General features: G+C 37.7%; 2 protein-coding genes across 2 annotated transcripts; one reads left to right on the top strand and one right to left on the bottom strand.

Annotated features, from left to right (window-relative positions):
• Positions 1 to 19432: 19432 nt before the first annotated feature.
• LOC145766360 (ras-related protein Rab-7a-like) lies at positions 19433 to 24224 on the top strand. Its single transcript, XM_082578056.1, has 5 exons — positions 19433 to 19575; positions 19968 to 20039; positions 21594 to 21720; positions 22365 to 22583; positions 22868 to 24224. The coding sequence occupies exons 2-5, from the start codon at positions 19987 to 19989 to the stop codon at positions 23087 to 23089; spliced, it is 621 nt and encodes a 206-aa protein (XP_082434182.1). The 5' UTR covers positions 19433 to 19575; positions 19968 to 19986; the 3' UTR covers positions 23090 to 24224.
• A 6340-nt stretch (positions 24225 to 30564) lies between these two features.
• LOC145767552 (ubiquitin carboxyl-terminal hydrolase 15-like) lies at positions 30565 to 50771 on the bottom strand. Its single transcript, XM_082579395.1, has 19 exons — positions 50589 to 50771; positions 46446 to 46555; positions 45745 to 45875; positions 44885 to 45011; positions 44610 to 44749; positions 43265 to 43368; positions 42469 to 42680; positions 41445 to 41578; positions 40934 to 41052; positions 40316 to 40580; positions 39072 to 39184; positions 38259 to 38381; positions 37669 to 37773; positions 37248 to 37356; positions 36526 to 36643; positions 35073 to 35265; positions 34442 to 34591; positions 33789 to 33996; positions 30565 to 32334 (listed from the first exon to the last, which is right to left on the bottom strand). The coding sequence occupies exons 1-19, from the start codon at positions 50699 to 50701 to the stop codon at positions 32179 to 32181; spliced, it is 2730 nt and encodes a 909-aa protein (XP_082435521.1). The 5' UTR covers positions 50702 to 50771; the 3' UTR covers positions 30565 to 32178.
• Positions 50772 to 72089: the final 21318 nt, after the last annotated feature.

The following is a 72089-nucleotide window of genomic DNA, read 5'->3' as shown; positions in this document are numbered from 1 at the left end:
AAAAAAATATGCCAAATTGGCAACCCTGCATGGGAGTTCTTTCGTCGCTGTGTCCCAGCCAGCACATTTGGTCTTTTTACATTGATTCACCGTCTGCAGACAAATGAAAGTCAATGAAATAATTTTTAAATCAATGGGAAATTTTCGTTTGCGTTTCCCCTATATCAGGGGTCACCAAACTTTTTTCTCTGAGGGCCGGATTGCTACGAGATTAACAGCTGCGGGCCGGCTGCAAATTGCGAAAAGATATAGAACTATTTAGAATCTCTATTGACTTGAATTGAGCACAATAAATAACAAAGTCAGCGGTGGAATAGCAAAGTTGTGAGGAAAATCGAAAGGTTGCTGGAAAAGTTATCCCCTGCTGTGATACACTACAGGGCATCCTACTCTTGAAAAAACATTACATCTTTCCAAATTTGGCCTAGGCTGTCCCCATTTGTGGTGGCCTGATGATAAAGGTGCAATGTGATGGTAGCTCAACAGCAACGTCAGTCCTTTACAAAAAGTTTGGTAACTTTTTTCCTTAACTGTTGTAGTGCAGCTGTTATTTCCGCAGCACGTGGCGGGCCAGATGAAATCAGTTCGCGGGCCGTAGTTTGGTGACCCCTGCCCTATATGATTAGGCACGCAAAGATGTACTTTTTATGTCGATTTATGTTTATTTTTGGTTGTTTTAGTCAGGGCCTCCGAGAGAAATCATGACTGGTCGGGAAACAATACTAAAAGTGAGCCCTAAAAAAACATTTTTTAGCAAAAATACAAGTAACGAATTTGTATCATGCCTTGCATCATGTGTCTTAAGCCGAACTTGGCTACTTTCCTCACCGTGAAATTGAATTCCTTTAAAGTTTCGATTTTAAACAGCGTATATATTTATAAGAAAAAACTTCTTTCAATATGAAAATCAACAAAAATCACTCGACTACACTTGCAGCAAAATTGCCATTGTTGCTCAATATTTTCTCTTGAAAGAATCGCAGTGAAGTTATATGATGTTCACATGCACATCTCATACATGGTGCCTTTGGCCATGGCCGTTAAGAGGATAATTTAGGTCCCGTACCAAAACCATTCTCTATCCACAAATAAAGACACCTCCAAGAAAAATGCACCATGTCCAAAGAATGCCGTAGTTTGTGCAAACTCTCTGGTGTTTGGGCAGTGTGGGCGTATTTGCTGATGAATTCTTGTCTGTTTGTTGTGTGGAATCCTGGAAGAATCGCTTTTGGGTCGGTGATAACGTCTCCTCCTTTGACAAGTCTGCGTCACTGCATCTGCTTTGGCTCCAGTCGTGTTGTGAATCGAAATTGTTATAGGTGGTAATTTTAGTATAACTTTATGTAGTTTAACTTTGGGTATAAAGTTACCCTCACAACTGTACAGTAGATAGAGGAAGAGTTGTAAACAGTTGTAAACACACAGACACAGTGCGGGCAATGAAAATAGCTCAAAAAGCATTCAATCCATTCCGAACCTTTTGCAATGCAAAGTTACGGATCACAGCATCAAATAATAAAGATTTTGAAAGGTCTAATTTGATGCACAACATGCATAAACTGTTCACTCGGTTTTGAGTCGTGGTGGAGCGTAAACAATTCTTACGAGTTTCTGTGTGCTAAAACCACGTTTTCAACTTGCAACCGTTGGAGGTACTGGTTTACGTAACAAATTTTCAGAGCAACAAAATTATTTGGAAAAGTGTTTTGAAAGTTGCAATCAATGATTTCCTGGAGCAGATATCATGAGCCTGAGGTGATGCGTTCCGGTTTGCAGCTCAAGTTTGCTAGGTAGCTTTCTTTCAAAAGTAGCCTACAAACTCATCCAAAATGTCATTGTTGTACATCTTGTTTAAATTTGTTCCACATGCTTGCAACTACACATCAGACATACAATGATATTTCCATAGGACTTCAAACTAATCGATATCTTTGAGTTTGTTGATACATTTGTGAATAAACTACCAACAGCTAGCGAATCCTTTGCAACATAGCGTACAGTAGAATAAATTTCGTTTGTAAGATTGAGCTGGTGAAGCGGAGTTATTGGAGCGTTCCGTTCCCAAAAAAATAAAATCTTTTTTTTAATTCATAGTTCCCATAACAACTTAAGCTTGCGAGTAGTCAACTCTTTCCAGCTTTCTGTAACTTCGATTACATCTTCCTTTAACTCCATTTAATCCATCAGCTTACTGTCCATTTGTCGTCGTCGTGTGGGCCTCCTCTGGGGCCGAAAAACATTGCTCAGCTCTTTATCTCTGCATAAATAGGTTAGTAGAGTGAATCTCGCTTAGACCTGTGATCTACATAATACAGAGAAGCACAGGTTTGAAACTGCTCAGGTAGGCTGCTTGGAAATGGGATAACTTTCTTTAGATTTTCCTATCTGGCTTGGCTGCAATTGAAAATGACATAAGCTTATAGTCGATCAATTAGACTACTTAAAACTGATATAATATTTGGACAACGCTGCACACCCTGAACTCCAACTCTAGTGCATTTAAGCAATGACATCCTTAAGCAGAAAATAGGCAAGAAGGGTTTACTTTCTTCAATCTTGCTCGGACACTTTTCCAAATATGTTGGATCCATTATCATATGCCTGGCAAACGCAGTTTTTCATATGAAGGTACAGTTGGTCAAGCAAACATAATACACGCTTAGCCAAAGCAGCACTAGTTTTCAAGTTAGAACAAGATAAAACGTTCAGTGATAGAGATCAGCAGGCTTAACAGCAACAGATTTCACGCGTTGAAGCAGTTTAACATAGCCGGACTCAATACAAGAATAGTTTGTTCTTGACAAGAAACATCTAAAGTAGCATCTACAATGATCGAAAAATACTTGTAACTACGCATTTCATTCAAATATTTTTAAGTTGATAAATTTTTATTTTGGTAGTAAAAATGGGCCCCCCTCAAAAGTGACAAAACAAAAAACTACTCGTTTTTCCTTTACCATGTTATGCTAGGGGGGAAAGTAGCCCGACTTTCCCCCCTCTCGGAGCCACTGGTTTTAGTGACAGTTCCCGCAGTGTTTCCGGCTTTCAATTATCGTCCATGAAACAAACTTAGTTCAGATACAAACCTTCTCAGAGAGCAAAATCCATCATATTTACGTTGATTCAACGTCTGCAAAAGTGACGGATTTTGCTGTCTGGGTTGTATCAATGTTCCTCTTATTGTGTTGAAGAGTACGTCACATGCACCAGAAGTGAACAGTTACCTAAATCGTTAATTGTTGACAAACGCACTTACATATTTTTGATAAAGTTATTGCAATGCTATGACGCAGTAAATGGGAGGTGTATCTCAATCTCAGAGTATCAGTCTTGATTTTAAATCAACTGCAATGAGGTATTTTTTGAAACGCAGTTCAGTTTTGTCTCGAAACATTTAGCTTGAGAAGTTTTTTTTTAATCTTGTTATTGTAAAAACTAATAGAAGTTAAACTCCAGTTTCAGATATCAGTATTGCATTTTCGAGCACAGTTTATTGCTCTATCGCAACATTGAGTTACTGCGATTTGCAAATATTAAATCTGCCATGTTTTTACATGACCTGTCGCAGACAGCAAATCAACTGTTTTTTACATTCTGTAAACGTTGAATCAATGGAAAAAAAACTGTTGATTTGCTGTCTGGGGTGTCATTCATGTACATTGTACAGCAGTTAGCTTGAACTACTCAAAGGTCGCTTTGCGCTGAACTTATTGAATGAAGCTGATGGCTTTTTCTTGTCAACCACCCCATTAGGTTGACGTTGCAGTCGAGATGTTTGTGCTATGTTATGTGGATATTTGCTTTTGCTCTTGTATCTTCTTTTACTTGACTTGTATAATAAAATTACAAAATAAACAGCCAGTGCCTTGGCATATTGTAGTGTGTTGCGTGGGGCTTTGTTTCATCTTCGGCCTGCTCAGGGTTGCTTTCTCAGGTCAATTTCGTCCATATGACGTTGAACGAATGTTAGAAAGACAATTTTTGCTTGTACTCAAATATACAGCTGGATCGCTTCTATAACTATCCACGTTGAAAAGCTAGATCCCTCTTCGTATTTTTAATCAAAAATACTCTGTTTGCATCTAAAACACAGCCAGTGGTCCTATATTTACAGCTGACCAGTTTTAACAGAGGTATTTATGAAAAGCATCACATCAAATACACATAAGACAATTTTAACTCAAAAGGTTTCGCGCATGACAATAACATCCTATTCTTTAGTTTTGTCAATAGCTAATCAAAAACCCAATATTGTTGAGAACTACGATACAATAGTAACACTGTTCAGTTGTTTGTGCAGAGGTGCTATTACTTCCGTATTAGTTTTGGCTACGTTCCCTGTGCGTAACGTTTGTTTTGCTGTGAGTGAATGAAATCATGCCCACGCATTGGTATTTGCTGGTCGACGTAAAGCACCAAAAACGTTTAAACTGCAACAAATTAAAGAACGTATGATCTATAAATATAACCTACTTTGCCCCAATAATTGCGCTTGTGAGTATATTTAGGCTAGTGTGCGTGACATGAAAGGACGTTACTCCATTATAAAGGTCATCTTTAACAACAAATTAAGTTTTGTAAACGACGAGTAAATTTCTCTTTTCAATTTTCGTATTTCCAACAGTGAAAATCAATTATCCGCTAAGACATTTGACAACGATATTTGTGGAAATGTTTCGCGGTACCGTAACCTTTCATAACTTTTGGCCAAGAGGAAAACTAGGCTACATTAAAACTCCTATTATAGGCCCTGTGTCAAGAGTCTCTACAAGTATGTGAAACTACCAGTAATAAAATACAATAGCTACAGTACATAACTTCAAACGTTTTCGGCAAAACTTTATGCCCTCGTCAGGAAAATACCTTAAATCATCTAAACAAAAACAAATATTCGTGAAATGTTAATAATAAATGACTGAAAATAAATAAAACTGCACTGACCTGCGTACAAGCAACAACTGACGAACAAACACAAAAGGTGGTAACAATCTGTCATAAACTATGCGCGAGTGTGGTCATGCGGGATTGCCTTTATGTTGTTCCGCTCACTATCTTGTCTCATGACCACACTCCCACATAGTTTATGACAGATTGTTACCACCTTTTGTGTTTGTTCGTCAATTGTTGCTTGTACGCAGGTCAGTGCAGTTTTATTTATTTTCAGTCATTTATTATTAACATTTCACGAATATTTGTTTTTGTTTAGATGAATTAAGGTATTTTCCTGACGAGGGCATAAAGTTTTGCCGAAAACGTTTGAAGCTATGTAGCTATTTTATTTTATGTATTATTTTTTGAATTATGCAATTCATATAAAGCTGTTATCGATTATCTGTCTGTGGTATTCAAAAAGTATCTCTCTACCAAAACTATACTAAGTTACCAGGAATAACCAATCAAGGCTTTGTCAGTCCGAGGATAAAGATTCAAAACCAACCAAATCTTTTCCAGATCGCGTACGAGTCTGATTAGATGTTTACCAGATCTGAACCAGACCAAGTGGCTGTCTGGCTAATCTACAACTGTCAAAAGTCCGACGAATGAACCTCAAATAAAAACATTTTGAGTGAGGCCCAAGTCATTGGAAAGAATTACTATTTAGGCTATCACGATAAGATAGGCTATTCAATATTTCAAATTTGACAAAATTTGGTACTAAATTTACAGTAGCCTACACTAGCCTGCTAGTTTTATGCTCTTCCTTACCAAGTAGGCCTGAAGTAACCAACACAAAAGAAAGTATGATCCGATAGCTCAGTTGGTTAGCGCGTGACTTTGCGTACGAAGAAGAGTCGGGATCAAGCGGCGCCAGTTAGGCTTTCGGGATGTGCGCTTGAGCAACGCATTCTAAGGGCTGCTCTCCATTCAACGGCATTTAATGGATAAAATAATTCCCCGACAACAAAACTTCAACAATCAGAAACTTTACTCTGTCAATCTCGGTAACCGACCCTGCGTCAAAAGCCTCTACAAGTATGCGAATCTACCAGGAATAACCTATCAAGGCTTTGTCAGTAGAAATCTTCATCTTGGAACTGCGCATATATCACACTGCAATGCAACATATTTCTAAGTAAAGATAGAGTTACATGAAATGCGTCTATTCATTCGGAACAAAATTGGACTAGGCGTGAATTTGGCAAAAAACGTGTCTGTAGCTGTCACTTCTTTCTTGTTACGCGTAGCCTACCAAGAAACGAAAGTATCAATGGTAAAAATACTCAGTTGGTTTCTTTATGAACAAAGAAATCGCAAGATCCAGCGGCGCGAATCTGACTATATAATTATTATAGGCCTACGCTCAGTGACGTTCGGTGGCTTAAACTATTGGGAAAGCAACTTGGAAATATGTTGCAGCAAGGTAGTAGGCACGAGGGGCGTAACCGTCGGGCGAAGCCCGAAGGCGTGTTGCCGAAGGCAACACTTCCAGCGGGGGGTCTGGGGGGCCTCCCCCAGAAATTTTTGAAAAACACTTCCAATTTGGTGCGCTCTGAGAGCATTTCCAAAACAAAATCTTCGGACTTTCCCAGTCCGAGGATAAAGATTCAATCAATCAATCAAACTGGGACTAGTTTAGAATGTTGACTGCTTTTTTAGACTGAGCACAAAAACTTATTGTCAATGTCATCTGTAAGCATTTACGACATGCATTGGACTGGTGCACTAGTAAAGAGCAAATAATTAGCCTATAAATTAAGCTAGTCCATTCTTGAAGAACACAAGTATGTTTGCTCTGAACTTGTGATGTCAGTCTATTGACCCAAAGAATTTAAAAACACTTGTGCTGTTTCAGTACTGGTTGGTTAATGTACCCTTTGGAATTGCATGTCTTATTGTAGAATCTATGTTTTTTTTGGTAAGAGAACCAGCTTTATTTTCAGCGTACTCAGTAGCCTATAGTTACAAGCCCGAAAATCACTCATGCGTAGAGGCTGTATTCCTTTCGCCTGAAACCAAAAGCAGCCACTATGAGATACGCATGACGTCACTGGGAAAGCAACTTTAACCACAACACCAGATAACACATCTGATTGGCTAAGCAGCTGGTGTCGTTTTGCAAAACGATTGAGGATTGGATAAAACGAAGGCGTTTTTCAATGTAGGGTAAGCAACTTTGAAAGTTGATTTCCCTGGAGCTTCAGTGATGGTTTCTGACAAAAGCGTTTGCGTTAATTGGCATTTATAGGCAAGAAATGCGGTTTGATGAGGACTTAGACTATTCACAAGCGTTACGAGTAATTCTAGTCACGAACACAGTAATTTTCAAGTTAAAATAGACTTGATAAAAATAATAAGAAGTTAAACCTAGAATTCAGTCATTATATTTTGCATAGTTTTCGCTCAGGTAAGCACTGCTTTCCTTGCTTTCCCTCACCGATCGTCACTGCCTACGCTCAACCAATTTACAGTGGGACAGGCGGACAGTTCTGCATTTAGCGACACTTAGTGGATGGACTAATTTGCAGACAACACCTCTTCAACAGTGTTGTACGCGTCAACAAAATAAATTGACGGCGTCAGCGCAAATTTAGCCAGGGTCTCACAAAACTCAAGTATTTCAACCAAGTTTAGGCTAACAATATAGCCATAAATAAAGAGCCGGTTTTATGTTTTGAGACTGTATTGTAACTAGCTGCTTTAGCTTATTAGTTATTTCCTTGTAGAAACACAAGCATTTCAAAACGTTTGTCTGACAATCTGCTGCGTTTGGGACGCATAATGTCCTTTTCAAGCGAAAACATGCGTTGCACAGCAACGCTGAATGATATTGGTGTGTTGTATTTCAAAAGCATTGTCTTGAAAACGTTTACTCAAAAAGGCAGGGGCGTTGACAGGGAGGTGTAGGTGGTACTTTTGGACCCGGGCCCGGAATATTTAAGGGGCCCGGATTTAAAAGATTCCCCGTGACTTCAAACATCATCAAGATCTTATTATAATCAGATCTAAGGGAATTGCCATCAGAGGTTAATACAGCCACTTCAGCAGTCAGATGGTAAAGTAGCCTACTGGGACTCCTTTGTTTGTTTTTTCATTTGTTTGTTTTTCATATCTTTATTCTGCATTGCGGGAAAGCGGAATTGAGCGCTCCTTTCGGGTAGGGGAAGGGAAGGTAATTTGATACACTTTTAACATTTTTGCCTGTTAACTGAAAATTACGTGACACAAACTATTGATTTTAAGCTGAAATGAAAGTCTGATCCCTTACACACTTTTTAAAAACATTTTCACTTTTCTCTTTTTGTTACTTTTTTTTTAATTAAAATTTCAAAAACGTCACTCAAATGTATCAATTTACCTTCCACGGAAGGTAAATTGATACCCCGGAAGGTAATTTGATACAGTTAAACTAATACAGAAATCCCCTTTGACAACAAAGCAATAAATGAAAATTTAAAACGCGGTTGGCTTGCTTGGGTGCAAGGATGACTGTTGAGACCTAGTGTGCGGCAAAGCTTCTGCAGCGGGATGGACATGGGAAGGATCATTGGCTGGAGTTCTTATTCAAGGGGGGTGCTTTGCGCTTTTCTCATTTTTTGAAAGCCGATAGCGTGTAGGCCTACGAAAGCCCATATAATGGTTGTTTCCCAAAGTAGCAGGTCATGTTAACAAAGAATAACTTATTTAAATCAACTAGATCAATAGCAATATTTATTACAGTCACAAAAAGAATTTAATATACTGTATCAATTTACCTTCTCTACATGTATCAATTTACCTTTTTCAAAAAAAGTTATAAAATTCTGATTTTTGTATGCTTGGATGCACATTGCAGAAAAAACGTGACATGCCCTTGAAGCCTTATCAATGAACTGTCAAATGAGTTTGGTTTCATCTTTCAGGAACTTTTCTTTAATTTTCCAGACGAAAATAATCATGAGTTAAAATTTTTACGAAAATACTTAAAAAACACACTTTTACAATTTTATGCCATAAAAGCACGAGTTAGCTGCATGGTGCAATTTTTGTAGGCATTATAACTTATTCACAGATCTTCCACCTAATGACAATATTTTTGACTAATATTTTTTGTACATTTCTGTAGGGGGGGTGTATCAAATTACCTTCCGTATCAAATTACCTTCCCTTCCCCTACAGGGCCCACTTCAGCTCTCTGGTGGTAACATAGCCACTTCAGCCACCAAACAGTAAAGTAAATATTTAGTTTAGTCTAGTAGCCTATAGTGATTTCCCTAACCACAAATATTTAGTGAAATATAGGCTAACCCGGAACACGAATTTCAAAATCAACAAGTTAATGTTTGTTTCAACTCAAAAACTGAAATGGCACAGGTTCGGATTGCTATCCCTATTTCTGGACTAAAAATTAGACCAAAACCGCTTTTCAGATCACCGCAATCATCAAAAGTTTGACCTATAGGGCCAAAAACCTTTCCCAAATCAAATAGAAAACTTTCTGACCGTCTGCACTAACTTTGCTGTAAATTCTCTTCTGGTGAGCCTAGAATGACCAGTGAAAAATCAATGGAATCGGAAAGTAATATTCTAGCGCCATGTGCCAAATAAAAGTTCAAAAAAGCAACCGCTAAATAGAGATAGTAAGTTTTGCGGTTCGGGAAATTTTAAGATTGTGCAAGATTTGTTAAACAACCATGCATTTGGCATATCGGGTTTGATCAATTCCTCTTAATTTTCTACTTTGAATGGCATCCGTCATCCTCATTTTAACTGCAAGCTTTATATTCATAACATTGTCGATGGAAGGGGCCTGAAAATAAAGTGGTACCGGTCCCTAGAAATCCTGTCAATGGCCCTGCGAAAAGGTATCACTGTTCCAAGCGTGCTGTGATGGCTTAGCATAAATCGAGATCAACTGCACCAACGTCGCTCTTTTCAGGAGCATAGAGCTCTTGAAATAAAGTATCTTCAACTTCCGCGATGACATTCATTGATTTTTCGCTTTCTCTCTCTGATCCTTTGTTCTCGATACTGCTCACGATATGAGTGATCCCCAGTGACGTTCGGTGGCTTAAACCATTGGGAAAGCAACTTGGAAATATGTTGCAGCAAGGTAGTAGGCACGAGGGGCGTAACCGTCGGGCGAAGCCCGAAGGCGTGTTGCCGAAGGCAACACTTCCAGCGGGGGGTCTGGGGGGCCTCCCCCAGAAAATTTTGAAAAACACTTCCAATTTGGTGCGCTCTGAGAGCATTTCCAAAACAAAATCTTCGGACTTTCCCAGCCCGAGGATAAAGATTCAATCAATCAATCAAACTGGGACTAGTCTAGAATGTTGGCTGCTTTTTTAGACTGAGCACAAAACTTATTGTCAATGTCATCTGTAAGCATTTACAACATGCATTGGACTGGTGCACTAGTAAAGAGCAAATAATTAGCCTATAAATTAAGCTAGTCCATTCTTGAAGAACACAAGTATGTTTGCTCTGAACTTGTGATGTCAGTCTATTGACCCAAAGAATTTAAAAAACACTTGTGCTGTTTCAGTACTGGTTGGTTAATGTATCCTTTGGAATTGCATGTCTTATTGTAGAATCTATGTTTTTTTTGGTAAGAGAACCAGCTTTATTTTCAGCGTACTCAGTAGCCTATAGTTACAAGCCCGAAAATCACTCATGCGTAGAGGCTGTATTCCTTTCGCCTGAAACCAAAAGCAGCCGCTATGAGATACGCATTGACGTCACTGGGAAAGCAAGTTTAACCATAACACCAGATAACACATCTGATTGGCTAAGCAGCTGGTGTCGTTTTGCAAAACGATTGAGGATTGGATAAAACGAAGGCGTTTTTCAATGTAAGGTAAGCACTTTTGAAAGTTGATTTCCCTGGAGCTTCAGTGATGGTTTCTGACAAAAGCGTTTGCGTTAATTCGCATTTATAAGCAAGAAATGCGGTTTGGTGAGGACTTAGATACTCACAAGAGTTACGAGTAATTCTAGTCACGAACACAGTAATTTTCAAGTTAAAATAGACTTGATAAAAATAATAAGAAGTTAAACCTAGAATTCAGTCATTATATTTTGCATAGTTTTCGCTCAGGTAAGCACTGCTTTCCTTGCTTTCCCTCACCGATCGTCACTGCCATTTAATGTTTAGAAGTCATGAACAATCTTAATTTTAACGTTGCAGGACCAAAATCCAGTGTTAGACATGGAATAATATTTGTCTAAATATTTAATTCGTCATGAATGTTCATTCTCAGATATTCAGTTAGGCCTACACTACAAAAACTAACACTTAGGGCTCAACATTACAACCGCAAGTAATTTGTACAAAAAGCTGGATAAGTTTGCCTCCTGCGTATAGAAGCTTAACGAACTAAATATTGCATCCGCACCTAAACGTTCATTGGCGAAGTAACGTTATATCAACGCTATAAAAAGGGCAAAGGCATGACTATGAAAGCTAGTTGGCTAAAGTACATGGCGAGGAGACATCAAAAAAACAGCAACAAGCTTTTCGGCATTATGATGCTGTGCTGTGTCATGGATCACTGAATTAGAATCCATGGCTAATTCCGTGATCCATGGCTGTGTACCGTGACGAGAGACCATTCTGACGAGTTAGTCTAGCTGCTCTAGCGAATGTACGCATTGACGTCACTGGGAAAGCAACTCTAACCATAACACATCTGATTGGCTAAGCAGCTGGTGACGTTTTGCAAAACGATTGAGGATTGGATAAAACGAAGGCGTTTTTTGACATTTTTTAACCTGGGGAAAGCAACTTTGATAGTTGATTTCCCTGGAGCCTCAGTGGTTGTTTCTGACAGGAGTGTTTGTGTTAATTGGCATTTATAGGCAAGACATGCAGTTTGGTGAGGACTTAGACTACGGTACTCACAAGCGTTACGAGTAATTCTAGTCACGAATACAGTAATTTTCAAGTTAAAATAGACGTGATAAAAATAATAAGAAGTTAAACCTAGAATTCAGTTATTAGATTTTGCATAGTTTTTGCTCAGGTAAGCACTGCTTTTCTTGCTTTCCGTCACCGATCGTCACTGGTGATCCCCATTTCGCGACCTTCTTCCGCTTGTATTCCAGGTAGCCATTTCAACCAACGCAAAAGCGAGTAATTCGGATGAGTCGCGCTGGCCAGAATACATTGTGAAACTCGATTGTGAAACGAGATTTTCCATGAAAACAAAAAATGACGCATAGCGCGTGACTTTTAAAATCGGCAAAATAACTGACGGCGCTAGCCTCAGCGCCAACAAAAGTTGACGCTGTCAACGTACAACATTGCAACCGCCCTTGTAGCAATATATACACTATATATATATATACACATATATATATATATATACATATATATATATATACACTATACACTATATAGTGGCTCTGCTTGTAGTGTCGTGAGAATAAGGCAATCGCTACAAGCCTTCGTATCCCCTTCTTTAGATATCCTTGGGCAAAACGCTGGTAGAAGTGAAAAAGCCAGTAGGGGTACAGTATTGAAAAATTAATGTAACTAAGTTACTGATTTGACTAAATAAGACGCAATAATTGTTTATACATTACTGTGAAGGCAAGTCAAACTAGACTCAAACTAAACAAGTTGAAAATTCCAATTCGCTACAAACTTATGCAATAAAAATTGCATGCTCCAAATAATTTGGTCCCGTGACTTATGACGTAAAACCACAGACAAAAAGCTTTGATAAACTGATTCTCTCAACTTTTTGTCATGTTGGATTTTCCAAAATGATTATGCAGTTTTAAACTTGAAGTGATTATGCTATCTGAGATTAGTTCAAAAATTGAATGTCGTTGTCCAGTTAAGCGATTAACAATGAAAAATTTTGTTTTCTTGCTAGTTATGCTGAAACAGCTAGACTATTTTTTTTTGAGCTTGAAATTACTTTGTCATTGGCTTTGCTGTGTAATTTTCAGTTCAAAATAAACTAGTCTGTTTTCATTCAAAAAGTGGATAATTTGTTTGATAGAGTATCAGAAAGAAATGCAGCTCACTCATGATATGTGAAGTATGGTATAAAGTGGAAGCAACTGACTGAGTACTTTAGCCTTCGGTTGTAGGCTATGCATATTTCTTTGATTTATTTACTGTATGTGTTACAAAATTGAACTCACAATAAAAGCATGTTAATTACAAGAAATAAACTTAATTGTGCAGTAAGTTTGTTTCGAGTGATTTCAGTCTATCTTTTAGCTTGAAAGTAAAAATTGTGACATACGGATGCAACCTAATTTGTACCATGAACAATTCGTACCGTCAGTTCGTACCTTGAAAAGATTGAGAGAAAAAATTAAAAAAAGCCGAAGTCGCTGATCGCAGTTTCCGCTAACATTTTAAAATTTTCCGCAAACAAACAAAAACTCTTAGAATCGTTACCAGAAATTTTAAAATGTTTGTGGAAACTCCGATCAACCCTAACCCCTAACCCTTTTAAGATGTTTGCGGAAACTCCGATCATCCCTAAGCCTTTTAAAATCTTTGCGGAAACTGCGGAAAAACGGAAACTGCGATCAGCGACTTTGGCTTTGTTTTATTTTTTTTCTTTTGATCTTTTAAGTTTGTTTGTTTGCGGAAACACCCTAACCTTTTTAAAGTAATTGCAGAAACTTCGATCAACCCTAACCCTTTTAAAATGTTTGCGGAAACTGCAATCAACGACTTCGGCTTTTTTAAATTTTTTCTCTCAATCTTTTCAAGGTACGAATTGTTCATGGCACGAATTAGGTTGCACCCGTGACATACAGATGATATCAGTTAATCGTGTTGCTTATTTGTCAGATGTTTTGATAGCCTACTATTACGGTATCCGATTGATATGCTTAACCAATCTGCTAAAAAAAGGTTTATTGTAAATGAGCAGTATAGCAGGGAATGTAGGCTGCAATGTACATTACCACTGATACAATCTCACCAACTGTTTACAATTCTGGTTAAACTTGACACAGTGTATTAATTCTGTGTTACACAACACAATGTTGTCAGCAATCTTCCCAGAGCATGTACATTAAGTCATAAGTAGAGTAGACAACAAGAAACAGACATTGCTGCCGGCTGTAGCGTAGGTCAGGTGTACGTCGGAAGGCGTACACAGATGCATAGCGCTCAAGTCCGCTTTCCCGCAATGCAGGATAAAGATATAAAAAAAAAAACAAACAATCAAAGCATTTTTCTTCATAAGTTGGCAATCGGAATTTTTTTCATTTTACCAATCTCTGTGATATTACAACATGAACTTTGCTGGAGTTTTTGTTTCAAGCATGCTATTTCTAGCTCCGCAGCTGCTTCGTAGTAGTGCGTATGGAACGTAGTGAAAATAGAGGTGTGGAAGAAAAAGGCCACTCACGTGTTTGTTTTGAAATTGCAAAGATTTTCTTTTTCAAATTTTTTGTCTTTTCAAGTTTTTTTCAACGTTTTCACTAGCTTTGCCTCAGACTTATTCTGAACATTCACTGGAGCAAGCATGTCCCAGACACTGAAGTTCAACCTGTAGCATTGAATCATCTCTGTTAATAAGACAACTACATTGGGTCGGCAATATTTCCAGGATAGGGAATCACAGACTCTCCAATATTAGGGTGGAGTGAAAAATAAAAAAAGTTGAATTTCAAAAAGTGGTCTTGATATATGGCCCCAAATATCAAATGAAATACTTCTATCATGATTTTGGGTTCTTGCACCCTCTAGTGGCTGTGCAATTTCACCAAACGAGCTGAAAATAGCTAATTTTGCCGTAGGCTATCTCGATAACCGCTAGAAAGCTAGTTTTTAGCTTAAATGCTGCAGAAGTAACATGTTTCTATCTTGTCTCCATAGAACTCTGTCTTAAAAATGTACTAAAAAAAAGTTACAAGCAAATTATTGATTTTTAGAGCGTCATTAAGTGTCAATTGGTATTACCAAGTTTGAAATGCCAATTTGTAGGTATTAATGCATGTTACAATTTGTTACATTTCTGCTTCAACAACAAAATCTTGTTTGGCAGACCTATCAGTTGACTTTTATTTATACATATATATATCAATCTAGCATTATTTTGCTTTGTAGCGAGAACGATTAAACTTTCATTAGGCGTATATTGCATCATCCCATGAATATCAATAAGCTTTGGCAATGTTGCATCATCACAAACTTTTACCTCATAAACTTGGTGGATAAGAAGGTATCTTCTTGTTTATCTAATTAAGCTAGTTAATTTAGTTACAGCTGAAACATTATGCTAACAAGAAAAAGATCCAAGTCTGTTGTTACTTGTAAAAAGTTGCACGGTGGAGAAGTTTTTCAAAGTGTTAAACGTAAATAGTTTTCCTTCTGGATTAATCCCAACTGAATGACAAGTGATTGAGTGTATGCTTAACTTTGATCATTTTTGAAAGTTGGAAAAGGCTCGAATCTTAGGTGCAAAGGAGCTATATATATAATATACATGACAGGTGGGTTGAGTGCAATGTATTTTCCATTCATGAGTTGACTATTGCCCAAAAAGTCAATCAACTGATGTTAAAATAACTGATAATAAAGAACTGGAAACCACTTTCTTGCAAGATGTTAAGCTTTTTAACATCTTTTGCTGCGATGAAAAACAAAGAAAGCAATTGGAAATTCAATATGGCTTAGGGATGGCACCAGATGATTATGCATTTTATGAAGATCAAAAAACAGAACATAAGGGAAAAGTTGTTGTGCCACTTTCGTCAGTTAATAAAAGATTTGAAAGGCAGTCAAGATATCACTTCATATGGAGAGCTTTCCATGGGCCACTGCAATGTTGGTGCCCCCAAGAAGCGCTTTAAAGACACTTAAAATCACTGAAATTTTGTAACTTAAACACTCGGCATTGGATAAATCTTCCTGAAGATAGAGATTTGTGAAGGCTCACTGTCCAATTGTGCTTGATGCCGTCTCCACGTATGAGGGAACGCGTATCATCAATCAAGAGGAAAAGTGTCGCAATAGACAAAACTGTCAGAAACTCTCCACCATCACCGGTGGCAGGCTTTACATGTTATCATTGCGGCTGCCCCTGCCAGTCACGCATTGGACTTTATACTATAGCCATAGGAGAGCCTATAAATAAAATAATTTTTAAACTATTATTTGCATTAAATTTTTTGATTTGCTTGAAATGTTAATGATTTGCATCAAAGTGTGCTTCTGCTTTAAACAATTTTTTTTATCCACTTTAACTACACAATCATGATCATCACTCATCAGCAACTATTTTCTATTGGCTGGAATGACCAGCAATTTTTTGAACAATTGCACCCCCCATAAGGAAGTGGCTATATTTATCTCACTTTTTATTGTGTTTGCAGTGCAATCATTAGGCAATTATGTCACTTGTCTGCACAATCGTTATGGCTACTTAATATTAAAGTGCTGACCAAAAACATCCTGTGCGGTTTGTCTTGTAACATGTCTGCAAGTTTTAGTAAAATGGCAAATAATGGTTTAAATATATATACAAGCTTTATGCTACCGGTACACCATATCTCAGTATGCTGTAAGCCTGTGACTAAATGCAATTGAAATACCGTTGGTGAGTTCTTTTGTGTGGGAAAAGCAATATTTTATGGAGCTATATAGATTATGGAGTGGCTATATCTTCGGCTCCATACAAATATGTGTTCATTTCCATCTAAAAAATTTCTTGTTTACTGTGCTTTTATTACGCATACATGTGCATTGTGCATATACATATAGTCATGCGCACAATTAGGATAGCATTTTCTGTATGACAAGATTATGCTGCTTTAAGCTTTTTTGATGTCACCTTTAAAGTGAAACACCATGATGGTCGTCATTGCGACTGTGTACATGACTGCACAAATGTTCAATAAAAGTGCTGCAAATATAAAGTTTTGGCGGGGAACTGATGTATGTCTTATGTAAATACATGTATATCCACTTTTGAGTGCTGATCTTCAGAAAATATTTTGCTTGGAAAAATTAATGCTCCTTTGCAGGTTTTTTTAAGGTTTGGTTTGGGTGACCGCTAAGTAGTTTTAAGAGACCACAAGTGTTTCATTTAAATACCAAAAAGTAGCCATATTTGCTTAAGACATAGCGAGAAACAACCATTACTTTTCTACTGTAGTTGCAAGTCCAAATTTTGGGAAACCGCTGGAAAAATTTGTGGGACCGTTTCGGTCCCCCAAAACACCTTAAAAAAATACTGCTCCTTTGTATGGTAATCTTGCACTGCAGTAGTTCAAAATCATTTTAGTGCGAGTTTGATAGATTTGTTTCAGAGAGGATGACATCATAATGATGTCATCAATCAAACTATTTTGTGTTTGTTTTGTCTCACTTATTTGTGTGTGCTTTTTAAGTTAAAATATGCAAAAAATCAACTATGCAATTACACAAAAATGCCGTAAAAAGAGTCAAAACGTGATTTATGGGGAAATCCCCAATTTGGAGGTGATCACGTGACCCAAAAAGTTGCGGCACCCACTAAAATCAAAGTTGGGTTGACCAACTGCAAAAAAGTAACACGTTTAGCCTAAGGATTCCCCTAAGGGCCTGAACTAACATGAATGAACTGAATAAGGTCATCCTTGATATTTAACACCAGCTGCAGCTTCTTCATCAGTGGAAAAATCTTCAAAATTCTCTTGAGCTATGTACTCCTACTGCTCCTTGAACCGTTTAAAGAGCAGAACATCTGGTGCAGAGGTTGTTGACATTGCCTTTTTAAAGGTCGCTTTATGATATGATGGCGACCGACATGCCAAATACAGTAGATCTTGAATGACCAAGAGTCTGCTCGATAATGACACAGGTTCCATTTATACGGCCGGTATTTGAGCTAGTTGTGTCAAAGCACATTGCTTGTACGTTTTCCTCCAGACCCCAGTGCTTGATTGCATGGCAAACTGCTAAAATATTACACTGTGTATAAAGTAGCTGTTCTAAGATAAGCTATATCATACACTCAACATAACTGTTATACCAAACTCGAGTCAACTGATCTTGAATCACGATTCAGTATTCACTAAGCTAACTGATGTCTGAGCATTGAGTGATTGATGCTCCACTGACAAGATACACTGACTGCTGCAGTTCCTTACTTTCATTGTGAACTAAAGTACAATTGTGTCTTGTAACAATACTATTGTGTCTCCTAATAACACAACTGCGTCTTGTGAGAATTGTGCAATATACGTTTATGTCTTAGAGTGGAACAATTATGTCTTCTGATTGCTGTTTAAAATACTGTGACTAAGAGTGCTTTCAGATGTGTTCACATCTGCAGTTCTGCACAAAGTTGTTTGGAGGTGTTTCAAAAAGTTTGTTCCATACCACATCACGCCCTCTATGCATAGTGTATGGGAAATTTTCAAGGGCCTTAGGGAACCTCTAAACATTAATACTTTACAAAAATATTTCACACAGGGTGTTTTTATCTAAAATGGAACCTTTTGGGAGGATGAGACCAAACAATTTCAAAAGTTAAAAAATAAGGACCACCCTATTGAGTAGCCCTGAGTTAGACTGTTGAATTTGCCTCATGCTGTTTGCTTAAAGGAAGGTAATAATAATAATAACTTTTTGTTATCATAATGTCAAAATTTATCTGATGTAGTAGTAGTAGTAGTCCAGTTTTAGTCCGGGGATGCCCCCGTTACCGAGGGTGGCAGAATTCACGTCCAAGTGCCGCAATTGCCTTCACACCCTGCTTCCACATCGATCTGTCTAATGTATCTGGTCAAGCCCACCTTGCTGCTTTCCTCCTCAACTTGCCTTTTCCACATTTTCTTGGTTTTTCCTTGTTTTCTACCACCCTCCACTTGCAACTCCAGCGCTCTTCTCAAAACATCATCTTCATCCCTTCTCAAAACATGCCCATACCACCTCACTCCAACTTATCAACATTCTCATTCAATCCAAGCAAGTTTGTAAGTTCTTCGGTATTCCTTTGTCCATCAGCTTCACACCACACATTGCTCTCACCATCGCTCTCTGATGTGCAATTGTGCATGTGATAAAAGAAATCTTAGCTAAAATTGAGATTCAGCACCCAAAATACCCTAAATAGTTTCATAAAATCCAAACAAAAAAGCTTTTTCTTTGCTGTCTGTGTTGGGTCTGCTACTATTCGGTGAGTCCGATTCGGTGAGTCTGATTCGGTGAGTTCCTAATCTCTAACCCCTAACCTCTAACCCCTAACCCTAAAACGGCAATAATAATTAGGCTATGGTACCCAATAATTTAAAAAAAAAATTGAAAAAATCTCCCGTTAAGGGATCGGACTCACCGAAACGGGCCATTCCGGTCTGTGTTAGGCTATTTGTCCAAATTGCAATTTATAGTGAAAATTTAATGTTTTTGGTCAAAGAATTGTATATTATATAATCATATCTCTAGTGAATTAGTAATCACACAATTTTTTCTTCATAGATTATGAAAATCAGTTTGTTCAAAGGATGCATGGAACTATAGACCTACTATTTATATTTGTTTATTCACAGATTATTGCTTTAGACATTTAGGAACTCTCTTATAATCCCTGTACATTTATTAAATTTTGTTTGTCGAGTTAACATTTGTGTGATAGAAAACTGTTTTTACTGTGATATTGTGAAGTGCAATTAGCGATTACAAGATTACTTTGTGAGGTTTGTATTGAGATAACATTGCAAAAGTGTTGACGTAAATGGAATACATATATGTTATGTAGTTGGTATAATTTTTTTTTACGGTTTTAGCAGTATCCGAGCATTTGTTCTTAGAGTTTTAGCAGTATCCGAGGGTGTTCGGTTTTAGCAGTATCCGAGCATTTTGCAACAACTAAACAGTATTTTTTTCCACCTTAATGATAGTTAGTCTTGTTTTTGGAATGTTTAAAGTTAAATTCTTTTGTGACCAATTAATGTGTGATTTGCGTTGTCAATTTATTTAAAAAATATGATTGTCTGATTTTTAATGCACTGTCTGTCAAAACGTATTACCTTAATTCTTCAAAAGAATTGTCTTAATGCTTTGATTATAACTTTACCATTTTCTTTAGATAACATTTGAAAATCAAAATGGCATCTCGAAAAAAGGTTTTGCTTAAAGTTATTATTCTCGGAGACAGTGGGTAAGTTGTTTTACTGTCTTATGATATTTTTATCTGTAATAAAAATAAATTTTAACTTTGTACTATAAACATGTAAAGCCAAGTATATAATTTATATTATATACCAGATTCAAAATATTTATTTTTAAACATGCTAAAAAATAATTGTATATATACATCAAACGCTTTCAACACATGATAGTGTCATCCACAATAACAATAATAAATGTACTGATGAGACCACTACAATGTGTTAAAAAAGTTTGATCTGTGTTATCTATCTATCATAGTTAGGCTATCTTATATGTGTAAATCAAATATAGGAAACCCGAATAGGGAACTCGCCGAATAGGGCACTCGCCGAATAGTAGCAGACCCGGGCAAGGTAGCCATGATTTTCATCCAGCCCTGCTTTTTCAATACATTTCTGTTTACATCACCCACGAAATTTTGCTACTGTACCGGTAGAAAAGATAAAATAGAGAATGGGTTATAGGAAGTAAAAACTCTCTTGTCAGAAAATATAACACCATGGCATTGATGCATCAGTTTTAGTTTGCATGTGATTAAGAGATTTTTTCACAATGTTTGGAAGAATGTGTGTTACCACAGCAGTGTTTTTGGCAATAAATACTCTTAATGACATATATAGTTTTTTTGTCTCTTCCAGGCTTATGCTCAGTCACTGAATTTTTTTTATTAAGTAGGCCTAGATGGTAAAATAAGGAAATCAATCTTTGTGTCCACCTTCAGGCATGCTTTTACGTGTCCTTCCAAAGACACAGTTGCATACTCTGAAGCGGTGTCGAACTGGTGTTCTTTCGAGTGTCATAACAGGGCTCTCTCTACCCTGCTGTTCAGCTTCCATACATGGTGGACATCCACTTAATCTATATTTTAACAACTGTGTATATGCCAAACAAAAAATTATGAAAGTTATATTTTTGCGTATAGTTATCCCTGCACAACAGTAGACTATGGTATGTACAATTAGTAGGTGTCTTTTTTGCGAAGCTTTGCTGGGCAAATAATTAATATGTATGTACTGATTTAAGAAACGCTTAGTAAGCAAACGCTGGGTGTTGCAACGTATGTTTATCGTTTATTATGCAATAGAAACAGATGATATTTGGTTCATTGCCCGTTTACAGTTCGTGTTGATGATGTCAAGCAAACGTATATAAATCCTCACCTGTAACACAATGAAATTAAATTATAAACCGGTACAAAATGAAACTGTTCACCAGGCATCTACTGTAGTTATGAAGTTTCTTTTTCTGGCCACAAGTTAGACATCCACAGATGTCGGAAGTAGAGCCGATTATTGTTTTAACATCCTATGATAACTAAGCCTGTAGTTACCAGAAGAAGGCAGTGAATTCTTTTCTTAAAACTAAACATCTAATTTGAGAAAACAAGAACCATCACTCTTCACAAGAATGACAACTGTAAAATGTACTTCATATGCTGAAATATATCATACAGTTATATCTGTATTGTTTGCAATGCCGCACTGGCTGATTTACATATTAATACATAATACATATTACATATTACATCCATATTAATTTTCAGTGTTGGCAAGACGTCGCTTATGAATCAATATGTAAATAAGAAGTTTAGCAATCAATACAAAGCCACGATTGGAGCGGATTTTCTCACAAAAGAAGTGATGGTTGATGACAGGCTTGTCACTATGCAGGTACCGGGGAGGGCTATTAGGGTTACGTCAATTCATTTCCAATTTCATGACATCCGAATTATCATTGTATTCCCTCTAGTAATTTGCATGTGTTCATAAATGCACAACTCGTAAAGTTGATTGCTAAAATATATATACTGTACTTGTAAAGTAGTGGATGCTTTTTTTATATATATAAATGCAGTCAAAATCCAAGATGCAATTCAATTGTGGTCATATGTTGTTTCTGCACATGGGTTTCATGTCTTCAATTCGTTATTGAATCTATTATTGTGCGAGGTCCTTGCCTGTCCATCTTTGTACTGCAACACCATGCTGCAACACCCACTCAGTAAGAGACACTTTGCGTAGAAGAAATTATCATCTCACGCTAAAATGACCCAACTGCAAAGTGAAAACTCTACTGACATTTCCAGATTGTCATGTTCTGCATGATATAGATTTAACTGGCATTTTTTCACATTGCAATGTATGATTATGCGAAATGTTTCAGCATTACTTAAAAACTTACAATTTAATGTGACTCAGTGACTCCGTCATGAATATCGGTTATAAGATCAATGATTCGTTGCGAAACCTTGCTATGAAATCGCCTTGAAGCAATTCGTCGGAGCTTTTGAAGACTTTTAACCATGTGCCTTCAGATATGGGACACCGCCGGACAAGAAAGATTTCAGTCGCTAGGTGTCGCTTTCTACCGTGGCGCTGACTGCTGCGTACTAGTGTATGACGTAACAATGCTGAACACGTTCAAGACCTTGGACAGCTGGCGAGATGAGTTCTTGATACAAGCCTCACCAAGAGACCCAGAAAACTTCCCTTTTGTGGTGATTGGCAACAAAATAGATTTGGAAAACAGGGTGGTGAGTTTATGTAGCTATTACTTGTATATGTATAACTGATACACTGACATTCAGCGTGGCACATTATATAAACTGTTTGATAGCAACTTGTAGACTATGATGTTGCGGGATGAACACCAGGTTTCTTTGAAACAAAATACAGAGAATCGTTTACACAAGTTTAATCAAGGTTATCTCAAAGCCTGTCTCGGTCTCTAGTTATTATGACATCAGAGCAAATTTCTGCCTTGAGGTAAGCAGCATGTTTTCTTAACAATTGTTAATCACTCATCTTCTTACACTAGGTTTCCTTCAAACGTGCACAAGGCTGGTGTCACAGCAAGAATGGAATACCTTACTTTGAATGCTCGGCCAAGGACAACATCAATGTTGAACAGGCCTTTCAAACAGTCGCCAAGCAGGCTTTGCTTCAAGAGTCCGACGTCGAACTCTACAACGAATTTCCAGAGCGAATCGACTTGAAAAACAACGAAGCAAAGCCAAAGTCCGGCGGTTGCTGTTCATAGGTCGCCCTGACTGTGTTGAACTAACATTGTTTTGTCTGCATCTTAACTTTGATTCTAAACACCTTTCGAAATTAAATTGGCCGAAACAGCGACTTGATTAGCAGGTTTTGTGTTGGTTTATTTGATGTTAAATTAAGCCAAAAGTAATGAAATTTTGTTTTTTGATTACGTTGTTTTTTGTGACATCCCAGAAGCAAAATCCATCGTTTTTACATTGATTCAATGTCTGCTGACGTTGAATCAATATTAAAACTATGGATTTTGCTGTCTGGAATGTTCTCTCATTCCTTCATGTCTTGCAACAGTTGCTCAAAGGAAATCGCCTGAAACAACCAAGTTAAGCCCAGTTGCTTGAGTCATTGCAGTTTACGAAAGATTATTATTCGTAGCTTATGAAGCGGGTTATTTCAGGTCTTGGAAGCAGTTTCGCTCCATACCTTCCTACTCAACAAAAGTTGCTATTTGAAGATGTTAAAACGATGTAAAAATTGCAATTTTTGCATATCCTTTTTGTTTAAAACTTTACTCATTCAGAAAATCAGTACTTTTTACGTTGGTTGAATGCCTGTAGATGTGGAAGTAATGTAAAAAAGAACTGATTTGCTGGCTGGAATAATTCCAAACCACGAACGCTGCATTGGAATCGCGTAGCATCAAATATTTGGCAACCTTTTCCTAAGTTATTTAACCCGAAGCTGATTGATAAAATCTTGTGAAAATATGTCTATATTAGTTACCGAGCAATTCCGGCATTTCCTTAAGATTATGCCTACATTTCTTTATCCGATGTGGCATACAACTGTATATATCCTAGTACATTTACTGTACAACAGCCACATCAGTTATATTATATGTTGTTGATGTAATCTTTCATTTTTGTCAGGGCGACATACTTTCATCTTGGCGGCTCTAGCCAAGACCATGTATTGATGCATAATGTGTGATAAACTGATAATACTGTACCTTTTAGGGCTGAGGTTTGAGCAACTTAAAACTTGTAACCTGTATTTGAAGATCGTTGAAACTTTAGCATGTAGGCTACTACAGCATTTAAAAATTGAACATTGTTCAAAATTGATTTTTTTACAATTGTGTTCTATTAATTCTGCTATTTCAAATAAAGAACCGCATTGACTTTTTCGATTCAGGTGCTGCCGTCACCGAAGATAATTTTTTGCTCCAACAATTAAAATACAGCTTAATGGCAGCCATATTACTCACACATGATACGTATGTTTTTCTATGTTTCATTCTTGTTATTCTGGTGATCTCCGCTGTTTAAGATTGACAATGACATCTACTCTGTATTCTAAGATGAGCAATGCGATTTGTAATATTTCCAACAAGACCAGCTGATTGCAAGGATGTATTTGGTTGTTTATAAACTCCTATTTCACTTCAACCCGACGTTCTCCATGAAAATACTCCCTATAAATTCTTTATTCCTTCTCATGTGAGATTGTCAACGGTGGTAACGGTTGACTACACTTGTCGGGTTGCTGCCACCTCAAACGTTTAGTTTATAATGATTTGTACCCATCTTAGCCAGTGGTGTGTTGAAAAAATGTCAAGTTGTGATCTTGCAGCCAACTTCATGTTGCTTTGGAATGCCAGGAGCAGCCGGAAGTTGGCAACATTCATTGAAATAAACGAATAATGTCCATTCAATTTATTTTTTATTGTCAGAATTCAGAAGAAATGATATTGTGAAAAAGCACCTTGCACATCACTCCAAAAATTTTCCGCAGTTTTTGCAGTAAGAATAGCATGTGGGTGGGGTTTCCATGACAAGTTTTTGCTCAGCAGAACGCCCAGAAAACTAATAGTGTTGACACGTTCAATGGGTTGATTGCATATATATAAACACTAAACAGTAGGGTGTCCCACTTTTAGGCGACTTTTCAGGAAAATTAGGTTCGGGTCAAATTCTGACTGGATTTTCGTCACTGATTTCAAAAATAACGTTATTTTTTCATTATGACGTCATCTTGATGCGCCAGCTAGCGGATTTTTGCGATTTTGGCCTTATCACGAATATGGTAAAAGCTAGAGAGTTGGAACTTGCGCCAAAATGACCGGAAGGGACGATTTCCTATTTGTTGTCAATACAATAGGAAACGCTAACTGCAACAGAAAAGGAGTTATTTTGAAAAAACATGTTTTTGGTCATTTTTGGACAAAAAAGTGAAACACGGCAATTTTGCTTGGGTTTTGCTACAGTGATGCTTTTATTTCGATTGTTAAGCTGCGCCACGTTGTTTAAAAATTAAGTACAGTGGTAGTAGCTTAACAATAGAATATAGTGACGCTTTTATTTCGATTGTTATGTCATAAACAGTAGATCCTAAAATAAAAATGGTGCAATGTTGCATCATTTTTGTTTGGGATATTTTGCAAACAAGATTCATAAATTTTGTCTGGCAGATGGTGGTTTGATGAACAGAATTAAGAAAATACCAAAATCTAAGCCCCAACATCTGAAAATCCGACAAGATTGTAAAGTTCCCATCACAGATATAGCCGCAAATCGTTTAAAAGCCAAGATCTTATGGTTTTCTGAGCACAAGAAAGAAGCTAAAGACTCATCTTTTCGAAGCGACCATATGTGTCTTCTTGCTCTGGCAGCTGATTTATTGATGGATGTTCCAGGAAATTTGAAGCCCTACTTTTTTATCGTCAAGAAAGCGTGTCCCATGCGCATTGGATAACAACAGCGAGTGGTTACTTAAGAATGCTGATTTTTGGGTATTGTGTAGAGCCTCAGGATATTTCTAAACTTCAACGTATGGTTTCTTTCATTTTTTGTGTTTATTTGCCAGCAACTTTAGTCATTCATCTTAAACCTTCCGCTGCTGAAGGTCCCTCAATTGTACTGTTCACAAGAGATTTATTACTTGCAGATAAATATGTTGATGAACCAGTCTTCAACGCTGTTCTGATACATCGTTAAGCATGCATCCCAATGGTTGAGCACTAAAAACGTTGCTTTAAGTTCCCACGCTGAAGTTCCGCCTTTTGCTGCCGATGCGGTAAAACAGAAAATTTTTCCAAGAACGTTGATATCGAGCAGACGCTTTTGAAGCGTGGCAACTTGAGTGATTTTTTTCTCCGAAGAAAGTAAGATGGCTCCATGCATTGCATGTTTTTCATCTCCATCAGTGTTTTGGTGTATGATCGACAACAACAACAGAGCGCTTCATTGGAAGACTGAAACGCGTTGTGAACGGCTTGATTCGAGATGACCAAGATGATTTGGCCAAAATAGACTTGCACATTTGTGCTGCTTTGCACAGTATGGTGTGATAAATAATCTCATTGAACTGTGTTGTTGAATGGTGGTTTTGTTTGATAGGTCTTTGAACTAAATGATCAAGGGTTTAACGTTAGCTAGTATTAACTTAGTAATTGCAACATGCATGCAAAAATCAATGCTGAGGTATAATCAATTGTAAATACAATATGCTAGTAGACTACTACCAAGTACCACTGTACTTAATTGTCAAACAAGGTGGCGCAGCAACTTAATCGAAATAAAAGCGTCACTGTAGCAAAATTGCCATGTTTCTCATTTTTTTTGTCCAAAAACATGTTTTTTCAAAATAACTCCTTTTCTGTTGCAGTTAGCGTTTCTTATTGTATTGACAACAAATAGGAAATCGTCCCTTCCGGTCATTTTGGCGCAAGTTCCAACTCTCTAGCTTTTACCATATTCGTGATAAGGCCAAAATAGCAAAGATCCGCTAGCTGGCGCATCAAGATGACGTCATAATGAAAAAATAACGTCATTTTTGAAATCAGTGACAAAAATCCAGTCAGAATTTGACCCGAACCTAATTTTCCTGAAAATTCGCCTAAAAGTGGGACACCCTACTAAACAGTGTGTAAGAGAGGTTTGAAAGCTTATATTATTGAATAACATGTATTTCGTTTTTACATTTAGTGATAGCTTAGCCTATTTGCTGCTAACCAATCGTTACTCCTGTCATTTCCTCATTCGCTATTTCGAAAAGTTTGTCTTAATTTTGACTGTAAAAGGATAAATTGGTATTGTCAGCAAACATTACAGATTCATAGTGTACGTTTGTTCCAGACGGTTGTTCGCCTGGTCAAACGTCATGTAGAAACCGTTCGGGTCTACTGAATATTACGTCATGGAAATTCCTAAAACATGAGCCAAAATTGCACCATCGTCCGTAAGACTCGTGTCAATCCTGTTGAAACCGGTTTAAACATGAAATGTTGCGTCGCCTTTGAGTTATCACAAATTTTTCTGATTCATTCTCGAAGTTGTTTGTTGGAAGTCGGTCGCACATTTAACTGGTTTATTTGGTGCTTGCTAGCTGGACAAATTCTCCGTCTTTTATCCAAGTAATCTGTATCGTAGTGACAGTTTTGAGGTGTAAGGCGTTGCACCAGCCATTTCGATAGCGGCGGGCTAATTTTACAGAAATACACTGTTTGAAAAGAAGTTCAAGTGTGTGTTTCTTCGGTCATTATATACAGACGAACGGATTCGGGAACTTTATGTTAAAATTTTCCCACGAAGAGATTATGGTTTACCGCTGTGACCAACGTTACTAAACATCTCGAAAGATCAGAGATGAAAAACAATAGTGGTCCAAGGATCGATACTTGTGGAACTCCAAAACATATTTCTCATTTAGCAGACATCGAGTAAGATACTTCTACAACTTAAAATCTGGTTTATAAGTAACTTCTGAACCAGTCACGGGCTAGCCTATAGGCTAGGCTACCCCTAATACCAAAATAGTAAAGTTTGTTTAGCAAAATGTAGTGATTGATAATATCAAATCCTCTGGACAGGTCCGAAAATATACCTAATGTAGTTTCTTTTTTTCAATTGCATTCGAAATTTTATCAACAAAATGTAATGCTGCATGACTTGGGGACTCCTGGAAATTCATACACTGGTGCTCTTCTGTTACTGTATCAGTTTCTATTGAAATACGTGCCATAGCTTTTCCTATTGTGAACTGGGATACGTTGTATGAAGTGATTAAAAAAGGCGATGCAAAAGAAAAAAAAAACAATAGAATAAATATACGCGCTAGTTCGGCACTTGGGGTGTGCACTTGAGCAACGCATTTTAAAGACAGCTTACAGCGACACCTAGGGGATGGAATAATTCGCAGACAGCCGAACAGCAAAAGTAAACTTCACTTTGTTAATTTCGGTAACCGGACTTGCGTCAAAGGTTCAAAGCCTCTACACGTAGGGTGTTTCATTTTTTCACCATTTTTGAAATTCAAAATGCCTGGGGTCCCATCTGGTGGTATTTGGGGAAAAAAGTTTACACCCCAAATTTTTTTCAATTATGACGTCATATTGAGGTGGTCCACGAGGTTTGAAATTTTTGTACCTCAAAATCTCGAAATTTGGCCATATCTCCGGAACCGCTTATCATAGATCGACAAAATTAGTATCAAAATGCGCAGAAGGGTCGGTTTTCTATACCTGATGTAGAGAATATTAAGGTCTATCTGCTTCAGAAAAAAAGTTATTTCAAAAAATCTGATTTTCAGTCTATTTTCTTCTGATGAACAGAGATCAGGTGATCAAGATAAAAGTTTTTCTGTATTTTTCCACTCTTGGAAGCTGTTATTGCGTAATAATAGTTGGTGTTAAGGTTTCAGTACTGGGCTTGTCTAGTCTTGCTATCTGGTTAAGCAAAGCTCCATCTTGCATTGCTCCGGGACCCTTCTTGGCGTCGTCCACAAAAGAAATGACATGGGAAAGATATATTTTGTTCATGTGGAACATGCATTAAAGGGTATGAATATCATGACCAACTTCATCATTAAAATAATTGACCAGTCGAGTATTGACTCCGGACTTTTTTCCTGTGTTGAGAGCAGTCGTATCAGCCATGACTGAATATACTTGGAATAGGTGAACTCTGCAAGCCTACTCAATGATGGTGCCAAAAATCAGTTCTGCAGTGACCGACACACTTTTGGGAAAAGATTTAACAGCAATCACACTTTCGTGTTTTATACCATTACCATACCATTTAACCATTATTATCATCAACAAGTTGACCCAAGAAAACGTATCGATCTATTTTATCGACAACGCGCCCATCATAATATAACTGCATGGCAGAAGCTGAGTTGAGAAGGTTCTCACTTTCCATTAGAGATTTTTCTCTCGTTTTTCGTCGTTGGCGGTATACTGTCGAAGGTGATGCAGCATGGCAGCTACTTGATCTTTTCCAAGAACCGACCTCATAAGATTTGACTGCTGGCGTACCGCAGTTATCCTACGATCAGCAAGTACACAACTTCTATCATGTATGGAAAAAGAATGTACTTTCTTGTACACTTTTCCCCAAACAGCTGGTTTCAGAGGCTCGTATTCCTTATCATCTTCCCAATTCATGTCACCATCAGAGTCGCTTTCGCTACTATGTAGACATGTAACTACGGTACTTCATTTCTTTTTTTCTGTTTCAAACATAGTAGTGCCGATGCTTTGGCAGATTGTATGCCAGAAGTGCTAGGTTTCTCTGTTTGATAAGCACTGGAAGACCAGCTTTGTTCCATATGCCAACTACATCTTTCAGCAGTTCATCTTTGAAATGGGGTATTTTCTTAAAAAACTTAGGATTAGTTTCGGCTACTTTCTTAAGTAAAAATAGTGACTGACTATCTGATTCAGGGGAAGCACATTTCTCTCCAATTCCTTGAAGTTTTGCATCGACTTACTAATATCTGACTTTAATGCCATAATGACACTTAGGCTAATCTAAAGCAGGTGAGCAGCATACCTCTTACTCAACGGTTACATTAATATTATAATAGTAATACCTTCAAATTACCATTTCATCTCTTGCAAAACGAACAAGGACTATTATCACGCAATAGCAGCTTCCAAGATGGAAAAATACAGAAAAACTTGTTACCTTGATCACCTGATCTCTGTTCATCAGGAGAAAATAGACTGAAAATCAGATTTTTTGAAATAACTTTTTTTCTGAAGCAGATAGACCTTAATATTCTCTACATCAGGTATAGGAAACCGACCCTTCTGCGCATTTTGATACTAATTTTGTCGATCTATGATGAGCGGTTCCGGAGATATGGCCAAATTTTGAGATTTTGAGGTACAAAAATTTCAAACCTCGTGGACCACCTCAATATGACGTCATAATTGAAAAAAATTTGGGGTGTAAACTTTTTACCCCAAATACCACCAGATGGGACCCCAGGCATTTTGAATTTCAAAAATGGTGAAAAAATGAAACACCCTACTCTACAGTCTACAAGTATGCCGAACTGTCAGGATTAAGCTCTTAAAGAGGCTTTCTCAGTCCAAGGATAAAGATTTTCACAATCATGACATTTGGCCAGCCCCTAAGCGATTTTGGAATGAAGTCACTGAATGTAATAAAAATACACCATGAGAAAGGTGAAGTATCATTGTGACAAAGGTAGCTACACTGCTACAGCCAACACTGGAAGTAAAATCTCAATTACAAGTGACATCAAGGTATACGTTCACATCATGTCTGCATAAGACTAGAACTCATATCATGAATTATAAAAGCGTAATACAAATTAGAAATGAACTGGTTTTACTGTAAATATAATAATGTCAATACAGTGAATTGGTGGCTGTTGGTTCTTCGAAAAGGAAAAATGACATGAATTTTATTAAACCATGGGATGGCTCGGATTTCTTGACTGAGCCAACAGATGATGTCATTATTGTCAAATTGCATAAATCTTACTTGGTGCAATCTACTCATGTTGAATTTTGCATGTATAATTCCACATGGCACAACGTTTTGTTTTTTCATTCAGTCCATCAATTTCAATTTGTTTGATAAAACTTGTTTTTGCTTTGTTACGAAATTATCGTCAGTGCTTAGTTGCGGTTTGATTTAATCTTAAGTAACTAGAATGCAAATAGGAACACGATGTCGCAACAAAAACGTTTCAGAAAAAAGGGCGATAAATCTGAAATGGTTTGAACGGTGATGTTTGAAATCAGAAATAAGCGAAATGAAATGAAGATTAATTGAAAAAAAGAACAGAATCAGCGGACATGATCATTGATCAATCATGCCCACACCGCCCAGTCTACTAGGAATATATTGAAGTGACGTGGAAATGATTATAACAATCGATAAATCAAAGCACATGACGTGATAATATGCAACGTGGAGTAACCATGGGAGCGTGTAAACTCAACTCTTTCTTCGTGACGTTACCGTAATTGAATCCGTAATAATATGATCGTGACCAAATTATCGTGATGTCACACATGTTTTAAAGTGGGGGTTGGAGTTTATACCCCAATCCGGCTACGATACTGAGCAACAATAAACTTTCCAAGTGATTGGTCACGCATTGTTGAAAAGAAAAGTTAATACTAAGAAAGTTTACACATAAATCAAGCGCTCAAAGAAATAGCAACTAATAGAAAAGTAATGAATAAGAAACAAGAAAAAGTTAACGATCACGACAAGTTCATTGTTCAATATGATGATGATAAAACAGTGATGGCAAATAGAGCAATTACATACGCCATGCTTGCAAATTATTCAGCAATCACGCTATACCAACGTAAGGCCGTGCTAATTTCTATCAAAGTTAAAAGAGTTCTGCAAAAACCACAGCAACGTTAGTGCTCCCAGGAAGCGGTTCAAAGACAATCTAAACAAATCAATGAAATTATGCAACTTAAACACCTGACATTGGAAAAATCTTGCTAAAGAAGAGATTCGTGGAGGATCACTGGGCATGAGGCCGTCTCCAAGTATTAGGAAGCGCGTATCACCAAACAAGAGGAAAAGATAAAACCGTCGGAATTCTCCATCAGCACCGGTAGCAGGCTTTACAATTTACATATTATATTTGCAGCCGCACCTGCCAGTCACGTATCGGACTTTTTAGCCATATGAGAGCCAGCAAATGACATGATTTTTAACTATAATCTTCGCTTCAAAGAATTGCCATATATAAAAAGTGCTTTTCGCAAGGAAAATATAAAAAAGACACAACTATACGAAAGAGAGAAGACTGAAGTAAAACGTTGATCGAAAAACTTTGCATAGAAACTTAGTCCTAAAATTCGAAATCAGTTCCATTCGTTTCAACATCGCTTTCGGAGGCTCGCGGGCTGGACCCCGGTTGAAGAAAGGGGAAGGGTTTGTCTTTGTGTTCCTCAAACCATTCATCTACATCTTGCCTTTGATACACTAGCATGTAGGCATCTTTCGTCTGAAAATCATGAAGATTTTACTGGACCGCAGTTGGTAAAGACAGGTTTCGTCCGGTCATTGCTAGTTTGCCGGAAGCAGGAATGTAAATTTTTGAACAGCAGGAAACTAAAACGAAGCCGACTGGAGTTGAAAATTAACAAATTTTCCTACGACAAAATTGAGATTCAAACACAATTTAACACTCCCTTTAATGCAGTGGTTCTTAACTTTTTATCTTATTGGCACCATCTTGAAATAATCAATTCAATGTTCTTACACCCATACCCTAAGACTGAGGAAAAAGAAATAGTTGCCTACAGTTTAGTATGTTTGTTGAAGCCTGGTAAACAAACAGAACTTTCTACGCCACTCTATAAACGACCTTAATAATTCAGCATCCCCGCATCACCTGAGAGCAGGTCACGCAACCCTTAGCCGTGCGTGTACCCCTGGTTAAGAACCCTTACTCTAATGGTAATAATAACATTGTTCTTCTATATTTTATAGCCTATACAATACAAAGATTTAGTATTCAACAGTGTATTTTCGTATGGAGCTGTGTCCACAACAGATATGCATTTGTCTGAGCGTTTTACAAAACAGACAGAAATACAGTACGCGGGCGCGTTAAAAAAAAACAATACTCAAGTGCTAAAAAAGATCGAAATGTAAAATGGGGTGGTTCTAAGACGCTGAGGACAACACTTCAATTTGACACTATATGGTCTTCTATCGAGTCTTCTAAAGTTCGTTGATACACCACAGATTGACACATTCTTCCGCAACGGAGTTATACACTGACAGGTCCCACCTACTACACCGGGTGGCAAGCCGAGGGCAAACAAGAAGGTGGTCCGCTGTTTGGAGCTCGGTGCCACAGATACATGCAACTGGGCCCGTGTCGTAGCCCCACTCCACCATTGCAGACTTAGTGCGTCCAACACCGGTTCGGGGTCGATTTAATGTTTTCCACTTTGCCCAAGGAGCGTTTGCTCCTGGGGGAGGGACTCTGATGGTGGGACCTTCATTTTAGTGTATGATGGGTTATTTTCGAGTTGTTGTTCCCATTCCTTAAGTCTTGTTTCTTCTTTTGTTGAGGTTGGTGGCTGGACGTGTGTTAGGAAGCTTTTTCTTGATTTCAACCGGGTTTGTGCAGCAGTTTTTCCATATTATAGAGGATGTTTTTCATCACATGTTTGTTTTAGCCTTTCAACACTATATGGTACTAGGTATTTTCGGCTTCATAACCGAACAATGAGAGCCCTGGTACGATACTCGAAAGGGCGCCGGTTCGACAACTTTCAAGATCATGCGGCTGTGTCTTTGGCAGGACACTTAAAGGCATGCTTGAAGGTGGACACGGAGATTGGCTTCCTTGCCTTCCCGTCCACATAATCTAAAATTTCTAAATCTTTAACTACCAGGCTTAAACCTAGATACGACAAATCGTTTCAAAATCGAACAACCACTTACCACAACCCGATCTTCTGAAGACAAAGACACATTCGTGTCGTCAAAGTGATACCACTTCTTCTCGATGATGTTTTTAGCGTAGGCGGTATAATGCCCACCTCCTAAAACCCCGTGATGGTTCGTCACCGCAATCAAGTTGTAGCGTTTTTGGTTTTCTGGTAGTTTGTTTTTGGAAGGATTGACGATGAATTTCGATAAATCTAAACCCCTGGTAGTAAAATTTGTTAACGGTGACAGATGAATATATGAAGTATCTTGAAGATAATTTCTAGAAAATATTTTACTTCAAGTATTTTTGAAGGCACATTTCTAAATGACCAATGTTTTGTAACAATTACAAAAGGCTTAACAATTGGCATAAAAACCAATAAATTCTGATAGTGTTGTGTTGGGTACTTGAAGCAAACCGCCCAATCCTTAGGCCAACTTGTTAGTTTTGAAAAGGAGATCATTGAAATCGGCCAGGTCTCAGGGATGATAGTAAAAAGTCTAAGCACCACTGTTATGAGGGAACATCATCCGTTGCATGCATGACTGAAAGGTGGAGAATGAGTTATAAGAAACAAAGCTTATCCCAGGAGGAAAAACGAAGAGTAAAGCAAAGTTAAACAGTTTGCCGCGTTATATGAGTATGACGTCATGCATGTATCCACCTGATTGGGAAATCCACAAAAGTGTCAACTTTATCTCTGTACGGTCCGGAATGAGAAAAGCGCTTGAGATGAACAATCAACACAGGCGGAAGCATCCACAAGTCAAATTGCTTGAAGGCTTGCTGGTGCGTTTTGCAGTCGGAACAATACCTGGGGAGATCCCAGCTTGAAAAACTGGTAATTTTTACATTGATTCAACGTCTGCAGGTGTTGAATTAATGTAAAAAATACCAGTTTTTCTAGTTGGATTAGTTTAGATAAATTAAAACGCGAAGGTTAAACGTAGCCAAGTTGGCAAAACTCAATCTTTTTACATTGATTCAACATCTGCAGAATCAAGCTAAAAAGGCCGGTTTTTGTTGTGATATTGCATACGTTGAAACTTGAGCAGTGCTTTGCCGCGTTAATACGACCACACTTTTTCACTTACATCTTTTATTGTACGTGCTAATGTCGCAGTAACGCGATCAGTTGAGATAACACGATCATAACACACTTTCGTGCACCAAAACTGGTTTGAGTTGGTTTGATCTGGTTAAGTGGTTTGAGCTGAGTGATTTTTGTAAAAGTGTCAAATGTAATCAACAAAATAACGTATGGAGAACATTCATTAACACAGGTTTCCAAATACCAAGTATTATCCTTTTCAAGACGTTCTTTCGATGTAAAAAGCTCCATGCAGCTCATCAAGTTCATTCGTGTAGAATCGTTTGTAGCTGAGGTAGACGCACCATCTTCGTGCAGAACAAAGGAATCAGTCCATCCATTGATGAAGTAAGTTTCGTAACTACTGTTGCTCCAATCAGCAGATAAGTACATGCCGTCTGCAAAACACAAACGCCAATTGCAATGAACAACACAATCGGGTTATCAGCACAATGTTCAGATAACTGACAAGCAGAACAAGCAAACAGCAGTTTGACATATTTGTGGTCTCCTCAGGGATGACATTGAAAAAAAGATTGGCATCACCTGGATGAGAACACTGAAAAACAGAATGGAGTGGAAACATAAAATGTGGAAGTCATTGTTGTAGGTACTGCAGAATAGCTATAGAAACCCACAAACGTAAACGAATTGAAAAGAGGTCTTAACACGAGTAGAGCTATGAGTACAAGTGACAAATCACTGTGTAGTGGTTACCAAGTCCTGTTGCAATTATTACAAACTACTCGCAGCCACAGGGCGGCACGACGTAATCAAGCGCACGTGACTCGGTGCAATGCACTTGCACTAAGGCAATAACCATAACGCAAAACAAACGTTACTGAACTGCATCAGTCATCTGCCAGCAGTGGCATGACTGGATGATAATGTAGAATCAAGCAATAATAATCTTATGGTCTTCACTTATTGTTGCCCAACAACAGCTAAGGTCTTTTAACGACAGGGCTCATTTTTAATTTTACATCAGGTTTACGATGTCATCACATTTTTACCCGACTTATTCTCACTGCGTTACGCAAGAAAGAACACAATCGGTACCGTTTTTAAAGTCTTCGGTTTGACCCGACACGGAATCGATCTCAGATCTAAATCGAAGGCAAAACCATTCGGCCACTGAGTTGGTAAATAATCAAGCAATAAAGGTTCAACTTTTTATGTGTGCAGTTGAACATCAATCTTCAAACGTTTGGCGGCATAAAACGGATGAAAAGATTGACTACAATCGGCACTTTCATTGCAAGCGGAAATATTGAACCGCTAATTTTAGAAATTGAGTGTGGTATGCTTTACATGAAAGTGTAACATTCATTCAGTCAATCGCAGTCTACAAGCAGAAATGTTTCACAGTGCTTTCTGAGTGTATGTTTCGTGTTTATACAAACAAACGCAGAAAACCACGTCTATTTTTACCAAATAAATAAAATTAATTTTTCTTAAACGAAAAATATCATAAAGTGGAAGATGAAATGCACCCACGAATCATATTTGAGTCAACTTAGTATTTACGCTATACCCAGACAGCAAATCAACCGTTTTTACATTGATTCAACGTCTGCAGACGTTGAATTAATGTAAAAACGGTTGATTTGCTGCCCGGGTATTTTCCAGTTGTCACCGTTCGAGATATAGCCAGCCACCTGTTAGTTCTATCTCCTGATCAGTGTCATGCAATCGTCGTTTGTCTACACTCCCAGATTCATTTACGACTTGTATTTGGAAAAGGTCGAACAAGTTTTCGGAGCAATCACCATCACCCTGTGTGAGATGGCACTGACATTAGAAAAGCAACAACTCTAAATGTTTGATAGTGCTTACTGCTCACTTGAATTTGCAAACCCAATGCTTAACAGCCAAGAAGTTTTAAGCTTATGTTGTATGTGACCTATATCAGCTTTAGCTAATACAAGTTTACTTACGGCATATTACCTGCAACACCATTAGTATAATAAGCTCCAATTAAATTCTATTTCAGATATGATATGTAAGTTTCAAATAGAAATCTCATAAACATGTCTGCCAATGCCATTAACACATGTTACCAAAATACGAATCAAAACAGCACGAGCTATAAGATGTGCCAGAAATTATTCTTAGGTAGCAGCTAGGAATTAACTGTTTAACATTTCGCTGGGAAACTGCTTGTATGTTCCAACTCAAATGTCTTCCCATTATAGAATCCCGTAGACCAGCAAATAGAGTCAAAAAAATAAATCTTCAAAACTATATGGCTTTAATACTCAAAGGCTACCCCTAAATAATTCTAAATTTCGGAGAAATAGCTTGCTTTTCAAGTGCGAAACAACAATGTGTATCTGCAACAAATGAATTGACAATTGCCATTGTATTGTGTCTACTCTACCTGCTCCTCCATCCCGCTGCTGCTGGCTTTCATTTCCAAGAGTTCTTCTTCATCTTTCTCCATCAAGTCAGCGATGCTATTCTTTAAAGCCTTGTTTTTGATAAAGTGACTACAAAAACATAATGAACATTGAACAGCTTTAGAAGTTTCACGCGCCAAGGTAAGGGATTAGCACCAACACACTTTTGCAAATGAAATATTTGACACAGAATGTAGCAACTACTCAACAGTAATCGCATATCCCAGTTTTTTTCCATTGCAAAACACATGCTTCATATAAGATAGTGAGTAGGAAAAATTCAGGCACTTTAGAAGAGAGAATCCAAGCTTCACTTAAGACAAAGTTCCTTTGATGACCTTCAGCTTATCCCAAGGAAAAGTGTAAACATTAAACAGTGCAGTAGAGTAGTCATCAACTTACGCGGCAGCATTTAATATTGCTCGATAGAGTTGATGGTAGGAAACCTTCCCAGGCTCTACAGGGACAAGGAGAGGCTGCCCAAATAAGGTGGTACTGTCAGAATAACTGAAAGCAAACATCGTATGAGAGTGTGATTGACAATGGAAATTCCGTTGATGTGCTATGCATAATTGCATATATTTCTCAGTAAATTAAACACAAAATTTGCCTTTCTACTTTTTGTGAATAGCAACTTAAGTAGTATGAACATAGAAGTACATATGAACATTATTGATCGACACATTTGACGAGTGCAAACGTACAAACGACCTGTTTTAGCCTGATGCCAAGGATTTACTGCGGTAGTTGCGGTTTGCATTAGCTTTCGGAACGCAGTTCCCTAGTCATGAGCTATGATCGTCATTGCACATGACTAAGGAATTGAGCTCCGAGAGTTCGTGACAAACCGCTGTTACTACAGCGAAATCGCAGCATCAGGCTAAAACAGATCGTTGTATCTACATTTATGAAGTAAATCATACATGCTAATTGCTCATTCATACTAACAAAATATTGGAAAAAAACATGGTACGCTGAAACTTGTGCTTTACCTCCTGGTGTATCTCATGAGTACAGGTATCATAGTGGTGTGTGGTCGGCCTTCGAAGACAAAGATCTTATCCATTCCATATAGATTGTTAACATTGTCACCAGATTTAAATATCTTCAGAAATCTAACAATATAAAGCTAGTTGTTCACATGATGGGAAATTTTATAAGTAAAAGATTAGGGAATTATTAAACGAATCAAAACTATGAACAAATTAACAGCAAAAATTACTCTAAATCGATTTGAAAAACTGACTGTGGAAACGGTAAATTAGAAAAGTTTGAATACTGAAAAGTTTGGGTGTCCATCAGGACAATTATCGTTTCTAGCACTAGTTGCTACGTTCATCTGATGAAATTGAAAGTGAAATTAACAACAAACAAGATGGTTTATTGCTTTACTGAGGTTTTGCGCACCATGACAATGCGCATCCTCAGAGCGAAAATTTTATGTTGTATGTTATTCGCTCTGAGGATGCGCATTGTCATGGTGCACGAAACGTCAGTGAAGCAATAAACCATCTTGTTTGTTGTTAATTTTACTTTCAATTTCATCAGATGAACGTAGCAACTAGTGCTAGAAACGTTAGAAAAGTTTGCCGAATATGAGTTTAGTTCTGTCTTATTTTATTTTACTCAGTCGGTTATTAGTTTGCATTTATAAGTTCTTAGCTTTATGTGATTAGAAAAAGAAAAAAAAAAGACAAAACGAATTTGAAATTAATCACAACATACTACCCAGAGTAGTTTTTCTATGGACAAAGTCAATTTTTTAAAGCAACAGCAGCGAAAATAAGACAACCCACTATCCTCACTTGTGGTAATGTACATTCGTCACAATCATGTCCGTGTGTGACTTGCGGTTGTAGTCCGATATGACCTTGCATAAATATTCGATTCCTTCCGTCTTCGCCACACTGACTTTGTACTACACAAAACAGGAATCAGTGGTACAAATGCGATGGTTAATCTTGCTGTAAACCGGAGCTGGATCAATTGGAATTGTAATTGAATGTAGTCAATTACACATTTTCATGTGATTGAGACTTTTGTTGTGTAGTTTAATTAGAAAAAATTGGTAGAAATTACAAATACATTTGGCAAGTTGCACGCATGACATCAGCACGTTTGTTGAGCCGCTAGTTGGGGATTCAAAAGAAACTTTTACATTGCAACCTAATCTTCATCAAATGCAATTCTACTTGTCTTCAAACAAATCAAACTGTCAAAAATCATTGATGAACATAAATCATTTATTTTTTGCTATGGAAACGTGGAATTAATTACATCTGGAAGTATTTGCAACTTGAAAATTTCGGAACAATGTAATTAAAAATTTTGATAATGTAGTTGAACTGAAATTGTGTAATTGATCCAACTCTGCTCTAAACATCTCGTTCATCTTCAGCTTCCTAAACAAAAAATGGTACGCATGTCTTGGGGGCAAGGATGCTACACATGGGTTGCTGCTTTTTGGTATCCTTGTGGTGTAACACTAACAATATTTGCTGTGTTATAGTAGTAGAGAGACTTTCGGTCTCAGCGTTTAGAAAACAAAAATTTGAACGATAAAAGCCAATCCAAAAATGTAATTGGTGAAATAATTTGATTGTTATTATGAGGGAAAAAAGTAAAATCTTGTATTTACTCATCCAGCTTAGTCCAACGCATAATCATCGCAACACGTTGATTACATTTATGAAAACATTAATTCACTTATCAAGATTCTTTGAATCTCTGCACAATAAGTATTTAGAACTGTATTGAACAAATTCAAAACAAGAAGCAAAGAAACTCAAGAGATCTAGACCTAGAATTGTCCAATATCTATAAACAATGGTGACACTGACGCCTTTGATTTTGGTCAATTGAACCTTTCAGTTATATGATTTGTTGAAGTCAATTAGAATAAAAAACAAAAATCTTTCAATATCCGATCACAAAATGGCCGTCAGCTACATGTCAAACGTCAGAAAGGAGACAGAAAAAAAAAAAAAAAAACTTGTCAAAATTTTTATTTCTTGAGTTACAGTGCCAAAATTTAACAACTAAAATCTACCTTGATTATTTCCTCGTCAACTCTGAGAGGGACGAATATACAGTGCAAAGTTTTATCTCTCTTTATAGGCAAGGGAAGCGTGAGAAAGCAAAATGGGTCGAAGGTGACAGAGGTTCGTGAACATTCCGAGCAATCGACGGTGCTCCGGTACAGGCCATGTAGTATGTCAACAACGATGGAGTCATTTCGCTTCATGTGGTTTTGCCATGCCTCCGCTGCAACAATATGGACAGGCCGCCCTGCGGGATCTTTCGTTTCAACGTATCTGTAATTTTTGACTATTGTAATTGTGTCCTAAAGTGGTAAGCTGATTGCAATGCAAAACTACACTTCTGTTTTAACGTTTCGTCCAAGGATGGTTTCGTCACACAACTGCGACAGACTTCTTCATTAACGATTAATTGTTTTTTTCTTGTTACTAAACTTCAACGTAATAATTTCAAACTAGTACCAAGCAATTCAATATCATACGTCACTGGCTAGCGAGATGGTAAAGTATTCAAAAAGCCTTAACTTGTAAACATAACTATATGGTGGGCAATGTACGTGACACTGGAAGGATTCAGTAAAATTTTAAACTGTTTCACAGATTACTTTGTGTGGATTAGATAAACGTACGGTTTGTCCGAAATTCTGTTTAAGTCTTCATGCAAGCCATCAATAAGGAAAGCAAGAAGTTCTTGGCTGTCATGCTGCTGGTAGCCGAGAAACCGGGATTGAAATTGTCCCACGACATCCTGGAAGTAGATGAAAGTTTGTTGGATGACAGCTAACAATGGCACCAATTTAACACAGAAGCTGGGTCGCATATAAGACTACAGATGTACCCTGACCATGCTAATTCGGCGAAGCTGTAATATATTGTGTGAAACGATATTTTTTTTTATTATAACTGAATGACAGTTCGGCGTTGTACCACATGCAAAGGTACTAATGACATAAATTAACATCAGTTCCAATAAAACAACCTTGAATATTAAGTAAGCCCCTTCTTAAAATTTCTGGAGGGACGGAACTAGAGAGAATATTTAAACACGTAAGCCCAAATCTCGTTACATTTTGTTGCGTCAAATGTCGCGATTTACTTCTAGTGAGATATCAAAGCTGCGCATTGTAAAACTGAACAAACCTTAAATTCTCTTGGCACAAAGGATGAGTTCTCAGTAGACCACATCGTTTGTATGAGCTGAGCGTAGGTTCTTGCCATCCTACCTCCCGTACCAAGAGGGTTTTTGTCGTTCAAATCGCTTTCATATTTGTCGCCTGTTTAAAATGGCAACATCATTTGTTATATTTCAATATTTGACGCAAAGAAGGCGAGAGCGCATATAGAATATGGATACCAGCATGTATTAATATTACTGTTTTATCAGTATTTTTAATTGTTTAAACTTTTTGTTTAAAATTGCGTCCAACCCTCGTAATGCGGGGAACATCGTCATCATCCATTTTGCTTCAAAGAAGCCTGGTCGTTATCTCGAAACATCAGGGTCGACCAGTTGTCTGCTGCCATTCCTCCAACTCAGGGCTCCGGAGGGGTAGCACCTTTCAGCAGGTGATGCACAAGTTCATAGTCTCTCCATGTTCACCGATCTCTTCATCCCAGATTGTCTAACAACAATACCGTCCCAGAGCCCACTCATGGCCAGCTTGTTTTCACTAATCTGGGCGGATCTAGAGAGGCGAACCTCGATAAAAACAAGTACGCGCTCCAAGCAGTCTTTAGCCGGAGAAATGTACCATTTCCAATGACAAGCTTGGTTGGCGACAGCAAGCGCATCCGGCCATAAGATTTCGTACACCTAAAACTTACATGAAGTGAGTGTGACCAAACTATATCTATAATATGGGGAACAAGAGACGTTAAATCGTATAGATAGAAACGATTTAACTGTTCGTTCGTATTACGAATTGTTTGCTTTTTTGGTGCTGACAAGTATTTTTATACGTTACCGTATAGCTGTCAACAGTTAACTGTCGTGGAGACAGCATCGTTGGTCAATAAACTTCAACCGAGACTCTGATTTTGCCAATGCATACTGAGTGGTACACCAATGTCCATTGGACCTTGAAAGTTTCATTACTGAAAGCAATTAATTCGAATAAATTATTATGAAGCAAACGAACGGATCAGATGACAGAAAGCAACTTACTTTTGAAGTGATTCGACAGTGCAGGAACATTGCTGAGGCATTGCAAGGCACTGTTCATAAAGCACGTGTTGCCAAGATTGCTTAAGCCGCACAGACCGGGCGTAGTGGGCTTCTTGGTGAAAGTGTTACGGGGAGGTTGGTACGACGATGTGGACGGAGTGACATCACGAGAAGGTGAGGAGGAAGAAGGTGAATAATCACTTTCGTTAAAGCTGAAAAAAAAAAAACATGTGGCACCAGTTTTACAAGGAAGTGCAAAAGAAAAGATGTTAATATTCTCCAAAAGCGGTTAATGAGATTCAAGAAATATTGCGCTGCAAAGATCAACTTTGAAATGCTTTAAGTACATCAAAATTTCCTTTACATTGGCATATTTGTGTCAACATTGTTTCATAAGGTGTGATGCGCAGCAGTTCGATAAAATGTCTATTTTTTACGTAGCAATCAATGCATACACTTGACATGCAAGAATGACGATTTTTAAAGTCGACTGACCATCTGACCAACTTTTGTAAAGTTACAAATACTACTGTAGTTCAATTACGCACCATGTATATTAGTGATAAAGCATTACTTTTTCAAATTAATTGGAACACTTTTTTAAACAAAACTTACAGAACACAACAGAATATTCACGATGGTAACAAATGCTACAAAAATTTCAGAAATTCTCGTTTTTGCAAGTACATCTTGGTAAAATAAAATTTTAAAGTACAACTTGCTAAAAAGAGTCCAAAGCAACTAAAGCCAACGTAACTTTCATGTCTGCACAAAAACTGTTGGCTCTTCAATCTACCTCATCCTACTACTTGACAAGGTCCCGTTGAAGCTGGAGCATGACTTCTTTTGCTCTTTGAGGACCCATTCGTCATCAGGCTTTTTGATTTCCATTACGATCAGCTAAGTATAAATTTTTAATATTACATTTAAATATTACTATTGATGGAATGCTGGTCGATCAAGCCAAAAGCTTTACCTATCTGGGACACACAATAACTGCAAATGGCAGATGCGATACGGAAATATTGAGACGAATAGAAATAGCAAGAAACAACTTCGTAAAAATGAAAAAAACATTAACAACACGCAAAATTAACATCAACACTCGAAAACGAATTATGAAATGTTATATCTGGACTACGTTACTTTACAATGCAGAAACATGGACACTGTCATCACAAATGGTTAAACGACTTGAGGCATTTGAAATGTGGATTTATAGAAGAATGCTTAAGATTTCATGGAAGGATAAAATCACAAACAAAGATGTACTATCCAGAATACAAACCAACATGGAAACTCTACAAACAATTAAATCAAGAAAATTGAAATATTTTGGTTACATGATTCGCAATAATTCTATTCAAAGACAACTACTAGAAGGAAAAATGAACGGCAAACAAAATAGGGGCAGACCACCAAGAATTTGGACTAATGATATTGAAGACTGGTCAGGACTTAATTACAAAACTGCAGTAAAAAAATCTCACAACAGAGAAACTTGGCGTTTCATTGCCTCCAACCCTCGACGAGAGGAAGGAACTTAATGATGATGAAGTACAAATTATTACTTGGAAAATTAATGAATTTTGACAAACAATTTGGAACCCAGTCCCTAAATTGATTCAAGAAACAGGAAAAAAAATCATTAAAAATGAAACATTTCTGATAGCCGCTCCTAAATACACATGGGCTTTTCTAACTGGGTGTTACACAAATACTAGCAATCAAGAGTAGCGAAAAGTAGGTTGCGTCAACTTACTAAGTTGAACACATCTAATTCTAATTTCAATAAGTTTATGTAAAAAACAGATTACGAAAAAATGCAGCTTTCTTGTCTGCAAAGCTGGGTCTTTATTTTCATCCACCAACTGGTATATTCTCTTTTATTTATTGAAGAAAAAAATGTCCAAATTATACTTCCTTAGTGGCACACCTACCATCCCTTTTGGGCACACACTGGGTGGAATGCATAGCACTGCTTTGTGATCATGATACATAAGCCTACCCGAGAGAATCATATTCGTTATTTATGTGTTCGAGTGACCTTGTTGAATTGATAAAAATGGGACAATTTTGACTGGTTCAAGTTTCTGCACTGCTAATACATGCCCTAAAAGTGAAGATGGATAAACATTCACCTGACCCTTCTGTAAATTGTACTTTTGAATCGTTTCCTTCTTTTCCAATCTTTCACAATTGCTGCCAGATGTGTTCCATAGTCTAGTCTCATAATCAGGAGAAACATCGAATAAGGATCTCATTTTTTCGTCCAATTGTTCTAAAATTAACATGAAAAACGTAACAGAATTAATTCTGATTGTAAACATGTCAAAGCTAGTTGAAACGCCAATTTCTGCTCAATAGCAACAAATGCATTAAAGAGTTTTTTTAAACAAAGCATAACATAGCCCACCTATGATCATGACACGACTACAACTTTCAACAAAAATCTTGTCTCTCTCTTCATGAATGCACAACTTTAACTGAATGAGATGAATCTCTAAATGAGGTGATTTTACATAAGCACCTTCTTCGATGACCTGCTCAACAAAATTGATGATATAACCAACTTCAATTAGGTGGAAGTTTGAATAAGATGTGGTAGAATTTTAAATGTTACCTGACAAAACTGCAGTTGTAACAGCGTAGGCACAACAGTAGGCTTTATGTTGTACGTGTTATATGTATACTATAATATACTATATACATTATTAGTATATTATATGTATAAATTGTATATATGACAAAAGATACAACTGTGATATGCTGTAAAAATAACTGTTTAACATAAAGTATAAGTTTTGAAAATAGAATGAAACTTTTGTTAATCAATTAAAAAGCTGGGATTGCCATACTGTATGTACCGGTATATATCATTAAAAAAATCTACAATGTAAAAAGCAGCATAACAAAACAAAAACCAAAAGTAACATTTTGGTGTCGCTTTTTCGACATTTTTCAGATTGGCAAATGGTACGTTATTTTCAACCTATCTTTTATGTAATCTTTTTTGTAATTAACTGCACCATGCGATCATAACAAATCGTTCGCATGAATGCTCGACACATAAATGGTTAAATGTAAAATAAATCAACACCAAAGCAGAACACAAAAATGCAGTTACAATTGTAGCCTTAGCATCAAAATTCATCATTTTTAAATTGATTTAATATCTGCAAATGTTGAATCAATGTAAAAATGGCGGATTTTGCTGTCTGAAAAGTAGCTATACAGTCAGCACAACAATAATTGCACAAAACTCCAGAAACATACTGTTCTTGCAATAGCCGGCTGATTGTCATAGGTGTTATAGTGATCAACCAGCAACTTCCAAGCTTCTTCAGGCATTTTTTTAAACTGCATGCCTTCAATTACATGTTCTTTCAATTCTTCATATTTAGTATCTAAAACAACAATATCAAATGCTCAAAATTGCAAAAAATATTGATTCATACACTGATAATGGTGTGTTTGCTCTTTACTATACTTCTGTTTAACTATGAGAGTTTGCTTTTTGTGCCCATCCAGTTATTATAGGCAACTTTGCATCACAATAAAATCCATATTGGAAAAGTTATCTTTGAGTTTATGGTCAAATTTCCATTTATTGCATGGCCACTAATTGATGAGTTTTTTCATGTTTGTAAACGTCCAACTGTCAAGATCCTTCAAGTATTTTTGAATTTTGGTTATTGTGGCCTGCTGCTCTATATAGATTCTGATATTTGGTTTGAAGTGGCCATGGTAAGCAGAGTCCAATGTACTAAGGAAGTACACCTCCTCAGAAATTTTTTTTTTGCAGGGCCTTTCTGTTTCACATTCTTCCTCAAGTTGGAAAGTTTATGAAATCTGCAAACTGTCTACACTCTACAGTCTTTAATTTGAACTAAAAGCATTTATTCAAAGAAGCTGATTCAAAAATGTACACATGATCTCTGCAGTATTTCAAAACCAAAATAAAATCAATCACAAACCTGTGAATAGATCTGAATTGTCAATTGGCCCAGGGTGAGGACATACTTCTTGTTTCTGACAAGTTGCATACTTTTCCCATTTCTGAAACCAATTCAACTCCAACAAACACCTATGATGTGATATAACTTTTTTTTTCGCTGAGACTTTTCGGTCATTTGTGCAAAATGACTTGAAAAAATTCTGTCATTTTTTCTGATGAAAATATTTCCTTTCAAGTAGCTGATACAAACCAAAATTTGCACATAGTCAATTCGGACGTTTTGACCGAATTGACTATATTTTTTTCGGACATTTTGCTAAATAATCGGTCAATAACCAATAAATGACCAAAAAAAAACCCAGGTGATATACTCCATGAGATGTCATTTTACAATGAATAAAAAATATAAATATATCAAGAAAGTCGTTTTGGTGGAAAATTTGCTAAAAAATATCTTGTCTAAAAAAATAGCTTCTTACATCAGAATACATCATACTTAGTGGAAAGAAGAGCTAATTTTCAGCAGCAGATATTCCCTGGAAATCAGTGGAAAGTATTATAATCGAATTATGAGCCTGTGTAAATTTGATTCAAGTTTGTAAAAAGAAAATATTTCCAAGCCATAGCAAATCGAGGGTCCACGTCTTTTAGGCGCTGACAATTAGGCGCTGGTCTAATAGGCGCGCACACTGTGGCGTCTGGATATTTAGGTGCGGAGCACTGTGGTGCCTGTTCATTTAGGTGCTATTCCTAGTAAAGTCTGTAGATTGTATCAGCTTGGCAGGTAGGGGCGTAGGGCAATGCTTTTCACACAAAATATTATATTGAACAGGAAAGTATATTGTTTTGTTAATGCGTGTGCGTTGTTGGTCATGGCTTCAGTGCGTGAAGTTGCTTAAACTGGCAATGCTTTTTCACACAAAATGTTATATTACACAGAAAAAATATATGGGTGAAGCTGCTTGAACCGGAAATGCTTTTCACTCAAAATGTTATATTGAACAGAAAAATATGTTACGGCTTCCGTGAGTGAAGCTGCTTAAACCGGCAATGATTTTCACAAAAATGTTATATTGAACAGAAAAATATGTTATGGCTTCCGTGAGTGAAGCTGCTTAAACCGGCAATGATTTTCACACAAAATGTTATATTGAACAGAAAAATATGTTATGGCTTCCGTGAGTGAAGCTGCTTAAACCGGCAATGATTTTCACACAAAATGTTATATTGAACAGAAAAATATGTTATGGCTTCCGTGAGTGAAGCTGCTTAAACCGGCAATGATTTTCACACAAAATGTTATATTGAACAGAAAAATATGTTACGGCTTCCGTGAGTGAAGCTGCTTAAACTGGCAATGATTTTCACACAAAATGTTATATTGAACAGAAAAATATGTTATGGCTTCCGTGAGTGAAGCTGCTTAAACCGGCAATGATTTTCACACAAAATGTTATATTGAACAGAAAAATATGTTATGGCTTCCGTGAGTGAAGCTGCTTGAACCGGCAATGATTTTCACATAAAATGTTACATTGAACAGAAAAATATGTTGTTTTTTTTAATGCGCGTGTTCAGCATTTATTTGTTGTTAGTCCAGGTTTGCGCCGGCGAAAGCTTTTATAAATAAATTATTCAAGTTTCTAAAAATGTATGAGATTGAGTTCACTTTTAGTTAGGTCAAATAATAACTAAACATCAGTAAAAAATGTACCGTAGGCTGTACCCAAGCGGGCGGTAGGCTTGAGTGAAGAGTAACTTAGTTTTCCGTCAAAACCCGGACTAGGTTTAATAACAAGCGAAGTCCCACCATTATGCTTGCAACTTGTAGCCAAGGTGTAGCCTATATGCTCTGTAGAAATGTATTCATGTGAACAGTAGTTGAGCGTCTTACGCGTTCTCGTCACATGGCCAATCCATCCCGAACAGAAGTAATTTATATTTAATCTAAATTACCAGACATTTTTCACACAAATCTGTTGTATTTACGCGGTAAAAACATGTCATGTGATCGACGTAGACGCACAATCTTGACATCAAATGAAAGCATACAACTTCAGCTATCCGAAGATGCAAAGCTTTGCAATAAAATTTAAAACATTCTATGTACAACTAGCAACTTTCCAAAAGGTATTTTTTCTAATTTCTAAAAAAATTAAAAATTGGCAGAAAAGTGTACTTCATTATAATTTTTACTACCCAAGCATGATACAATAATATGAAAATATATGTAGTTTAATCGAATGCCAAAACAATTCTGCACATGAGAAAAAATTTACTTCGTTTCTGCGCGCAATACTTTAGGAGGTACAGCAGAATGATTATGGAGAAATTTGGAAAATTTTAAGCAAAACGTTTACGTAATTTAGCCTACAGTCTTTTTGATCGAGAAATTCCAAAGTAAGGGGTTGCCTAGCCAGTTTTGACTGCCAATTCCAATGAGTAAAAGAAAAAAAATCCACTGTGTCCCCATCTTTAAGAAGTCCTCATCTGATAACTGCACAGCCAAAATATTTTTTTCTAATTAGCCAAAAAAGGACAGGCAAAGACTATGGATCTGCCATCATTTACATTATTTTTTTGCTTGAATTAGGCTACCTTTTAACCTTGGACGTAGGGATACTTGGGGATACTTCCTTGGTCATCATGGCAAAAATCCCAACACGTGTGTATACGTCCGTGGTCGCGAAAGAGTTAACTAAAAATGAACTCAATAATGTTCGGAAGCTTCAATAATTTATTGATAAAGCTTTCACCAAAGCAAACCTGGACTAACAACAAATAAAACAATAATAAATCAATAAAACAACAATATATTTTTCTGTTCAAAGTAACATTTTGTGTGAAAAGCATTGCCGGTTTTCGCAGCTTCACTCACTGAAGCCATGATATAATTTTCTGGCAAGCTGCCAAGCTGATACAATCTACAGACTTTACTAGGAATAGCACCTAAATGACCGGGCGCCACAGTGCTCCGCACCTAAATATCCAGACGCCAGTGTGCGCGCCTATTAGACCAGCGCCTAACTGTCAGCGCCTAAAAGACTTGCTCCCCAAATCGAGGTCTTATGGATGATATCTCAAAAGCAAAAAAATACAAATAAGCTAGGCTATCTAAGTGGATGCGGAAAATGACAAGTTAATTGGCCTTTTCCATTATTGAAGAATCGGTGAAAGAAAAAAATTGTGTCATGCAGTGGCGTATCCAAAGGGGAATTTTTGGGGTTTCAAGCCCCCCTTTGGCATGCATGTGACGTCACGATATTGAGAATGATGCTTTCAGTCTCTTTAATAGGCCTAGTCTTTATGTTTCTAAAACAAAGTTTGCCTAATTTTAAACGAAACTGCATTAAAAGAGCGAGTTTTTCCAATATGGCAAATTCAATCCACAACAGTTTTCATTAGGCTGTCATTCATTACTACATGTGTGCTTCTCTCTGTTTTTGTTTTATTTTTTGCTATTTGTTTTGTTTGGGTTTTGTGGCCGTGCTAACTACTGATATATAGCCTACTACATAATTTTTCATTCAGGCACGTTTTAAACCTTTCAAGGTTTTGCCACCTTTTCCCGTTCGTTAACGTGCTGGTAGGTTTATATCGATTTTTGTAGTTAGTATCTTTTTCGTCCCGGACGCGTTAATGACGATAAATAAAATGATTGATTGATTGATACCAAACATTCAAATATCTCAGCTAGGAAAACATAGAGACTTAGCTTTATTTCCGAAAAATGCCGAAGAAAACATGACCTTATCCTTTTGCTATGCCACCGGACACTCGGACAGCACCATTTTACAGGAATATGCATACCCACATTTTTGTTGAAAATGCTCTCAGAATGCACCAAATTCAAGGTAATTTTTCAACATTTTCTGGGGGTACCGTAGCCTCCCAGACCCCTGGGTGTCGTCTTAGGCGAACACGCCATCGAGCTTCGCCTGCCGGCCATCAAAAAACTCCCCTTTCAAAATTCCTGGCTACGCCACTGGTGTCATGCTTAATTGACTTGGAGATCTTGGCCTTAAACGCTAAGCTATCTCTAGTATACATGGGAAGAATAGTAACTGTTTTTGTTTTTTGTACCGTTTATCCAAGACATATTATATTTGAGAAATACTGTAGCCTAGTTAAATAATTTAACAAGGTAACACAATTAATATACCAAGTATCATCTTTTTTCAGTGGTGTGTTACACAGCTTGATCACTTTTAGATACTCTTCAGTTAGTTTGGAGTAATCACTTTCGTTTTGGGCAACACCTTTTGTTTCTTTCATGATTTCCACTTAGACAATAGACAGCAGTTGGGAAGTAGACATACAGAAAATGAAAGATGATAAGGCAATGCTTACCACTTACCCACCTAAATATTCAGATTTAGTTTTTGTATTTTAGTTTTTGTATTAACTACTGGTAGGTAGCCTACACTGTCTGATACAGTAATAACTTTATAAACTTGCGTCTCGAATACCAGGAAAAAAAATAATTTCATTTCAAATCAATTTCTTTTTCATTGCAAGCATTAAAAGATTATTATACAGAAGTGATTGCATTAAAGTTTACTATCTTCATAGTGTAGATTCAAACGATCTGTTATAGCCCGATGCTGCGGGTTCTTTTTGGCAATATCAAATTACACTAGCTTTCGGAACACAGTTCCCTAGTCATGTGCTATGACGAATGGTGTTGAAGTCAGTGAGTGGTTCTTTAAAGTGGCTCTTTGGTTTAGCTTGAGGCTGCCGGCTGTTGAGTTTCTGTGCTGTTAGGCGTTATTGCTGTGAAGTTTTGTTGGATCAGTTGATTAGTAGATTAGGTGACGTAGTTTTTGCCTTTCGGCGCGGTTGTTGATTTAACAACGAAAATCAACAACCGCGCCGAAAAAGGAGAACTACGTCACCTAATCTACTAATCAACTGATCCAACAAAACTTCACAGCAATAACGCCTAACAGCACAGAAACTCAAGCTAAACCAAAGAGCCACTTTAAAAAACCACTCACTGACTTCAACACCATTCGTCATAGCACATGACTAGGGAACTGTGTTCCGAAAGCTAGTGTAATTTGATATTGCCAAAAAGAACCCGCAGCATCAGGCTATAACAGATCGCTTGAATCTACACTGTGAAGTAAGCAACGATCATGCTGCTAAAAGCGAAACTCATTCAACTACAAAGTTTACTATACTGAACTTCGATTACTACGGTATTATATGAAGCAAAATTAATATACAAAACTTTTTTCAGTTTTTCTGGTAACAGCTGGTTAGGCAACTACGGTACATGCTGCTGAAAATTATGACAAACTTTATTTTTGATTTTATAAGATTTGTGGTCCTTCAAGCCAAAAGCTTAACACTGTTGCCAGATAAACGACTAAAAGATGTTTAACACCTCAAAAGTGTCTATTGTTTCAAGAGAGTGCTCACAACTTGATCAGATATTTGAAAAATTAAGAACAAACAAAAATGTTGTCATCTGACATATGAAAAGGACAGTGGCAAAAAGGAATTTGTAAAAAAATAAGGAGCTAGAATCGAATTGGCGAACCATTAGATTACTCAAAAATGCTTCATCCTATGTGGGAAATTAGAGGTGAGCATGGCCATGGAGTGTAGCCAAAACTTGCCTGATTTTCAGAAAGAGGAGTGGATTCAAAGTTTCATTTTTCACTTAAGTTTTAAAGTATCTAAAGTGGACTTAGAGTTTGGTTCTGCAATTTTAGTTGTAAATCAAATAATTCTCATTTAGTTCTGTTTGTAAAAAAAACTGTCTTCAAAATTCTTGATCTGGTGGTAAAATGCTTGTAAGTGTGCGGCTGTTCGCTACTGAAAACGTTTGCGTTCTGGTGCTACTAAAGTCAACAAAAATGTTTGCACCCCTGCATCATTTGATGTACACATTAGTTCAGGGGTGTGTCACCTTAACTTAATTTTATATTTTAGAGTGGAGAAGCCTAGATTCAGGGTCAAAAATGATAAAAATTTTGAGAGTTAGATAGGAGTCTACTTTCACGGAGTAGTACCGTATATGTGGAATCACACTTCGCTTAACACTGCGAGAGATCCAACAAAATTTTAACTCATCTCACGAGTAGGCCATTTGGTTTGCTATTAAGAATTAATTGGTTATGTTAAAATTAGTACCGTACTGGTACTGTACGGTAGTCTATTAAAAAACTTCTGTGTATCTAGAATATTTTTCTAGTTAGTCAGTGCTAGAAAACAATTTTTCTCATTTACAGCTGCCTAATGCAATACTACCGTACTTCTTCAATTTATATTGCTTCAAGAAAGAAAGTGTGGACTGGACTAAATTTTCACTCTACTACATGTTTGGCAACCCTGAACTCAAATTTACATTTAGCTGAAAACAAACCACCGTCATTCTGGCAGAATAATTTTTCCGCTTTCCGCCTAAAAATGTTATCCGTGAATAAGTGCGAGGCATAAAATGCGACAAGACACACACTCGAAAAATCTTAAATAAAACTATAATCCGCAATACGTGCCACTTAAATTTTACATGCATCGGATTCAGTATTAAATTACCTTTCCAGGGATGTGCATCAATAGGTGCGCATTTAAAAGGAACTCCCAGCAGAACGCTTCAAAGATGCTGGAGGATATATTTACGATAAACATTAAAATAATACGATTTTTGCATAATTGACACCTCTCAAACATCTTGGAATAAAACTATAATCCGCAATACGTGCCATTTAAATTTTACATGCATCGGATTCAGTATTAAATTACCTTTCCAGGGATGTGCACCAATAAGTGCACATTTGTAAGGAACTCCCAGCAGAACGCTTCAAAGATGGAGGATATATTTACGATAAACATTAAAATAATACGATTTTTGCATAATAGACACCACTCAAAGATCTTGGAATAAAACTATAATCCGCAACACGTGCCACTTAAATTTTACATGCATCGGATTCAGTATTAAATTACCTTTCCAGAGATGTGCACCAATAGGTGCGCATTTGGAAGGAACTCCCAGCAGAACGCTTCAAAGATGGAGGATATATTTACGAAAAACATTAAAATAATACGATTTTTGCATAATAGACACCACTCAAACATCTTGGACTAAAATTATAATCCGCAACACGTGCTACTTAAATTTTACATGCATCGGATTTAGAATTAAGTTACCTTTCCAGGGATGTGCACCAATAGGTGCGCATTTGGAAGGAACTCCCAGCAGAACGCTTCAAAGATGGAGGATATATTTACGATAAAAATGAAAATAATACGATTTTTGCATAATTGACACCTCTTCAAACATCTTGGAATATAACTATAATCCGCAACACGTGCCACTTAAATTTTACATGCATCGGATTTGGAATTAAATTACCTTTCCAGGGATGTGCACCAATAGGTGCGCATTTGGAAGGAACTCCCAGCAGAACGCTTCAAAGATGGAAGATATATTTACGATAAACATTAAAATAATACGATTTTTGCATAATAGACACCACTCAAACATCTTGGAATAAAACTATAATTCACAATACGTGCCATTTAAATTTTACATGCATCGGATTCAGTATTAAATTACCTTTCCAGGGATATGCACCAATATGTGCGCATTTAGAAGGAACTCCCAGCAGAACGCTTCAAAGATGGAGGATATATTTACGATAAACATAAAAATAATGAGATTTTTGCATAATTGACACCACTCAAACATCTTGGAATAAAACTATAATCCGCAACACGTGCCACTTAAATTTTACATGCATCGGATGTAGTATTGAATTATCTTTCCAGGGATGTGCACCAATAGGTGCGCATTTGGAAGGAACTCCCAGCAGAACGCTTCAAAGATGGAGGATATATTTACGATAAACATTAAAATAATACGATTTTTGCATAATAGACACCACTCAAACATCTTGGAATAAAATTATAATCCGCAACACGTGCTACTTAAATTTTACATGCATCGGATTTAGAATTAAATTACATTTCCAGGGATGTGCACCAATAGGTGCGCATTTGGAAGGAACTCCCAGCAGAACGCTTCAAAGATGGAAGATATATTTACGATAAACATTAAAATAATACGATTTTTGCATAATTGACACCACTCAAACATCTTGGAATAAAACTATAATCCGCAACACGTGCCACTTAAATTTTACATGCATCGGATTCAGTATTAAATTACCTTTTCAGCGATGTGCACCAATAGGTGCGCATTTGGAAGGAACTCCCAGCAGCAGGTCCTCCAAGAGCCTTGCCGGGCCCCGGTGCAGATGTTGCTGCCGGGCCCCCCAGCGCGACATGTCGCATGATATCTCACCAATTGCAAGCAAAATTTGCGGTGCACGTTCTTACAAAGGATAAATTAGGTTAAAGTATTAACACTCCATCATTTCACAAACAATGCACTATTGTAAATATGACTTTAAATTCAGATACACACTAGTTATACGCAAAGATAAAATGCTGTAAAATGCTAAAACACTATGTACATAGTGTAAATATAGCCTCAATAGCGTTGTCAGATATGGAATTCTGCCCTAATTTGAGGAAAAGTTTATAGCTGTTGAAAACAAAAACTTGTATTTTGAATATTTTTTTAGTCCTGGGCAAAGATCAAAACCCTAACCTTTCCTAACTCTAACCCTTCCTACTCTGGCAACACCTGATTGTAACCATGGCAACAAGTGGGTAAAATCAGCCATTTCGAAGATAAATTGCAATACTATCCGACATGGCTGACACAGCATTGCATATGTGTGCTTACAGCTTTACATTAACATACAATACCATTTCTGACCTTGAAATCTGCAGAGACAAGGGCAGCAAACTTAGGATGAATGCATTGCTATTGTTCATGACATCAAGAAATACCAACTTCAATATAAGAAATACCAACTTCATATAAGAAATACCAACTTCATATAAGAAATACCAACTTCAAAATATAAAAAAAAATTTAGGCAAACTTGACCTTAACACACAAATTTAAACATTTTATTTGCCCCCTGAACGCAAAAAAATGAAAATATTGTTGTTCTAAAAAAGGGCATAGCCTACCCATGAGGGGGCCCATTCAAAATACAAAACTAATATTCATATAAAAAACAATATTTTATGCAAAATCGACCTGAGCACGCAAATTTAAACATTTTGTCGGGTCCCCCTAAACTCAAAAAATTGAATATTCTGTAATTTTAAAAAAGGGCATAGCCTAGGCTACCCATAAGGGGGCCCCATTCGACATACGAAACTAATATAAAAACAATATTTTATGCAAAATCGTTGAAATTAATCTTATTATCACGTGAATTTAGACATTTTGTCGGGCCCCCTTGAACTCACCGGGCCCCGGTGCAATGCACCAGTTGTCCCCCCCTCTTGTGGGCCCTGCCCAGCAGAACGCTTCAAAGATGGAGGGTATATTTACGATAAAAATTAAAATAATACGATTTTTGCATAATTGACACCTCTTCAAACATCTTGGAATATAACCATAATCCGCAACACGTGCCACTTAAATTTTACATGCATCGGATTCGGAATTAAATTACCTTTCCAGGGATGTGCACCAATAGGTGCGCATTTGGAAGGAACTCCCAGCAGAACGCTTCAAAGATGGAAGATATATTTACGATAAACATTAAAATAATACGATTTTTGCATAATAGACACCACTCAAACATCTTGAAATAAAACTATAATCCGCAACACGTGCCACTTAAATTTTACATGCATCGGATTTAGTATTAAATTACCTTTCCAGAGATGTGCACTAATAGGTGCGCATTTGGAAGGAACTCCTAGCAGAACGCTTCAAAGATGGAGGATATATTTACGATAAACATTAAAATAATACGATTTTTGCATAATTCATACCACTCAAACATCTTGGACTAAAACTATAATCCGCAACACGTGCCACTTAAATTTTACATGCATCGGATTCAGTATTAAATTACCTTTTCAGGGTTGTGCACCAATAGGTGCGCATTTGGAAGGAACTCCCAGCAGAACGCTTCAAAGATGGAGGATATATTTACGATAAAAATGAAAATAATACGATTTTTGCATAATTGACACCTCTTCAAACATCTTGGAATATAACCATAATCCGCAACACGTGCCACTTAAATTTTACATGCATCGGATTCGGAATTAAATTACCTTTCCAGGGATGTGCACCAATAGGTGCGCATTTGGAAGGAACTCCCAGCAGAACGCTTCAAAGATGGAAGATATATTTACGATAAACATTAAAATAATACGATTTTTGCATAATAGACACCACTCAAACATCTTGGAATAAAACTATAATCCGCAACACGTGCCACTTAAATTTTACATGCATCGGATTTAGTATTAAATTACCTTTCCAGAGATGTGCACTAATAGGTGCGCATTTGGAAGGAACTCCTAGCAGAACGCTTCAAAGATGGAGGATATATTTACGATAAACATTAAAATAATACGATTTTTGCATAATTCACACCACTCAAACATCTTGGACTAAAACTATAATCCGCAACACGTGACACTTAAATTTTACATGCATCGGATTCAGTATTAAATTACCTTTTCAGGGATGTGCACCAATAGGTGCGCATTTGGAAGGAACTCCTAGCAGAACGCTTCAAAGATGGAGGATATATTTACGACAAAAATTAAAATAATACGATTTTTGCATAATTGACACATCTTCAAACATCTTGAAATAAAACTATAATCCGCAATACGTGCCACTTAATTTTTACATGCATCGGATTCAGTATTAAATTACATTTCCAGGGATGTGCACCAATAGGTGCGCATTTGGAAGGAACTCCCAGCAGAACGCTTCAAAAATGAAAGATATATTTACGATAAACATTAAAATAAGCCGTTTTTTGCATAATTGACACCACTCAAACATCTTGGAATAAAACTATAATCCACAACACGTGCCATTTAAATTTTACATGCATCGGATTCAGTATTAAATTACCTTTCCAGGGATGTGCACCAATAAGTGCGCATTTGGAAGGAACTCCCAGCAGAACGCTTCAAAGATGGAGGATATATTTACGATAAAAATGAAAATAATAAGATTTTTGCATAATTGACATCTCTTCAAACATCTTGGAATAAAACTATAATCCGCAATACGTGCCATTTAAATTTTACATGCATCGGATTCGGTATTAAATTACCTTTCCAGGGATGTGCACCAATAGGTGCGCATTTGGAAGGAACTCCCAGCAGAACGCTTCAAAGATGGAGGATATATTTACGATGAACATTAAAATAATGAGATTTTTGCATAATTGACATCTCTTCAAACATCTTGGAATAAAACTATAATCCGCAATACGTGCCATTTAAATTTTACATGCATCGGATTCGGTATTAAATTACCTTTCCAGGGATGTGCACCAATAGGTGCGCATTTGGAAGGAACTCCCAGCAGAACGCTTCAAAGATGGAAGATATATTTACGATAAACATAAAAATAATGAGATTTTTGCATAATTGACACCACTCAAACATCTTGGAATAAAACTATAATCCGCAACACGTGCCACTTAAATTTTACATGCATCGGATGTAGTATTGAATTATCTTTCCAGGGATGTGCACCAATAGGTGCGCATTTGGAAGGAACTCCCAGCAGAACGCTTCAAAGATGGAGGATATATTTACGATAAACATTAAAATAATACGATTTTTGCATAATAGACACCACTCAAACATCTTGGAATAAAATTATAATCCGCAACACGTGCTACTTAAATTTTACATGCATCGGATTTAGAATTAAATTACATTTCCAGGGATGTGCACCAATAGGTGCGCATTTGGAAGGAACTCCCAGCAGAACGCTTCAAAGATGGAAGATATATTTACGATAAACATTAAAATAATACGATTTTTGCATAATTGACACCACTCAAACATCTTGGAATAAAACTATAATCCGCAACACGTGCCACTTAAATTTTACATGCATCGGATTCAGTATTAAATTACCTTTTCAGCGATGTGCACCAATAGGTGCGCATTTGGAAGGAACTCCCAGCAGCAGGTCCTCCAAGAGCCTTGCCGGGCCCCGGTGCAGATGTTGCTGCCGGGCCCCCCAGCGCGACATGTCGCATGATATCTCACCAATTGCAAGCAAAATTTGCGGTGCACGTTCTTACAAAGGATAAATTAGGTTAAAGTATTAACACTCCATCATTTCACAAACAATGCACTATTGTAAATATGACTTTAAATTCAGATACACACTAGTTATACGCAAAGATAAAATGCTGTAAAATGCTAAAACACTATGTACATAGTGTAAATATAGCCTCAATAGCGTTGTCAGATATGGAATTCTGCCCTAATTTGAGGAAAAGTTTATAGCTGTTGAAAACAAAAACTTGTATTTTGAATATTTTTTTAGTCCTGGGCAAAGATCAAAACCCTAACCTTTCCTAACTCTAACCCTTCCTACTCTGGCAACACCTGATTGTAACCATGGCAACAAGTGGGTAAAATCAGCCATTTCGAAGATAAATTGCAATACTATCCGACATGGCTGACACAGCATTGCATATGTGTGCTTACAGCTTTACATTAACATACAATACCATTTCTGACCTTGAAATCTGCAGAGACAAGGGCAGCAAACTTAGGATGAATGCATTGCTATTGTTCATGACATCAAGAAATACCAACTTCAATATAAGAAATACCAACTTCATATAAGAAATACCAACTTCATATAAGAAATACCAACTTCAAAATATAAAAAAAAATTTAGGCAAACTTGACCTTAACACACAAATTTAAACATTTTATTTGCCCCCTGAACGCAAAAAAATGAAAATATTGTTGTTCTAAAAAAGGGCATAGCCTACCCATGAGGGGGCCCATTCAAAATACAAAACTAATATTCATATAAAAAACAATATTTTATGCAAAATCGACCTGAGCACGCAAATTTAAACATTTTGTCGGGTCCCCCTAAACTCAAAAAATTGAATATTCTGTAATTTTAAAAAAGGGCATAGCCTAGGCTACCCATAAGGGGGCCCCATTCGACATACGAAACTAATATAAAAACAATATTTTATGCAAAATCGTTGAAATTAATCTTATTATCACGTGAATTTAGACATTTTGTCGGGCCCCCTTGAACTCACCGGGCCCCGGTGCAATGCACCAGTTGTCCCCCCCTCTTGTGGGCCCTGCCCAGCAGAACGCTTCAAAGATGGAGGGTATATTTACGATAAAAATTAAAATAATACGATTTTTGCATAATTGACACCTCTTCAAACATCTTGGAATATAACCATAATCCGCAACACGTGCCACTTAAATTTTACATGCATCGGATTCGGAATTAAATTACCTTTCCAGGGATGTGCACCAATAGGTGCGCATTTGGAAGGAACTCCCAGCAGAACGCTTCAAAGATGGAAGATATATTTACGATAAACATTAAAATAATACGATTTTTGCATAATAGACACCACTCAAACATCTTGAAATAAAACTATAATCCGCAACACGTGCCACTTAAATTTTACATGCATCGGATTTAGTATTAAATTACCTTTCCAGAGATGTGCACTAATAGGTGCGCATTTGGAAGGAACTCCTAGCAGAACGCTTCAAAGATGGAGGATATATTTACGATAAACATTAAAATAATACGATTTTTGCATAATTCATACCACTCAAACATCTTGGACTAAAACTATAATCCGCAACACGTGCCACTTAAATTTTACATGCATCGGATTCAGTATTAAATTACCTTTTCAGGGTTGTGCACCAATAGGTGCGCATTTGGAAGGAACTCCCAGCAGAACGCTTCAAAGATGGAGGATATATTTACGATAAAAATGAAAATAATACGATTTTTGCATAATTGACACCTCTTCAAACATCTTGGAATATAACCATAATCCGCAACACGTGCCACTTAAATTTTACATGCATCGGATTCGGAATTAAATTACCTTTCCAGGGATGTGCACCAATAGGTGCGCATTTGGAAGGAACTCCCAGCAGAACGCTTCAAAGATGGAAGATATATTTACGATAAACATTAAAATAATACGATTTTTGCATAATAGACACCACTCAAACATCTTGGAATAAAACTATAATCCGCAACACGTGCCACTTAAATTTTACATGCATCGGATTTAGTATTAAATTACCTTTCCAGAGATGTGCACTAATAGGTGCGCATTTGGAAGGAACTCCTAGCAGAACGCTTCAAAGATGGAGGATATATTTACGATAAACATTAAAATAATACGATTTTTGCATAATTCACACCACTCAAACATCTTGGACTAAAACTATAATCCGCAACACGTGACACTTAAATTTTACATGCATCGGATTCAGTATTAAATTACCTTTTCAGGGATGTGCACCAATAGGTGCGCATTTGGAAGGAACTCCTAGCAGAACGCTTCAAAGATGGAGGATATATTTACCACAAAAATTAAAATAATACGATTTTTGCATAATTGACACATCTTCAAACATCTTGAAATAAAACTATAATCCGCAATACGTGCCACTTAATTTTTACATGCATCGGATTCAGTATTAAATTACATTTCCAGGGATGTGCACCAATAGGTGCGCATTTGGAAGGAACTCCCAGCAGAACGCTTCAAAAATGAAAGATATATTTACGATAAACATTAAAATAAGCCGTTTTTTGCATAATTGACACCACTCAAACATCTTGGAATAAAACTATAATCCACAACACGTGCCATTTAAATTTTACATGCATCGGATTCAGTATTAAATTACCTTTCCAGGGATGTGCACCAATAAGTGCGCATTTGGAAGGAACTCCCAGCAGAACGCTTCAAAGATGGAGGATATATTTACGATAAAAATGAAAATAATAAGATTTTTGCATAATTGACATCTCTTCAAACATCTTGGAATAAAACTATAATCCGCAATACGTGCCATTTAAATTTTACATGCATCGGATTCGGTATTAAATTACCTTTCCAGGGATGTGCACCAATAGGTGCGCATTTGGAAGGAACTCCCAGCAGAACGCTTCAAAGATGGAGGATATATTTACGATGAACATTAAAATAATGAGATTTTTGCATAATTGACATCTCTTCAAACATCTTGGAATAAAACTATAATCCGCAATACGTGCCATTTAAATTTTACATGCATCGGATTCGGTATTAAATTACCTTTCCAGGGATGTGCACCAATAGGTGCGCATTTGGAAGGAACTCCCAGCAGAACGCTTCAAAGATGGAGGATATATTTACGATGAACATTAAAATAATGAGATTTTTGCATAATTGACATCTCTTCAAACATCTTGGAATAAAACTATAATCCGCAATACGTGTGTTATAGTCGTCATTTTATTTACGTTGAATATATGTAACTCGTGACCAGCGTCACTACATAATCACAGTTCAGCGTTTTCTGGTACAGACGTTGGAATTGATTACTACCGCACTGCGCGTGTAATCAATTGAGCGTTCTGTACCACGTTCCTTAGTTGATTGTTTTGCGTTTCTTTCTTACTATATATTGCGTTGCTTTTATACACTGAATCAGTAAGTAACAAGAGGTAAATGGTTTTCTCACTTGGTTGGCTATCGCTACAATTATTATTGTTTATTTTTTATTAAACGTCTGGAAATACAACAGACATTTAACTGGCGTCGCGGCAGGATCTTTACAGAATTTTTACAGGATTTTAGAAACAAGGAGAAACTGATCGAAGTCCTGCAACAACAAATTGCCAACCAAGAACGCCAGACGAAGGAGCAAATTGCCAGACAAGAAGAACGTCACCGAGAACAAGAACAACTTCACCAAGATCAGACGAAAACACTCATGGAGCAACTAAGAGAAATGCGAGTCCCAAACTTCAAGACCACAACCAACGACAATACAACAGCAAGTATTTTTACCTAAGTTCGTAACGTTCGATGCCACCACTGAACTGTGGGCAGACTATTGGAAGAGGTTTAACACCTTTGTAGCAGCACATTCAGTCGCACAAGACAAAATGCCGCAGGTTTTTCTCACCAATCAATCACCTACAATCTACAAAATGTTAACAAATTTGGCTGCGCAGGAAACAAACCCAAAGGAAGTCAACGATCTCACCATGACGGAAATTACATGGCTCAACAATTCGACCCAAAACGCTTCATCGTGAGGGAGCGATTCCGTTTCTGGAGCGAAATGAAGCGCAAGCCCGGTGAAACAGCTCAAGAACTAGCCGCCCGCATACGTCAAGCAGCTGCCACCTGTGATTTCTCGTCCATTTCAAATCCATTGGACGAAGCTTTACGTACTCGTTTTATTTGTTCAATAGGTAACGAGGCGGTGCTTAAAGCGTTATTCAAAATCAGAGCTGATGAACTTATTTTCAAACGTGTGGTGGAGGTTGCATCAGAAACCGAAGAGGCAGCCAAGGTGGCCAAAGAAACTGTTTACGGCACTCCACCAGCACCAGTTGCGAAAGTAAGGACCATCAGCAAACCTCCAAAAACTAGGCAACTTACAGGTACTTTCTTTTCTTCTAAAAATAAAAAATGCTATCGCTGTGGTAATTCCAACCACAACGCCAATGACTGTAGGTTTAAGAAAGCCACTTGCCATTTCTGCAATATTGCGGGACACTTACAGAGTGTTTGTCGAAAGAAAGCTAGACAGTTCAAACCTTCTAAGGTAAATTGTATCGAGGAAATTAACATGCTTTCTAGTTCTTGCAGAAAACCTCGAAATTCAAAGTTGGAAGTACCGATCTCCATTAATTCGGTAACCACACACTTAGAACTGGACACTGCTACAAATGGAAATTTCCTTTCCAACGACGTCTGGACTCGGGTAGGCGCACCTCAATAGCAAGCACCAGTGTCGCAGTTCCAATCTGCTACCAAGCATCTAGTACCAATCACGGGTTCTTTCACGGCCCAGGTAACTTGTCCTTCCACGGGAAGGTCAGATAATATTTCTTTTGTAGTCACGACAGTCAAAGGACTAAACTTGCTAGGTCGTGATGCAATCTCGTCTTTAGGAATTTCTATCGATAAATTCCTTCTGTCTAACTGTTCTACTTTACAGAGCATCCAGTCATGCGACAAGCCTGATAAGAGTCTGGAGAAGGCATGCTCCCTCTTATGTGACGAGTTCAAAGATGTTTTTAAGCCTGAACTCGGGTGCTTACGAGATTATGAACTAGACATAAATTTTAAGTCTGATGCTAAACCTGTTTTTCTCAAACCTAGGCCTGTACCTTTCGCGCTAAAGGAGGACTTAGCACAAGCCTATGATTCGGGCATTGCACGTGGTGTATGGACACCAGTTCAGTTTTGCGATTGGGGCACACCGGTTGTTCCAGTCCGTAAGCCTTCAAACTCTTCAGGAGCGAAGGCCAAGTTACGCATTTGTGGCGATTATTTAGTCACGGTGAACCCTTCCCTGGAGACCCATCGTCACCCGTTACCCTTACCAGAAGACTTAATGCAAAAGTTGGGTGGTGGGTACGGTTTCAGCAAGATAGACTTGGCTGATGCCTACAATCAGATTCGACTTGGTCCTGACAGTCGAAAACGACTCGCATTAAGCACTCACCGTGGCGTACTTTTACAAAATGTTTTACCTTTTGGCATATCTTCTGCTCCAGGTTATTTTCAGAAGATCATGGACGACCTTACAGCCGACCTTCCAGGGGTTGCAGTCTACCTAGACGACATTCTTGTCAGTGGCACTACTGCTGAGGAGCATCTCCAGAATCTTAGACGGCTCCTCGATCGACTTCACTCAAAAGGCCTGAGGTGTAGGAAAGACAAGTGTAAGTTTGCACAACCTCAGGTAGAGTATCTCGGACACATTTTGTCCAGGCAGGGCATCTCCAAAGGTCCCAAGGTAAACGCCGTACTGGAGATGTCTGCCCCCACTGACGTATCTTCTCTTCGTTCGTTTTTAGGTTCCTTACAATTTTATTCGAAGTTTCTACCGTTGAACGCTTCTACTGTAGCAGAACCACTATACCATCTCACGAAAAAGGACATTCCTTGGAGATGGGGAAAACAAGAGGAAAACTCTTTTGCTCAGCTGAAGCATCATCTATCTACTGATGAGGTTCTTACACATTTCAATGCGTCACTTCCGGTAGGTATCGCATGTGATGCTTCTAGTGTGGGCATTGGTGCTACTTTGTTTCACCGTTACCCAGATGGCACAGAACGGCCTATAGCAAACGTTTCAAAGATATTAACAGCTTCGCAGAGAAACTATAGTCAAATTCAGAAAGAGGCTTTGTCGATAATTTTTGCGCTAAAGAAATTCTATCAATATCTTTTTGGTAGATCATTCATTTTGGTCACAGATCATAAACCATTGCTTAGTCTTTTTGGCCCGACCAAATCGACACCTTCTTTGGCAGCAAATCGTTTGGCTCGTTGGGCACTCTTTTTGTCGCAATTTACATACACTATTGAGTACAGGAAGATGAAGGATCATCAAAACGCTGATGCTTTGAGTCGCTTACCAGCAGGAGGGGATAAAGTCTTCGATGAAGAGGAAAGTGCGGATGACATTGATATCGTCTGCGCTATCGATGCTTTGGATTTGCAGGTCCAGACCCCAAATGCTGCCTCACTACGTAAAGAATCTTCTAAAGATCCTATCATTTCCACGGTAATGCGTTTCATTCATGAAGGATGGCCGGCCAAGTCTTCTCCACAAGACCCGTTCGAACCGTTTCGTAAGTACGCAGACTCTCTTTCTACTTGTTACGGATGTCTACTTTACGGTTCCAGAGTGGTCATCCCGTCCAAACTTCGTCCTTCCGTCCTTCAGTTGCTTCATGAAGGACATTTCGGCATTGAGAGAATGAAGCAGTTGGCAAGAACGTCCGTCTACTGGCCAAACATCGATCGAGACATAGCGGAACTTTGTCACAAGTGCAGTACCTGTGGCGAATATCAACCGCAATCTAAAACTCAGGTCCAATCATGGACGGTTCCAGAAGCACCGTGGAGTCGCTTACACATAGATCATGCGGTAGAATTCATGGGTTACCATTGGTTACTCAGCATTGATGCTTTTTCTAAATACCCTTGTATTCATGCTACTACTTCCTTATCTTCAACAGCTACTATCAACCTGCTAGAAGAAGATTTTGCTCATTTCGGCTATCCCCATACTATAGTTACCGATAATGCTACTACTTTTAAATCCACAGAATTCCAAACTTTCTGTAAGGAGAGGGGTATGGTGCACATCAAGGGTGCCCCTTACCATCCGGAAACCAATGGAGCGGCGGAGCGCCTCGTACGTACGTTCAAGCAAGCACTTCGCAAATCTTCCCTGCCCCCGAAACAAGCAGTCTTGGAATTCCTACAGCAGTATCGACGCACGCCAACTCCGAGTGGCTACTCTCCAAGCCAATTACTCAACAATCGTCAGATTCGAACCAAGATCGACACGCTTCTCCCCACATCGTCTCAAGTGGTACCCCGACAAAACCCTCACAACACGGACGCCTCTGAAGTTACAAAACGACATTTCAAACCGGGAGATCCCTGTTACGCGCTATCATTCACTCCACGACGGAGCCAGGATCCTCGTTGGGTTCCAGCCGAGGTGATTAAGCGACAGGGTAGCCGAATCTTCATGGTACGTCTGCTGCCACATGGTCCGACGTGGAGGCGCCATATGGACCAACTGCAACCTCGCTATGCATCATCGGAGGACCAGGAGCCGGGAGAAACTCCTGCACCAACAGTCGACTCCTCCGCTGTCTCCACCTCAGCTCGAACGGATTCGGACGACACACCGACTGTACCGGAATTCGGGCCACACAACCCACGAAGGTCGAGCCGTCGCCGCAGACCTCCGGCCCGTTTCGGACTTTGAGAGTTATTGTTTAATTCAGTGTCTTGTTCATATTTTTCTTTGTGTATAAAAATTATCGGGGGAGGTGTTATAGTCGTCATTTTATTTACGTTGAATATATGTAACTCGTGACCAGCGTCACTACATAATCACAGTTCAGCGTTTTCTGGTACAGACGTTGGAATTGATTACTACCGCACTGCGCGTGTAATCAATTGAGCGTTCTGTACCACGTTCCTTAGTTGATTGTTTTGCGTTTCTTTCTTACTATATATTGCGTTGCTTTTATACACTGAATCAGTAAGTAACAAGAGGTAAATGGTTTTCTCACTTGGTTGGCTATCGCTACAATTATTATTGTTTATTTTATATTAAACGTCTGGAAATACAACAACGTGCCACTTAAATTTTACATGCATCGGATTCGGTATTAAATTACCTTTCCAGGGATGTGCACAAATAGGTGCGCATTTGGAAGGAACTCCCAGCAGAACGCTTCAAAGATGGGGGATATATTTACGACGTGTAAATTATGCAAAAATCGTATTATTTTAATGTTTATCGTAAATATATCCTTCATCTTTGAAGCGTTCTGCTAGGAGTTCCTTCCAAATGCGCACCTATTGGTGCACATCTCTGGAAAGGTAATTTGATACTGAATCCGATGCATGTAAAATTTAAGTGGCACGTGTTGCGGATTATAGTTTTATTCCAAGATGTTTGAGTGGTGTCTATTATGCAAAAATCTCACTATTTTAATGTTTATCGTAAATATATCTTCCATCTTTGAAGCGTTCTGCTGGGAGTTCCTTCCAAATGCGCACCTATTGGTGCACATCCCTGGAAAGGTAATTTAATACTGAATCCGATGCATGTAAAATTTAAATGGCACATGTTGCGGATTATAATTTTATTCCAAGATGTTTGAGTGGTGTCAATTATGCAAAAATCGTATTATTTTAATGTTTATCGTAAATATATCTTCCATCTTTGAAGCGTTCTGCTGGGAGTTCCTTCCAAATGCGCACCTATTGGTGCACATCCCTGGAAAGGTAATTTAATACTAAATCCGATGCATGTAAAATTTAAATGTCACGTGTTGCGGATTATAGATTTATTTCAAGATGTTTGAGTGGTGTCTAATATGCAAAAATCTCATTATTTTAATGTTTATCGTAAATATATCCTCCATCTTTGAAGCGTTCTGCTAGGAGTTCCTTCCAAATGCGCACTTATTGGTGCACATATCTGGAAAGGTAATTTAATACTGAATCCGATGCATGTAAAAATTAAGTGGCACGTATTGCGGATTATAGTTTTATTCCAAGATGTTTGAGTGGTGTCAATTATGCAAAAATCGTATTATTTTAATGTTTATCGTAAATATATCCTCCAGCATCTTTGAAGCGTTCTGCTGGGAGTTCCTTCCAAATGCGCACCTATTGGTGCACATCCCTGGAAAGGTAATTTAATACTGAATCCGATGCATGTAAAATTTAAGTGTCACGTGTTGCGGATTATAGTTTTAGTCCAAGATGTTTGAGTGGTGTCAATTATGCAAAAATCGTATTATTTTAATGTTTATCGTAAATATATCCTCCATCTTTGAAGCGTTCTGCTAGGAGTTCCTTTTTAATGCGCACCTATTGGTGCACATCCCTGAAAAGGTAATTTAATACTGAATCCGATGCATGTAAAATTTAAATGGCACGTATTGCGGATTATAGTTTTATTCCAAGATGTTTGAAGAGATGTCAATTATGCAAAAATCGTATTATTTTGATGTTTATCGTAAATATATCCTCCATCTTTGAAGCGTTCTGCTGGGAGTTCCTTCCAAATGCTCACCTATTGGTGCACATCCCTGGAAAGGTAATTTAATACTGAATCCGATGCATGTAAAATTTAAGTGACACGTATTGCGGATTATAGTTTATTTGAGATTTTTCGAATGTGTGTGTGGTCGCATTTTATGCCTCGCACTTGTTCACGGATAACTTTTTTAGGCGGAAAGCGGAAGAATTATTCTGCCAGAATGACGGTGGTGAAAGGTAAGCACTTTAACGGCAAAATTTTTTTAACTGTCGAGAAACCTCGAGCCAATCAGAAGCTACGTTCTCTGTGACGTGAAATCATAAAAAACGCGCGAAAACCCAAATGGAAGACATTTGCGAAATTGCATTATTAGTTTCATAGCTGGCGGTGTGACGACATTTGCAATAGCTGACATTTGCATTATTAGCTTCATAGCAGGCAGCGTAGTGCAGGAAAAAAAATTGTACTATCATACTTGAAAATTGTAAATTTGAAAATTGTAGGCCTACTATCATACTTGCGAGCACTAGCAAGAGCCGAGAGCGAACAGTCTTTCGAAGAAACATTAATCGAGTTGAAGGACAGCAATAGTTGGATCAGCAATCCGAAACTCCGGAATTATATTGAGAATGTTTGGCTTACAGAAAAGAAGGTTTGTGTGCAATATAAACCACCCTAAATGCAAATAAATCGTAGGCTAGTTCAATAAAATAATAAACTTGTTGGTGGGTTTCAGCGTTGGGTGTGGTTTTACCGTTCTGACAAGGTCAGCATCACGTTTCACACCAACAATGGAGTGGAGCGGCAGAACAGGACTCTGAAGGAATACATCAGCATGAGAAGGGATAAATCGTTATCTGCTCTTGTAACGCTTCTCCACAAGGAATTTCTCCCTGACAACAAACGTCGGTTAGTGACTTTCCAGAATAATCGTTGAATGTTGCCACTTTCTGCATGTTTGTCTGCTACTAATAACCATAAAACTAAGCAACCACACGGCATTTAACATAATGCATTAAACTGGACATAAATTATAAAGTAAAAACGTTTTCGACCATACCCAATACCCAAAGCAGGGGAGAAAGGCACATCACATGGCTAACGGCTAATTAATTACTAATAATTCTGTTATCTTTGCAATGTTTAGGTACGAACAAGAAAACATGTTCTCGTCGGAATTTTATCGGAATTATAACTCTTCGATTCCTGATTACTTGAAAAAATCGGCCCAAACATTTCATTCACGAATGTTTGAATCGTATCATTTCATCCCAAGACGTCACCGCAAGCTCCATTGTTCAAGATGGAGATACGTTTGTTGTGAAAAGCACTTCATCAGAAGTACGTTACAGAACAACCTTTGGCAGTTGCAACTGTGCGCCAAACTGCACATGCCAAGATTTCCAACTCAATTTTCTTCCTTGCAAACATATGTTTGCCATTATTCATAATGTGGCAAATGTTCGTTGGGAATCCTTTCCAACGTGGTACACCAAATCTGTGTTGATTGTGCTCGATCCCGACGTGGTTGGTAAGTTAGCGGTGCCTTGCCCATCATATTCTCCACAAAGTGTTGTGCAACCGTCTTTCGATTTTGCCACCAATGTTGAATCCATAAACCACGACGCCCCTGGACCGAGCAATGCATCACCTACCACACCTATGACATCTATGAGGGATGTTCATGCATCTGTAGATCGATTGTGTAATGTTCTGTATCGTGTTAACGATCACACATTGATAAATGATACAGTCACTCGGATAGATGCAATGACAGCTGATGTTCTATCAATCTACCAAGACGCTGGATTAACAATCGTAAGGGAGGATACTCGGCCTAAATCTCTGAAGGCAAAACGAAAGCGCGGATCGGATAGAAAAGTTGCGTGTGATCCACTGCCACAAAAACGTGCGAAACCAAACCCCTACACTCACCGTTATGGAGAGCATGCGGATGCAATGAGGGCTGCTTATGGTGCAACAACTCTGGACGCAATGAGGAAAGCAACTACATAGAATTGACTTGTTTGCAATCAAACCAGGCGACAATGAGCGATTGGCAAACGCGATACCCCCCAATTCAGGGATAATATGCGTGTCTGTGACCGCAGGGGACCTGGAGCCGAGTTGTTTTGGACGTTGATAACACCGTGCAGTTGCAAGCACAGTTCTGTGATCTTCACACCAAGGTTTTTTTCAGTTGCTAATACGGTCACAAATCGCAGCACATATGCGTGCTTAACTTAACGTGCTAGTGTTAAATAACAGCCTAATGGAAAGTGTTGTGGACTGAATTTGTTAGTTCAAATATATTGATTTCGGTGACCAAAGCCTCAAATGAATTTACAAATGTTGTAATTGTTAGCGACGACATATAATTGAGGATGTTAATGCACACACAAACTAGGGAAAGTATTGCTTGAAGAGTTAATTCCTGGGACAAAAATTGAAAACTGTAGGCTATGTTGAGCAGAAGCTGGTTAGTGTGTTAAGGTGGTCAAAACTGTTAGCATGCGTCTACTTACATCCAACAAATAACGAAACTCTAAACTTCTCAGTTTGGTCGGGAAAAAAAGGGTTGCGAGGACAAATGGCAGGTCTCATCTAGGCAAGGGGAGGAGAGACACATGGATGATGATCTGGCCTAACAATAGTGGAAGTGCCATAGTGCATTGGCTATTTACAAAAAGTTAATACCGCACATGTTAAACAAAAATTATATATTAGAAAAAGTTGAGAAAAGATTTAGACAAAGGCACTTGGAGCTAATTCAGCTAAACTTTTAAATGTGGCAGAGTGCAGACTTACACATTTCAGCTAGAAGTATGTTTGATTAAAGTAATTTCACAAAGTTATTGGGATTTATAGTATCGAAGATGAAGAGCAGTTTTTTTGTCGTATCCAGGCTCACGCCAGGTGGTTGAAGATTTAGATCAGAGGTGACGGACCTGCGGCCCGTCAAAGAGTTTTGTGAGGCCCGCAAAACTCTTTAACAATCGCTCATGCATTAAATACATCTCAAAGCTGTTTTATGCATTCACTGGTACACCTTTCCTTTGCTATTTTCTTGCCCTAAACACTAACTTTCAAGGTACGGTATAAAGTTAGAAAAAGGAAAGCTAGAAGGCAAAGTTGTTAAAACACTATTCACCAACTTCACCTTGTATTTTTGGTCGATTCCAATATGTGACGTCATTGAATTTTGACAAGCGCTAAGTTGTGTGGCCCGATAACCATTGTGTAATTGACAAAGTGGCCCGCGACCGCAAAAAGGTTCGTCACCCCTGATTTATATTAAGTGTAGCTGACACACGCCATGTAGCTGACAAAACAAGTAGGCTAAATTATTGAGTTTCATGATGATCATTCATGATTTTGACGTTCTTACGTCACGGACAACGTAGCTTCTGATTGGCTCGAGGTTTTCTCGACAGTTAAAGAAATTTTGCCGTTAAAGTGCTTACCGTGGTGAAAACAAGAGTAGAAACCAAAAAACAAGAAGTGATTCACTTGATTGCACAAACAAAATCTAAGTCGTCATGCTTCAACAAACGCATTTGCAGAATGCAAAGGTCAAAATTATTTGATAAAGGGACACTCCTCATAGAATATAAAGTGTCAGAGAGAGAGAAAACTTTTATTTCGTCTGTTGCGAGAATAATACGGTACAATTACTGCATAAGCAATCGGAAACCACCCTTATTAAATTGTTTAAAAAAAAAAAGTTTATTAGTATTATTAGGCTATGTGTAGAAAACCCCAAATATTATTTTTGATTTCTTGTGTCTGATGCAAATAAAGGAACAAATAAATAAAATTATTCAAAAATCAAAAGTGGAAAAAACTATCTGGAAAAGGCGATCTGGTACTAAGACACTTCCTCAAATGGGCGATCTACCTAATACAGAAGCAATCACTAAGATAACAAACAAATAGTTTTTTTTTTCTTTTGTTAAAT

The sequence above is a fragment of the Aplidium turbinatum genome, chromosome 3 (genome assembly GCF_918807975.1).
Source record: "Aplidium turbinatum chromosome 3, kaAplTurb1.1, whole genome shotgun sequence".
Taxonomy (NCBI): Eukaryota; Metazoa; Chordata; class Ascidiacea; order Aplousobranchia; family Polyclinidae; genus Aplidium; species Aplidium turbinatum.
The sequence above is the reverse complement of the archived record's forward strand: the minus strand, read 5'-3'. Positions and strand labels throughout refer to the sequence as shown.

Bases quoted from the DNA above. Each gene is read 5' to 3' on its own strand.
- LOC145766360 (XM_082578056.1), top strand. From the start codon at position 19,987: ATGGCATCTCGAAAAAAGGTTTTGCTTAAAGTTATTATTCTCGGAGAC. The intron at 21,721-22,364 runs GTACCGGGGAGG...ATGTGCCTTCAG, and splicing joins ACAGGCTTGTCACTATGCAG to ATATGGGACACCGCCGGACA. The intron at 22,584-22,867 runs GTGAGTTTATGT...TTCTTACACTAG, and splicing joins TAGATTTGGAAAACAGGGTG to GTTTCCTTCAAACGTGCACA.
- LOC145767552 (XM_082579395.1), bottom strand. From the start codon at position 50,701: ATGAAAGAAACAAAAGGTGTTGCCCAAAACGAAAGTGATTACTCCAAA. The intron at 37,357-37,668 runs GTAAGTTGATGA...ATGTTTTTGTAG, and splicing joins GCAATATTAAATGCTGCCGC to TCACTTTATCAAAAACAAGG. The intron at 35,266-36,525 runs GTGGCTGGCTAT...TGTGTTTTGCAG, and splicing joins TCAGGAGATAGAACTAACAG to ACGGCATGTACTTATCTGCT.